Here is a 72,089-nt window from a genome sequence, read left to right as displayed (position 1 = left end):
TTTATCTGGGCTGTTCTGAAGCATCTTTTACTCGATTACATGTCCTTCAAAATATAGCTACTAGATTGCTTTATCAAGCACATTATGCTGACAGCAGTACCCCACTTTTAATCAAACTTCATTGACTTCCGATTCATGCTCAAAAGTAAACAAGGGTGCTAGAGGCTATTAGCGCCATACTAGCACGTGCATTTACCAGCGCAGAAAGATCAGAGGGGTCTAGCGCAGCAAACAATGAGCACGCCAGGCAGCGCAGATAACATGCAAATGTAGTCAAGCTCATTTAAATGAGGTCATTTTGTATTCCTCCCCAATGATCAAAAAAGAGCACCTGAAACAAAGGTGCCTTATCACTGTAAAAAATAACACCAGGTCTGAGCAGTTCTTAGGTTGTTGGGAGAGAGGATTTACCATGAATCTCATGCTTCTCTCATGATTTTTTTCTCAAAGTCTACCAGTTTTGATTGCTTTTAGAAGCAGAAGGAAGCCCGTGCAAGCCCTTGAGCACTGATTGTGAGAAACAGCAGACCCAAATGTGAAGAACACATTGGCATTCTTGTCCTGCATCTAAATTTAAAGAGGACATGCTTTAAAAAAACAAAAAAAAACAAAGCACATATTGGTGTCTGTTACTTGCATCTAATTAAATACATCCAGAAAACAATTAAAATACTTATATTTAGGCTGCAGAAAATAGATGCCAATGTGTGCTTCATGTCCAGGTTTCACCAGGTGCATGCGCACAAGAGCTGAGCTTAACGCTGAACTCTTCTGTGCATGTGCCAAGAACAATCTTCCCTCCAAACTCCCTAATGCTCAAAGCTATGAGCGTGCCTATATTTGCATCTCATTAGCTTTTAGCATTAGGATGTTGTTCTTCTGTGCTGTTCCAGCGCTATTTTTATGGCATTATTCAGAATAGTGCCATCTGCCCCTGAGAGCATTACGAGGAAAAATTACTTTAGCTTTCAGTTTCCTTCTGTTAAAAAAAGTCAGAATCACCAGATTTCACACTGCTTTTTTTCCATACCAAGCAGCTAAGCTCTGGAACTCTCTACTGTTTAATATTAGACTTGAACCTTCCTATCTTAGATTTAGGAAAGTGTTAAAAACCTTCTTATTTAAGCAATGACTGTTATAATGTTTTGGGGCTTAATCAAATGCAATCATATGTTAAATCTTGTGATGAGTATTGTATGAAATTTCCTTGTGGAATCTGCTCTAAACAAGTTGGTAATATGCAGAATATAAGTATCCATATTGTATTATATCAAAATCACTGCTATATGTAACAAAAGTGAGCCAAGTATAGGGCAATCAAACCATTGTGACATCACTGATGAGGCTGCTCTTAGGCATTGGTGGAATAAGGCATTATGACATCACAATATCAGCTCTGGTTACTAGAGACTGAAACTCTTCACACTAAGGAAAGAAGCTATCAATGTGGGCTACCGTTAAGACACATTATTTTACTACTATCTCATGCTGCTTTAGCACAGGTCCCATTTTATGCTATGAGATGTGGAGGGCAGGGGCGTAGCTACGGGTGGGCCTGGGTGGGCCCAGGCCCACCCATTCTCGGCTCAGGCCCGCCCATTTGGATGTCCTTCTCCAATCGGAGGCGGAGGGCTGTACAGGGGTGTGGCCGGCGTGGCTTACATGCTCTACCGCCTCAGCCTGCACCTGCTCTTCGTGCCCCGCCGCTCTCGCGCTACCTGCGTGCCGCCTCCTGGAAGCCCGCTGCGGGCGGCCGACGTCGATCCCAAGACCCGCGCCGCCTTCCTGCTGGGCGGGGCTGGCATGTACGTGGTGGCGGCGCTGGTGCACACGGCGCTGGAGCAACCCGAGGCGGCCGAGCAGGCCCTGGAGCGCTTCCAGCAGCTGGGCCCCGTCTGCACGCCCTCCTCAGATTTCCTCCGCGGCTCCGACGAGCTCTTCGTGGGCCTTAGTCTGTGCGCCGCTCTAGAACTGAAGCAGAGGCTAGGACAGGAGGTAAGTCGGTGTGGAAGCCTCAAGGTGGGCCATCTATGGTAACCAAGAAGTAGCTGTGGAATGAACTATTGACCCTTACATCATCTGATGTATGGGATCCTGTTGACACTGATTCCTGAAGGTTTTTTTTCCCTTGGGTTTCACTCACCTGAGGAGGGGGGTTGGTATGGGAGGGGGAGGTGTATGTGTGCTTGGTTTTTTGGGGCTACAAATAGGGGCAAAATTGGATGGCAGGAGGCCTAGATCTGAACTTTATCTCAGATAAGAATCAACTGAGGAGTTGAGTTTTGAGTTTATTTTTTATGTCACTCTGTACCAGGGGCGTAGCTACGGGTGGGCAGCCTAGCGTACCACGTTGCGGGCAGCCGGGCATCCGCTCAGGTCTCCCAGGGCAAGCTCTGAAGTTCCGAACATCAGCCCACTGGCGCCTACCTTCAGGAATGCACTGCAGGGCTGCGCAGGCAGCGCGTCATAGTGTTTCCCATGATTCCATCCATCCTACGCGGCGGTAGCAGCGCTAATGACTGGACATGCGCACGTGCATGCACGCAGGTGCGAGGCGAACCTCAGCCTGGCCCTGCCTGGACGTGGGAATTGGTTTGGGAACTGGAAGTTCGAGACAGATGAGAGATCATTCCAATCCAGAGTCAAGTTTCAGCACTCAGCAGTGTCTCCATAACTTTACTGCCAAGGTAAGCAGCAGCTGCCTGCTGCCAGCAGCCCAGCCCAGCAGCTGCCAGCAGGTAATAAAATTGTAAATGCTTTTTTTTTTTCATCATAATCATCATGTAATTTTTTTTTTTTTATTAAGGCTAGCTCAAGAATTAGGTGTCTGCTTTGGTTGAATCGTAGCTGCCATCTTCTGAGTATGTTTGTCTCTAGTTACTCTAGGTTGATAAGATGGCCGTTGACAACCTATTTTAGAATTATAAGATGTTCTGGGATTCATGTAATTCTTGTGTTGTTGAAAACAGGGCTTTGAAGAAAAATACAAAAGCTTTTTATAATTAGATTTTTGTAGTTGTGGGCTCAGTGGTTGTATATTTCATATAATGTTTTTTTTTGGCTGGGGATGATCTCTGTAGTTGCCAGGTTAAAATAAAAAAAAAAGTTTTATGTTTAATGTAGGTGGGTTTTTGGATGGGGGTGGGCTCTGAAGTGCCCAGGCCATTAAAAAAACAAAAGGTTTTATATTTAGTGCTTCAGGGTGGGGGAGGGGGAAGATTGGGAACAGGGGAGATGCCAGACTATGGGGGTAGGACAGGGCTGAAGCTAGGCTATAGGGAGGGGTGGGGGGTAGGGTAGGGCTGATACATAGCTATTGGATGGATGATAGGGAAGGGCTGATGGGCTACGGGGATTGATGGGGGTGGGTAGGGAAAGGAAGGGCTGATGCTGGGCTACGGGGATGGAGGGGGGGTAGGAAAGGGAAATAAAGGTCTGATACTGGGCTGCAGGGATGATTGGAAGAGGAAAAGGACTTCAAAGGTATTTACCCATGTTCTTTTTAATACAGTTTAATCAGTCATTTACATTTGTTATAAACTAAACTTTGAAGGATATATGCCATTTCTGTAATTATATTGCAGGATCCTGACATATGTGTTGAAATGTTTGCCATTTTAGTAGACTTAAGTCTTGTCAAATTTAAGATATGGGATAACGTAACTCTATTTAAAAATATCAGTTTTTCCATTAAGTATGTGTATGGTTTATGCTGATGCAGGGCAGCTATTGGGCAGACTAATTAGAAATCCATCATCCAGTGCAATCTAAGGCATTATTTTGTAGTATTCCAAGAAACACTACTCATACCTGTATACATAGTGCCCACCCATATTACCTCTGGGCCCACCCAAAATGTCAGGTCTGGCTACGCCACTGGTGGAGCGGCATTTTCGATATGATGTCTAAATCCGACGTTGGATGTTTTGCTCAAAATGGCCAGAATCTGAATAGCAAATATAGCCATTTTCAAAACAGCAAAGCATCTATCTTTTTTTTTTTTTTTTTTTAATGGTCACTTGCTAGATGTTTTTGTGCTCTGTGCATTTATCTTTTTGGTCCATTTTTGAAAAAAAAAAAAAAAAACATCCAAGTGAAAAACACACAAAATTAAACCATTGGGATATAGAAGAAGCCAGCATTCTTAGTAGACTGGCAACACAGACATCCCATCAGAGCAATGGGGCACCCTAGGGGGCACTGCAGTGGACTTTACCTAAAAGCTACCAGGTACACATCTCACCTTTGCTCCCTTATATTGTATAGTGAGCCCTCCAAAACCCACCAAAAAACTACTGTACCCAACCAACTACACACCACTACAATAGCCCTTATGGCTGCAGATGTCACCTAAACGTGGGTACAATAGGTGTTTGGTGGGTTTTGGAGAACTCACACTTTCCATTACAAGTGTGACAGAGTGGATTATGGGTCTGAGTCCCCTTCTCTATAGTGCAGTGCACCGACTACTAGGCTACTCCAGGGACCTGCTTGCTGCTCTAATAGGACTGGCTATAACATCTGAGGCTGTCATAGAGGCTGGTATGTTCTGTTTCCTTTACGTCTGTGAGGGGGGAAGGGGTCCCTTATTCCTCCAGTTGTCATCTGGTCATTTAGGGCACTTTTTGTGGCTTGGTCATTGTTAAAACAGGTTTAGCTCAAAACGTCTTAGTTTTAGTCCTGGATGTTTTCCTTTTTTATTCCATTATGGCTGAAAAACATCTAGGCCTTAGGAATGTCCAAATCCCACCCTTAACACACCCCTGGCACGCCACCTTGAGATTTGGATACACTGCAAACTGCATAGAAAAACGTATGGAAATGGATTTTGAAAATACTGATTTGGACGTTTTAGTGAGAAAAACATCCAAATGCTGCTTTATGCCACTTTTTAGATATTTTTCTCTCTCAGAATGAACCCCTTAGTTACTAATAATTGGGGCAGGGCTTAATTTGTGCCAGAACAGGGTTAAATACCATTCTGGCACTTCTAGCAGCTCCTGCAGTGACATCATTACCACCACCCTCCCTGTATTCTCCCCACCAGCTGACTTTCCCATAATACAACTTCTCTCTTTTTCCCTTCCCCAGCCATCAATCTGGCATCTCTCCTGACCTCTAACCCCCCCCCCCCCCCAAGAATATACACCTTTTAAATGCTGTTTTTCCTTGTAAAGGCTGCTGGCAGTTAGCAGTGATACATAAGCGTTGCTCACGCGTTCCCCACAGCCTTCACTCTGACACAACTTCCTGTTCCTGCATAGGCAACAAATGTCACAGGTGAAGCTGTAGAGAAGGTGCAAACAGCGCATATGTATTGCTGATTGCTGCAAGTGTATTGCTACAAGGAAAAACAACACTTAAAAAGGTATAGGGGGGGGGGGGGGGATATCACCAGCTGGATAAGGGACAGCATGTAGAAATGCTGGACCTTGGGGGGTGAGTTTGAGGCATGCTGGACCATTAGGGGATGCAGAGAGAATGAAACAATCCAGACCATTGAGGGGGGAGGAGAAATGCTGAACCATTGGAGGAGAGAGGAAAAGGAGACATGCTGGACTGGAGTGGTTGGGAGAAAAGGAGACTTGCTGGACTAGAGGGGTGGGGATAAAAGAAGACATGCTGGACCATTGAGAGGGGGGATAGGAGGAGGCATGCTGGACCACTGGGGTGAGTTAGGGTGGGTTGGAAGAAAAAGGAGATATGCTGGACCACTGGGAGGGGTATGGAGAAGGAGACATGCTGGACCATTGGGTGGAAGGAGACATGCTGGGCCATTGGAGTGGGGTGGGGAGAAGAGAAGACATGCTGGATTATGGGGGACTGTGGAGTGAGACATGCTAGACCATTGGGAGGTGTGAGGAGGGAAGAAGACATGCAGGACCCATGGAGGGAAGGAGATATCCTGGGCCATTGGGGATGTGGAGAGGAAACATGCTGGATCATTGGGAGACAGAAAGAAGGAGACATACTGGACCATTGGGAGGGGTGGGGAGAGAAGATATCCTGGACCATAAGGGGGTGGGGCGGGAAAGGAGACATCCTGGACCATTGGGGTGGAGAGGGGAAGGAGACATCCTAGGCCATTGGGGGGGATGGGGAGGGAAAAAAGACATCCTGGACCATTGTGGGATGGGAAGGGAGACTGCTGGACCATAGGGAGGGGGAGAGAAAAGGAAATGCTAGACCACTGGAGGGGGTTGGAGAAGGAGACATGCTGGATAGTAGGATAGGGAGGATAAGGGAAACACGAGACACAGAGAGGGAAGAGACAGTGGGATTCTGGATGTGAAGTGGGGAAGAGTGGGGAGGGGAGATGCTGACTATGTGGGGAGGAGAAGAAAGGGATAGAGAAGGTGATGCTGACTTGGAAGGAAGGAGAAGAAAGGGAGAGGGAGAGATGCTGATTGGGAAGAAAGGAGAAGAAAGAGATAGAAAGGGGGTACTGACTGGGAAGGAAACAGAGAAAGGGATAGAGAGTGTTTTAATTGCCCCTCTCTACTATAATTATACAAGAGGATGCTGACTGGGAAGGAAAGAGAGAAAGGAATAGAGGGGATGCTGACTGGGAGGGAAGGAAAAGAAAAGGAGAGGGTGGGGATGCTGACTATGGCAGAAGGAGAGAGAGAGTGAGGGAAAAGCTGCATTGTAGGTGGGAAGGCAAAGAGATAGGCTAGGCTACAAATGGGGGGAAGAGAGGGAAGATATTGGGCTATAAATATGGAGGGTTGGAAAGAAGGAGATGCTGGGTTGTAGAGAGGAGAGAGAGGAGATGCTGAGCTACAAAGTGGAGGGAGAGGAGATGCTAAATATGATGGAGCCATGTGGGAGAAGCCATGGATGTCAAGGAAATGAGTAAGAGGAGGATGGTGAGTGCAGAAGGCAAAAATGTAATGGACAGTGGGCAACAGAAGGAGTAAGAGAAGAAATGGGAGAGCTAAGGACTGAGAGAAGATGGAAAGTTGATAGGTAGGTGAAAAATAAAAAGAAGGAGTGGAGAACTGGGGAGTGAGAGAGAGAGAGAGAGCAAAATTTGAGAAGACAGAAAAGAAAGGGAGGAAAGAGCTAAAAAGGAAAGATCAATATGTCAGAGACAGATGTGAGGGAACAGAAGACAAGAGGAGCATGGAGGGAGGACAAATGGACAACAGCCACTGGAAAGTGTTAGCAGAAGAGAGGAAAGCAGAAGAGAAAAACTCACTGGCATCAATATGATTGGAAAAAAATAAAATGCCCAGAGTGCATAGGTAAAAAAAAAAAAAGGTTTTATTCTGAATTTATGAACTGCAATATGTTAGTTTTCAGAAACATATTGTGTTCAAGTACAAGAGGAAATAAATGTTTTATTTTCTCCCCATGTTGTGGTAAACCAGTTAAACTGTTTTTATATTTTATTCTAATTTGTGATCTGTATTCCAAAATGATTAGGGGTGTCAGACACAATACAAATAACCCCTCCCAGGCCACAGTGAAGGCACTTGCTCAGCTGGCTCCTGTGTGGCTGTTTTGCCTGTGACCAAGGTGCAATATTCTGTATGCATGAACCTTGTATCGAAATCTATAGCAGTCTCACTCATTCTGCTTTACCAGCAGTAGGTATATTGGTATTATTTGTAGTGCTGCTTATTCTTAGGTAAGGTTCTTGCTGTTTGAATTATAGGAATTAGTGCTACTGTTGTGTGTCAGGTTTGCTAAATATATGTTGAGCTGGAATTTTTTTCAGATTTTGTATTTCACAGTGTGCCTGGTAGTGGAGAGATTTATGTTGCTCTTACTCAGATGACACGAGCATCAGAATATTTTTTGTATGGTGACTTCCAAGGAGAAATGTCCTACCTGTTTTCAATCAACTCACATGAACTGCTATACTGTGTCAGGCCAAAGGTCCTTGAAACATTGAAGTTATGTTTACAGTATAAAAATATTTCTTATTGTTTTCATTTTTCATGTATGTTATCATTATCATTAAATCAGTTAATCATAAAACACACAATTTTTGCCCTGGATTATGCACAGTGGTGTGCTGGAAAATTTTTAACAGACTCTCTCTCCGGGCATAGCCAGCTGTACAATTTGGGGGGGGGGGGGGCTGAGGTGGATTGGGGGGGGGGGGCAACACATTCCTCACTTCCCCTCCCCCCCCATGTGAGCATGCTAGGCATACCTTTGCTAGCAGGGATGCCGACTATCTTTCTCTTTTCATCTAGGCACAGAAAAAAAAAAAGATTTTAAATGCTCCCAGGTTTAAACCTAATTCATGTTTAATGTGGGATAATATAAATGTTATAAATAGCTTAAAATAAGTAAATAAATAGAAACTCTTGATGTTGATCACTTGATTCTCATAACACGATGCCTGTTTAAGTGGCCCTTTACCAAGAGAAAAAAAATCTGTACATGAATGGAACATGTGCTAGAGTGTCCCTATAACCAGCCCCTCCTCCAAATGACGCACTAATTACGATTTATAACAAATTACTACTCTACCTATGAAAAGTTATTCCACTATTATACTTCCTCTGTGTACATCTGTATGCTGCACAAGCTGGCATGTTTGAACATATAAGTGAGATTAAATAAAAATGCTACCAACATTAAAGAATGACAACATGGAAGCAGCAGCTCAAAGGACTGCTTGCTTTGTTTTCAATGTACAGGGATGACGGCTGGGCAGGGTAGGGGAAAGAGACAAACCTCTGTGGAATGAACTTACTTGACTTCATGCGCCTCCTGTTCTCAATCTAACCTTGAGCTGCAGTCCTGCACCCGCTGCTGCTGGCTTCCTTACTGCAGCGACCTGAACGGAACCACGAGATGCGATCATCTTGCTGGTGGCGGGCAAAACAAAAAATAGCATGAAACCGTGCACGGGGCCACAGCCCTGCGCGCGCCACTACTGGCTTCTTTCCTCCTCCCTCAGGCTGTAACTTCCTGTTTTGGAGAGGGAGGTTGAAGGGAGAGGAAGGAGAAAGGGAGCCGGCAGGGGCACACGCAGGGCTATGGCCCCACACATGGTTTTATCAGCTGTTTTTTTGTTTTGCCACTGCAGAGAGGGGAAGAACAACTAAGTGAGATGTCCGAGCCACAGGCAGCTGGAGCTGATGCTGCCAGAGAAGCCGATATTCAAAGCAACTTAAGTAGGTAGGAGAGGTTCCTGCACGCTTAAATCACTTGTCGCTGCCTATCCCACAATATTCAGCTCCAAAGCTGTCCTACCTTTGGGCAGCCTAGCTATGTAGGTCCTGGCACTGAATATTGGGCCGGGACCTGAATAACTTTTTTTGTTTGTTTCTGCTTTTGTTTTGTAAAAAAAAAAAAAAAGCTCTCAAGACCCCTCCCACCCCCTGACAATAGCCCTCTTTCCTTCCCCCTCCTCCACCCGGTGCAAAAAAACCTCCACCCCCCTGCTGCCTAGGTAGGCCCTCTCCCCAGGCCTACCTATAGCCCTGGGGGTCCATAGTGGTCGTTGGTTGACAGGAGTGCAGGCCCTTGGCTCCTGCCCCTTGCGGCCACTGAAAGAAGATGGCTTCCATGACGTCTCGTGGTACTGTGTAGTACCTCAGTACTATGTAGTACAGTGAGCTGCTGTGAGAGGTCACGGCAGCCATTTCTGTCAGCAGCTGGCAGGGGTGAGGGGCCTGTGCTTCTGCCCCCAACGACCACCACAGAGCACCAGAGCTATAGGTAGACCTGGGGTAGGGCCTATCTGAACAGCTGGGGGGCAGGCGGGGGCCCTCCTTGGGGGGTTTCTTGCCATGGGATTGAGAAGGAGGGACAAATGTTATGCAAGTCCCGGCCCGATTATTCAGCCTGCCCGCAAAGTTCCCTCTAAGCAGAGTGCATGAGCGATTACTCATACATTTTAGGAGCATCACTCATAGATTTTATATGGTTGCTCACAAAAATGTTTTTTTTGTGCTATATACAGAAATGCATTGCTAATACTGGCACACAAAAATTGTTGGTTTTTAAAACTTGTTACTCACACGAAAAAAACACACACCAGACCACTCCTTAGAGGTACATTGTCTGCCTGCCTGCCTGCCTGCCCCAAATTATCCCTTGATATTCTGTGCCAGTGCCCAGACATGGCCTGGCACTGAATATCAGGGGATAATTTAGCCGGCAACAATCAGTGTTTAACAAAACACGGACCACCGCCACTGAATTTCAAGGGGAAAAAGTTGTATAATACTGTGCACTATTCCTCCATTCCCACCCAGCTACTCCTTTATGCCACCAGGCTGCCAACAATTTCTGGGGAGAACACTATGGTATCAAATGAGTAAATGTTGAGAACAACATTGAGTAGTCCAAGATTTTGTTCATAATGTTGCATCCTGTGTGTGTGTGTGTGTGTGTGGGAAGTTTACTTCCGGTCCTGGCCCCGCCCCCAGTTCTACTTCCTGTCTACAAATTAAGCTCTGAACTACTACTACTACTACTACTAGGGTTAATAATAGAATAACCCATTTTAACAGTAGCCCATGTTGATAACTTCCCCCTACAGTTGATAACTTCCCCCTACAGTAACTAATAACTGGGGTTATCAGTAAAGTAATACATGATAATGATAGCTCATGTTGATAACATTTCCCCTAAGATGTGTTATTTTACCACTAACTCATGCTATTTTAGTGCAGATCCCATTTTATGCAGTGATACATTTTACTAATAACTGGGGTTAACAATAAAATAACCCACCTTAGCTGTAGCTTCCATTGATAACTTCCCCCTCCCCTTTGCCTGCTTTGCTGCCGCTCAATATTGAGCCTTGAGAGTCTGCATCACCTGTACAGAGCACTTATGGGATTTAACTCATCCCATGGCTTCCACTGTTATAATGTAACTGCAAGACATTGCCCCATTCCATCTAATTCTTGAATAAATAACAAATGCTTAGAATTCACATCTGCAACTATAAGAAATACACCAGCAGTGAGAAAATGAAACCCAGAAGCCTTGGTCTCAAAGAAGGGGTGGCTGAACAAGAGATGTTGATAAATGGGTAATAAATCCCTGTACCAGAGGAATAGGAAGGGGGAAGGGGCAAATAGTGAGTTGTGTAGAGACTTCACGGTAATCCCAAGGTAGAGAAATGTGTTAAGGCAGTGGACAGAGACAGGCAGATGCTAAGGTGCAAAGAAATATAGAATATACCAGCAGATAAAGACCAAGAGGTCTATCCACTACAAGCAAAAGAGCATAAGAGTAGCCATACTGGGTCATACCAATGGTCCATCTAGCCCAGAATCCTGTTTCCAAGTCTCCAAGCCAGGTCACAACTACCTGGCAGAAACCCAAATCATGGCAACATTCCATGTACAAATCCCAGGGCAGGCAGTTGCTTCCCCATTTCTGTCTCAATAGCAGACTATGGACTTTTCCTCCAGGAACTTGTCCAAACCTTTTTTAAACCCAGATACGCTAACCCTGTTACCACATTCTCTGGCAAAGAGTTCAAGAAATTAACTATTTGTTGAGTGAAAAAATATTTCCTCCTATTTGTTTTAAAAGTATTTCCATGTAACTTCCTTGAGTGTCCCTTAGTCTTTGTACTTTTGGAACGAGTAAAAAATTGATTTACTTCTACTTTTTCTATGCCACTCAGGATTTTGTAGACCTCAATCATATATCCCTCAACCGTCTCTTTTCAAAGCTGTAGCCCTAATCTCTTTAGCCTTTCCTCATACGAGAGGAGCTCCATCCCCTTTATCATTTTGGTTGCTCTTCTTTGAACCTTTTCTAATTCTGCTATATCTTTTTTGAGATAAAGCGACCAGAACTGGATGCAATACTCAAGTGTAGTCACACCACGGAGCAATACAAAAGCATTATAGTAATTTCAGTCTTATTCACCATCCCGTTCCTAATAATTCATAGCATCCTGCTTGCTTTTTTGGCCACTGCCACACACTGAGCAGAAGATTTCTGTGTATTATCTACAATGACACCTAGATCTTTTTCTTGAGTGCTGACAGCCAAGGGGTCCACCTTATCAAATTATACATTCAAAGTGTGATACCTAGCATGTCAAATAAGCAAGAAATCATACCACATACTTTAAAATATAATATAAGTACATAAGTAATGCCACACTGGGAAAAGACCAAGGGTCCATCGAGCCCAGCATCCTGTCCACGACAGCAGCCAATCCAGGCTAAGGGCACCTGGTGAGCTTCCCAAACGTACAAACAATCTATACATGTTATTCCTGGAATTGTGGATTTTTCCCAAGTCCATTTAGTAGTGGTTTATGGACTTGTTCTTTAGGAAACCGTCTAACCCCTTTTTAAACTCTGCTAAGCTAACCGCCTTCACCACGTTCTTGGGCAACGAATTCCAGAGTTTAATTATGCGTTGGGTGAAGAAAACGTTTCTCCAATTTCTTTTAAATTTACTACACTGTAGTTTCATCACATGCCCCCTAGTCCTAGTATTTTTGGAAAGCGTGAACAGACGCTTCACATCCACCTGTTCTACTCCACTCATTATTTTATATACCTCTATCATGTCTCCCCTCAGCTGTCTCTTCTCCAAGCTGAAAAGCCCTAGCCTCCTTAGTCTTTCTTCATAGGGAAGTCATCCCATCCCCTTTATCATTTTAGTCGCCCTTCGCTGCACCTTTTCCAATTCTATTTGTTGAATTTGTACCCCACATTACTATATCTTTCTTGAGATGCGGCGACCAGAATTGAACACAATACTCAAGGTGCGGTTGCACCATGGAGTGATACAACGGCATTATAACATCCTCACACCTGTTTTCCATACCTTTCCTAATAATACCCAACATTCTATTCGCTTTCCTAGGCAGCACACTGAGCAGAAGGTTTCAGTGTATTATCAACGATGACACCCAGATCCCTTTCTTGGTCCGTAACTCCTAACTTGGAACCTTGCATGACGTAGCTATAAATCGGGTTCTTTTTTCCCACATGCATCACCTTGCACTTGTTCACATTAAACGTCATCTGCCATTTAGCCGCCCAGTCTCCCAGTCTCGTAAGGTCCTTCTGTAATTTTTCACAATCCTGTCGCAAGTTAACGACTTTGAATAACTTTGTGTCATCAGCAAATTTAATTACCTCGCTAGTTACTCCCATCTCTAAATCATTTATAAATATATTAAAAAGCAGCAGTCCTAGCACAGATCCCTGAGGAACCCCACTAACTACCCTTCTCCATTGTGAATACTGCCCATTTAACCCCACTCTCTGTTTCCTATCCTTCAACCAGTTTTTAATCCACAATAGGACATTTCCTCCTATCCCATGACCCTCCAATTTCCTCTGTAGCCTTTCATGAGATACCTTGTCAAACGCCTTTTGAAAATCCAGATACACGATATCAACCGGCTCCCCTTTGTCCACATGTTTGTTTACTCCTTCAAAGAATTGAAGTAAATTGGTCAGGCAAGATTTCCCACACAAAAGCCGTGCTGACTTGGTCTCAGTAATCCATGTCCTTGGATGTGCTCTGTAATTTTGTTTTTGATAATAGCCTCTACCATTTTCCCCGGCACCGACGTCAGACTCACCAGTCTATAATTTCCCGGATCTCCCTTGGAACCTTTTAAAAAAATCGGCGTTACATTGGCCACCCTCCAATCTTCCATTACCACGCTCGATTTTAAGGATAAATTGCATATCACTAACAGTAGCTCCGCAAGCTCATTTTTCAGTTCTCTCAGTACTCTAGGATGAATACCATCCGGTCCAGGAGATTTACTACTCTTCAGTTTGCTGAACTGCCCCATTACATCCTCCAGGTTGTCCACTTGAAATACCATTTCCGACCCCGGTATCCCACACAAATCTTCCTCGGTGAAGACCGAAGCAAAGAATTCATTCAATCTCTTCACTACGTCTTTATCTTCTTTGATCACCCCTTTTACCCCTCGGTCATCCACCGGCCCAACCAATTCTTTTGCTGGCTTCCTGCTTTTAATATATGAAAAAAATTTTGCTATGTTTTTTTGCATCTAATGCCATCTTTTTTTCATAATCCCTCTTTGCCTTCTTTATCTGCGCCTTGCATTTGCTTTGACACTCCTTATGCTGCTTCTTGTTATTTTCAGATGGTTCCTTCTTCCATTTTCTGAAGGCCTTTCTTTTAGCCCTAATAGCTTCCTTCACCTCACTTTTCAACCACGCCGGCTGTCTTTTGGACTTCCGTCTTTCTTTTCTAATTCGTGGAATATGTTTGGCCTGGGCCTCCAGGATAGTATTTTTGAACAGCGTCCATGCCTGTTGTACACTTTTTACCCTCTCAGTTGCCACCCTAAGTTTTTTTTTTAACCATTCTTCTCATCTTATCATTGTCTCCTTTTTTAAAGTTAAACGCTAACGTATTTGACTTCCTGTGTATAGTTACTGCAAGGTTGATATCAAAACTGATCATATTATGATCACTGTTATCAAGCGGCCCCTAACGTCTCTCACCAGATTATGCGCTCCATTAAGGACCAGGTCTAGAATTTTTCCTTCTCTTGTCGGCTCCTGCACCAGCTGCTCCATAAAGCTGTCCTTGATTTCATCAAGGAACTGTACCTCTCTAGCGTGTCCCGATGTTACATTTACCCAGTCTATATTTGGATAATTGAAGTCACCCATTATTATCACATTGCCCATTTAGTTTGCATCTCTGATTTCTTTTATCATTTCTGAATCTACCTGCTCATCCTGGCGAGGCGGACAGTAGTACACTCCTATCACCGTCCTTTTCCCTTTTATACATGGAATTTCAACCCACAATGATTCAAAGGTGTGATTTGTGTCCTGCTGAATTTGTAATCTATCTGAGTCAAGGCTCTCATTAATATACAATGCTACCCCTCCATCAGTCCGGTCCACCCTATCACTACGATATACTTTGTACCCTGGTATGACAGTGCCCCACTGGTTATTCTCCTTCCACCAGGTCTCAGTAATGCCTATTATATCCAATTTTTCATTTAGTACAATATATTCCAACTCTCTCATCTTATTTCTTAGACTCCTAGCATTTGCATATAGACATTTCAGAGTATGCTTGTTGTTCCTATTTGCTTGATGCTTAGTATTTGACGCTAATGATTTGCCATCTTTTGTCTGATCTTTGGTTGTATTTAAGGGCACCTGGCCTACCACGGTCTGTTGTGCAACCTCACTATCCAGAAACCTTATCTTCCCTGTTTGTGAGGTATCCTTGCAAGATACCTTATCCCGAACCATGTGCTTTTGAGCGACTGTCGGCCTTCCCCCCATTTCTAGTTTAAAAGCTGCTCTATCTCCTTTTTAAATGCTGATGCCAGCAGCCTGGTCCCACCCTGGTTAAGGAGGAGCTCATCCTTTCGGAATAGGCTCCCCCTCCCCCAGAATGTTGCCCAGTTCCTAACAAATCTAAAACCCTCCTCCCTGCACCATCGTCTCATCCATGCATTGAGACTCCGGAGCTCTGCCTGTCTCTTTGGCCCTGCGCGTGGAACAGGTAGCATTTCAGAAAATGCTACCCTAGAGGATCTGGATTTGAGCTTTCTACTTAAGAGCCTAAATTTGGCTTCCAGAACCTCTCTCCCACATTTTCCTATGTCATTGGTACCTACATGTACTAAGACAGCTGGCTCCTCCCCAGCACTATCTAAAATCCTATCTAGGTGATGCGTGAGGTCCGCCACCTTCGCACCATGCAGGCAAGTCACCAGGCAATCTTCACGTCCACCAGCCACCCAGCTATCTATATGCCTAATGATCGAATCATCAACTACAACGGCTGTCCTAATCTTTCCCTCCCGGGCAGTACTTGGAGCCATATCCTCGGTGCGAGAGGATAGTACATCCCTGGTGGGCAGGTCCTGGCTACAGGAGTACTTCCTACTTCACCAGGGTGATGCTCTCCTTCTAGGAGACCTCCCTCCTCCAAGGTAGCACAAGGGCTACGAGACTGGAGGTGGGACTTCTCTACAACATCCCTGTAGGTCTCCTCTGTGTACCTCTCTGTCTCCCTCAGCTCCACCAAGTCTGCTACTTTAGCATCAAGAGAACGGACACGTTCTCTAAGAGCTAGGAGCTCTTTGCATCGGGCACACACATATGACATCTCACCAACTGGGAGATAATCATACATGCGACACTCAACGCAAAAGACTGGATAGCACTCCTCTCGCTGCTGGACTGCTGACTCCATCTTAGTGTTTTTGAGTTTTTCAGTAATTTAAAACTTGCTACAGTATTAAGGATATTAGCCTAATATAAAAGTGTCTTTTAGTTTATATAGTATATTGTATGATTTATTTAGTGTTTCCTTCTTAGATGGTAATGAAATGTATTTAAAACTCTGTAAGAGCACTCCTTGCTTGTTACCCTAATTACAATAACTTACCATAATTAAAGAGTTGTCCTAGGGGTGCGAAGACTAAACTAGATCTTGCAGTGCTTGTTAGATTCTATCTGTTAATGCTGTGGTACAAAGCTTTTAAAACTAAGTGGAAGAGACTATGGCGATTAGTTGTTAAAATTTGCTTTTTATATTTTTATTTTGCCTAACACTAACCTACAGTTCCTCCTTTAAACCCCAATCTTTAAGTTCCCAAAGCAAAGTAGCGTTCACTTACCAGAGAAATGTCCTCTTCTCTCAGAACTTCTTAGAAGGAAAGTTCAGTGGGACCTTTCCCTCTTTATATAGTTTTGAATCTAAGGGGCCTCTTTTAAACAGGCTCTTTGAAGCTGACTCAGCAACCTATGCAAGTATTCTACTTCCCAACACCTTAGTTAACACTTAATTGAGGTCGCTGGATAAGCTACCTCTCCAGCAGTCAAGGAACAGAAAATAACTGCCTTTTAGAACAACTGACAATTGACACTTAATTGAGGTCGCTGGATGAGCTACCTCTCCAGCAGCCAAGGAACAGAAAATAACTGCCTTTTAGAGAACTCTTATGTTCTCTTATGTAAATGCTCATGACTAGATGATAGCCAGAACATGTGTAAGTTTTAAATACTATAATTTATATGCATAGTTGTGTGTCCCACCCATGCACATGCCTACTGGGAAAGTACATGCCATCAAAACATGGTGCATTCTTTTCTGCTAGTTGGTATTCTATATAAGGTGATTTATGTGCATTCCTGCCAGCTAATACTAACTGGTTCCTATGTATCAGCATCTCTGCCTTTGACACAGTTCCTCATAGAGAGGCTTGTGAACAATTTGAACAGGCTAAAGTTAGGAGCCAAAGAGGTGAACTGGATTAGAAACTGGTTGACTAAAGATGCCTGAAGGTGGTAGTGAATAGAATTCACTTGGAGGAAAGAAAGGCAAGTAACGTAGTGTCCCAAGGATCAGTATTGGGGCCAATTCTACTCAACATATTTGTGAGTGACATTGCCAAAGGGTTAGAAGGGAAAATTTGCCTTTTTGTGGATGACACTAAGATTTGCAATAGAGTGAACACCCCAGAGGGAGTGGACAACATGAGAAGTAATGTAAAAAGAAGTATGATCTAATGTTTGGCAGTTAAAATCTAATGCAAAGAAGTGTAGAGTGATGCACATGGGATGCAGAAACCCAAGAGTTGTATTTGATTGGGGGTGAGAGGCTGATAAGCACAGATCCAGAGAGGGACCTTGGGATGAAAGTGTTGGAAGATCTTAAGGCAGCAAAACAATGTGAAAAGGCAGTGGCTGTAGCCAGAAGGATGCTAGGCTATATAGAAAGAGGCGCATCCAATAGAAAAAAGGAAGTGTTAATGCCTTTGTACAAGTCATTGGTGAGGCCCCATTTGGAGTACTGTGTTGTTTTGGAGGCCGTATCTCACATAGGACATCAAAAGACTTGAGGCAGTTCAGAGGAAGGTGACAAAAATGATATGGAACTTGTGTCAAAAGACATATAAGAAAAGACTTGAAGAACTCAATATGTATACCCTAGAGGAAAGTAAGGATATAATACAGATAATTAAACTATCCTTTTTCAGAAATGGGGAAGTGGTAGAACGGTCATGAGTTGAGGATGCAGAGTGGGAAGCAGGAGCAATTTCATGAAATACTTTTTCACAGAAAGGGTGGTGGATGCCTGGAATGCCTTCCTGTGGGAGGATGTGAAGACAAAAACAGAATTAAAGAATTCATGGGATAAACACAAAGGAACATTACATAGAAAAAGGATGGAATCCAATTAAAGCAGATATTCCCAAACCTGGTCCTGGAGGCACCCTAGCCACCCAGGTTTTCAAGATGTCCACAATGAATATTCATGAGAAATATCTGCATGCACTGCCTCCACTGCATATGAATCTCTCATGAATATGTGAACATCCTTAAAACCTGATTGGCTGGGGTGCCTCCAGGACCAGATTTGGGAACCACTGAATTAATGCAAAACTTAAATGACCTCATAATTGAAGTGAGCTTTGATGGCAGCTTTATAGGTTGGGAAGTAAGACCAAGGTCAGGCAAACTTCTAATGTCTGGGTCCTATAAATGGCAAACACAGATCAAGATCAAGACTGGAGTGGGCTTTGACTGCAACTCCAGTAGTAGGACTGGTGCTGGGCAGACTTCTATGGTCTGTGCCCCAAAACTGGCAGGGAGAGACAGAGAATAATGATACCAGTGTTTAATAATGAAGAAGTAGAACTTGTGCAGAGTGCCAGATTCCTCTGGCAACCTTGTGGGCAGACTAGGTGGACCATGAGGGTGTTAACATTTACTATGTTACTATGAATTGGGAAATTGGAAACTCTGCAAACAATGAATATGGAAACACTTTTCTCTGACTGTACAGGAGGACCACAGCTAAGGCCAGCCCTGTGACCCATAAAGATCAATGTACAGTTCCTACTTCAATTCCTGGGTTACATATCATAGGCTGGGTCAAACCAAACATCTATCATGTCCAGAGGCCAGTGTTGTTTTTCTAGCAAACAAGGTGCAGGTACTTAAATGCTAGGCCACCCTTCAGGAGTGGGGTAATCACTGAGGGACCCACCCCATAATAGCCAGGCCACCTGCAACCAGTCATAGAATCTATGACAAGACAGAATTGTTGTGTAGGGCCTGAGCTCTTTCATTAAAACTTGGGTTCCATGGGTCAATTTTAGCAGACAATGGAAAAGGTGCTGGTACTCAGTACCCCCAAGTACCCCCTCAAAAAAGCCCTGCCAGAGGCAATCCCAAAGAATAGATCTATTTCCAGGGATCTACTTGCCTAATAATTGTCTGTGGACTTCTCCTCTGGGAATCGTCCAAAGCCCTTTTCAAATGAAGCTATGTTAGATGTCTTGACCAGATCCTCTGACAACAAATTCCATTGGGTGAAAAGAATATGTTTTGTGATGTGTTTGAAATCAGCTACCTTTTAGTTCCGTAGAGTGTGGCTTGGGCTGTCCAGGGCTGGGGAAGTGTTGTGAACCACTGGTTGGCTGTGGTCATTCTGTGCAAGTGATATCTAGATGGCTGGAGTCAAGACTCGTGGCTGCATGATTCCAAAAGGAATCAGGCCCATAAGGTGCAGTGAACCAACTGAGCATGTAAGGAGAAAGGAAGGGGAATATGATGTAGTGAAAAAAGTATTCAGCTAGTAGGAATGCTGCGTTGTGCAGTGCAGTAATGGCAAGATAGAAAAGCAGGATAGCTACAAAATAATCCTCGTGTTAGGGTGAGGGAATTGAAAGTGAGATTAACAGAGAACTGAATGGTCCAGTGCAATAAAAGCGGGCGGGAGGTGAAGTTCTGGACTGGATCATCCAGTAGTTTACCGGTTTTATTACTTTGGTAACACGTGCAGTTAATTGAATCCTGAATCCTATCGCGAAGCATGCAGGGACTTGGCCTGGATGGGAAAATTGCTCAGTACGTGATGGAGCCCCCAGACTTGTGGGCAGCACGAGGATCATCCATTCACTAGGAGCTTCCCATTACATTTTCGGAAGAGAAGACAAAGGCTTTCGTTCGAATCAGGGTTAATATTTCTGTATAATATTTTTAAACGCGTATTCTGCCGTTTCAGTAGCACCTGCCAGTGGTGGGCATCTCAGGAAAAACAAGTCTCAACTTTGCACGAGGGGAGGGGGGCACCAGTCCAAAGACTTCCTGAGGAGCTGTGGAATAACAGATTAGGCAGGAATAACCGCAAAGTATTATTGAGAAGGATGCAATTATGGTCGATGTTTCTTTTCCATTGCAAAGAGCCCAGAGTTCGGGGGATTTTTTTTATTCAAATGCAGTTCGGATCATTGGGTTATCAAAACTCCTTGGTCCAGAGCAGCAGCCCGCAAGTTGCAAGGGGCAGCACAATAGTAATACCTAAGGGTTTCCAGGACCCAGTAAGTCCAGAAACGAAGCCACGCCCAGAGGCTATATAGGCAGAATCCTGCAGAGGAAAAGTGTCAGCGGCTCGAGAAACAGAAGTGATCTTACTGGGCATGAGAGGCGAAAGACAGCAGGCAAAGAGGCAGCTCAGTGTGTAGTGTGCAGCAGCGGGCTGTCTTTCCGTCTTATGCAGCGGCGGAAGGGACCCTCTCCAGACCCAGCTCCATGAGGAGCCCTCTGCTTCTTACTTGCAGCCAGCGATCGCAGCCTGCCCCGATCGACAGGCGCAGCCTTCCGGGCCGGTTCGGCTTGGTAATGACCGAGGACGAGGAGATGGACAGTGAGAGCGACGCCTCGGAGCGTTCCCCTGGGCCGGGGCTGCTGGTCCGTCAGCGGCAGGCGGCCAACGCCCGGGAGCGGGACCGGACCCAGAGCGTGAACACCGCCTTCACGGCACTGCGGACTCTTATCCCCACCGAGCCAGAGGACCGCAAGCTGTCCAAGATCGAGACCCTGCGCTTGGCCGCCAGCTACATCGCGCATCTGGGCAACGTGTTGCTGCTGGGCGAAGAGGGCGAGGAGGGGCAGCCATGTGCCAGCCCTGGGGGGCAGCGGCCTCGAACCATCTGCACCTTTTGCCTGAGCAACCAAAGGAAGGGGGTAAGTGAGCGCCCTGGGCGGCAATTGGGGACAAGGGGACGTGCCCTTCCTTCCTTGGGGCAGAGGAGCTAACCAAAGGAACAAGTCAATAGGGCAATTGCCCAAGCTGACCTGAGTCTAGATCGTACAGTCCTGGGGTAGAAAGAGGAGTAAGGAATAACTTGCCCAGTTCTTCTGGTGCAGCCTGGTGACAAATGCAAGTGTCTGTGCCAGCCCAGAGCAGCAAGCGTGGAAAAGGGGCGGTGAGTGAAGGGAAAGCGGTTTATGGCCCAGAATAAGTACATCTGCTGTCCCTGGACATAAGGTGTAGGATAATTAAGTGTCCGTGCCACCTCAAAGCAGTGAGTATGAAGGGTGGAGGGGAAGAATCAGAAAATACGAGTCTGTGCTGGGGAGTGGAGGAGTGGCCTAGTGGTTAGAGTGGTGGACTTTGGTCCTGGGGAACTGGGTTCAATTCCCACTGCAGGCATAGGCAGCTCCTTGCGACTCTGGGCAAGTCACTTAACCCTCCATTGCCCCAGGTACAAATAAGTACCTAAGCTGCATTGAGCCCATGAGTGGGAAAGCGCGGGGTACAAATAAAAAAAAAAATGGCTGTTGTATTGGCACAGGATAGCAAGTAGAAGTAAGGAGGTAAGCTACAAATGAGAGTAAAGGTGTTAGTTTCTGTGCCATCCCAGGATAGCAAAAGTGAGAGAATATGTTGAGTGTGCCATCCTAGGGCCATAGGTGCCAACATTTCAAAATGATTGTCCTGCTTATAATCGAACGAGAAAAACGCCCAAGTTCCGACCTAAATCGGGAGATGGACGTTTATCTCACAAAAACGAATAACGCAGTATAATCGAAAGCCGAACTTGGACGTTTTCAACTGCACTCCATCGCGGAAACGTACAAAGATGACGGGGGCGTGTCGGAGGCGTGGTGAAGGCGGGACTGGGGCATGGTTATCACCCGAACAGAGATGGGCGCCTTTCGCCGATAATGGAAAAAAAGTATGCGTTTGTAGCTAGAATTTAGGACACTTTTCCTGAACCCTGTTTTTTCACGAATAAGGCCCCCAAAAGTGCCCTAAATGACCAGATTACCCCCAGAGGGAATCGGGGATGACCTCCCCTGACTCCCCCAGTGGTCACTAACCCCCTCCCACCACAAAAAAATGATGTTTCACAACTTTTTATTTCAGCCTCAAATGTCATACCCACCTCCCTGGCAGCAGTATGCAGGTCCCTGGAGCAGTTGTTAGGGGGTGCAGTGGACTTCAAGCAGGTGGATCCAGGCCCATCCCCCCCTACCTGTTACAATTGTGCTGCTTAATGCTTAGTCATCCACCCCCCCCAAACCCACTGTACCCACATGTAGGTGCCCCCCTTCACCCCTTAGGGCTATAGTAATGGTGTAGACTTGTGGGTAGTGGGTTTTGAGGGGGATTTGGGGGGCTCAACACACAAGGGAAGGGTGCTATGCACCTGGGAGCTCTTTTACCTTTTTTTTTTTTTTTTGTAAAAGTACATAAGTACATAAGTAAGTACATAAGTAATGCCATACTGGGAAAAGACCAAGGGTCCATCGAGCCCAGCATCCTGTCCACGACAGCGGCCAATCCAGGCCAAGGGCACCTGGCAAGCTTCCCAAACGTACAAACATTCTATACATGTTATTCCTGGAATTTTGGATTTTTCCGTTTAGTAGCGGTTTATGGACTTGTCCTTTAGGAATCTGTCCAACCCCTTTTTAAACTCTGCTAAGCTAACCGCCTTCACCACTTTCTCCGGCAACGAATTCCAGAGTTTAATTACACGTTGGGTGAAGAAAAATTTTCTCCGATTTGTTTTAAATTTACTACACTGTAGTTTCATCGCATGCCCCCTAGTCCTAGTATTTTTGGAAAGCGTGAACAGACGCTTCACATCCACCTGTTCCACTCCACTCATTACTTTATATACCTCTATCATGTCTCCCCTCAGCCGTCTCTTCTCCAAGCTGTATAGCCCTAGCCTCCTTAGTCTTTCTTCATAGGGAAGTCGTCCCATCCCCGCTATCATTTTAGTCGCCCTTTGCTGCACCTTTTCCAGTTCTACTATATCTTTCTTGAGATGCGGCGACCAGAATTGAACACAATACTCAAGGTGCGGTCGCACCATGGAGCGATACAACGGCATTATAACATCCTCACACCTGTTTTCCATACCTTTCCTAATAATACCCAACATTCTATTCGCTTTCCTAGCCGCAGCAGCACACTGAGCAGAAGGTTTCAGTGTGTTATCGACGACGACACCCAGATCCCTTTCTTGGTCCGTAACTCCTAACGTGGAACCTTGCATGACGTAGCTATAATTCGGGTTCTTTTTTCCCACATGCATCACGTTGCACTTGCTCACATTAAACATCATCTGCCATTTAGCTGCCCAGTCTCCCAGTCTCGTAAGGTCCTCTTGTAATTTTTCACAATCCTGTCGCGATTTAACGACTTTGAATAACTTTGTGTCATCAGCAAATTTAATTACCTCGCTAGTTACTCCCATCTCTAAATCATTTATAAATATATTAAAAAGCAGCGGTCCTAGCACGGACCCCTGAGGAACCCCACTAACTACCCTTCTCCATTGTGAATACTGCCCATTTAACCCCACTCTCTGTTTCCTATCCTTCAACCAGTTTTTAATCCACAATAGGACATTTCCTCCTATCCCATGACCCTCCAATTTCCTCTGTAGCCTTTCATGAGGTACCTTGTCAAACGCCTTTTGAAAATCCAGATACACAATATCAACCGACTCCCCTTTGTCCACATGTTTGTTCACTCCTTCAAAGAATTGAAGTAAATTGGTCAGGCAAGATTTCCCCACACAAAAGCCATGCTGACTTGGTCTCAGTAATCCATGACCTCGGATGTGCTCTGTAATTTTGTTTTTAATAATAGCCTCTACCATTTTCCCCGGCACCGACGTCAGACTCACCGGTCTATAATTTCCCGGATCTCCCCTGGAGCCTTTTTTAAAAATGGATGTTACATTGGCCACCTTCCAATCTTCCGGTACCACGCTCGATTTTAAGGATAAGTTGCACATCACTAGCAGTAGCTCCGCAAGCTCGTTTTTCAGTTCTATCAGTACTCTAGGATGAATACCATCCGGTCCAGGAGATTTGCTACTCTACAGTTTGCCGAACTGCCCCATTACGTCCTCCAGGTTTACCGTGAAGTCAGTAAGTTTCTCCGACTCGTCCGCTTGAAATACCATTTCCGACACCGGTATCCCACCCAAATCTTCCTCGGTGAAGACCGAAGCAAAGAATTCATTCAGTCTCTCCGCTACGTCTTTGTCTTCCTTGATCGCCCCTTTTACCCCTCGGTCATCCTGCGACCCAACCGATTCTTTTGCCGGCTTCCCTAGGGTGCCCGGTTGGTGTCCTGGCATGTGAGGGGGACCAGTGCACTACGAATCCTGGCCCCTCCCACGAAGAAATGCCTTGGATTTATTCGTTTTTGAGCTGGGCGCTTTCATTTTCCATTATCGCTGAAAAACAAAAACGCCCAGCTCACAAATTGTCGAATAAAATATGGACGTCTATTTTTTTCGAAAATACGGTTCAGTCCGTCCCTTCACGGACCCGTTCTCGGAGATAAACGCCCATGGAGATAGACGTTTTCGTTCGATTATGCCCCTCCACGGGTTCTGAATGCAATACAAATTACCCATTCTTGGAGGTAATGAACGAGCTGCTCAATATTGGTGTGCTTAGCACCTATTCGCACCCACGGAGCCGGTTCCTATGCCAAGGGCAACAAGCAGGGTTAAGAATATAACTAGTCCAAAGGTCCATTAAGTCCAGCATCCTGTTTCTAAAAGTGGCCTATCCAGATCACAAATAACCTGGTAGGGGTAAGTGTCTGCCATCCCGGAAATATGCACTGATGTATGTGCATGCAATCTGAATGCGGATACCCATTTGTCAACAGTACAGCACACCTCTCTTGGTTCTTGAAAAATAAAAGATGAATAGCATGAAAGCCTCATGAATGTTGCTGCAGAAGAAGAAGCTAACCTTATACTCCTCCCCCGACCGTGCATTAAAGCCCTTGCCTTCTGTGTACTTCTCTGCATCTGCACAGGATAAGATTTAAATATGCTATGCACTAATGTTCCAAAGGCATTGTGCACAGTTAGCTCAAGCTCAAACCTTTTTTCTACATAAGGCATACAAAACTATGCACCAAAGCCAATTTATTTACCGCACTGGCTTAGTGTTAACGAGAAGCTAGCAAAACCCCAGGGCCTGATGGGTTACATCCTAAGAGCATGTAGTGTGTCATATAGGATAAATGCTGATGACTTTCTCATTCTTCCTGATACACAGTATCCTCTCATTTCTATTCACCAGTAGTTTTGTCTTGCATTGGAGGATTATCTCTTGGCTTTAAAGTGATACTTAAGAATGAGACTATGAGAGTAGCTATAGCTGATGTCTCTTGATGTGTCATTGAACTTGGGTGAGGTTAGTATTCCTATTCACACTAACATGCAATATTTGAGTGCAAATCTGATTGTGAACTTTCTCTGTGAAGCCTCAAAAGTGTTGTGAAATCCATTTTCCAGGTTGCAACCTTCTCTGTCCTCATCTGATTTTTCTTTAGAACTTAATTTTTTCCAGTGATTGATCACTGTAAAGTTGTTTGTCTTGAGCTACCTATGTCATCAGTTAAGTACTTCAGAGGATCAAAACAAAACTGCATTGTTTATGTCTGGTACTGCAAGATTTGGTCATATTGCTCTAGTTAATGTGCCAGTTGCCATTCATTAAATTCAAGCGGCATATTGTTATTTATAAGGCAGTAAAAGGTGTAGGTCTAGAGGATCTCAGGACTGTTTTGCATTTGTATTTACCAAGGCAGAATTTGCATTCTTTTTCTCAAGGTTTACCTTCCTTCAAGTAGATTTGTAAGTTGGTGTATGCTTTCCACTACCACTCATGCATTGTGGAACTTCTTGCCAGTCAATCTGAAGCTGAAATTAGTATCTTCAGTTCTGAAGTAATTTGAAAACATTTCTATTTTCACAATGGGCAATGATTTAATTTTTGCTTTGTTTCTGCTGCTCATCTGTGTGTGCAGTAGGGTCTTGATGTTTAATTTCTAATATTTTATTGTAACCTGCTCAGAGGTTTACAGTGGGCAGGATAGAAAACTTTTAAAGTACTTTTAAAAATTCTCTGTTACACATGTTCAAGTCTTCACTGAAGTCAAGAATGGTTTAAAGGATTAGTGATAGGCAAATGTGGTCTGTCTTCACATGAAGGGACGTAGGGATGAAGTAGTGCCAGTTTCCATGCCAGTTTGACATCTAAGCACTTTGCGCTTTGTTGTATGGCTACTGTTATTTTTTAAAAATATGTTTTTATTAAATATACAACACTCCAAAGGATACAACCACACCAACTAGGTCAATATGCAGTACCAGACATCAACCATACAGTTTTGATTAGATCCTCTGAAGTATTTTAACTGATGATATAGGCAGCTCATATAATAATCAATCACTGGAAAAATTAAATCCTGGAGCACTGGCATCTTTCTGTGTTCACAGAAGAAAAGAAAGTTTGCATGCTTAGTTTATACAAGTCTTAAAAATCTGAAGCTGTGGGTTGTCTTTATCTATTTTCATGTAATAGATCTCATGTGAGAAGTGTGAGGAGGTTATTGCTAGATTTTCCTTCTTTGAAGAATATTAATTATAAAACTGATGACATAGGCAGTTCAAGACAAATAGCTTTACAGTAATCAATCACTGGAAAAATTAAGTCCTGAAGTCCTTCTGTGTTCACGAAAGAAAATCCACAATTGGCTGGCAAAGATAAATATGAGAATGCAGTGGATATAGCACCATTCATGGAAGAAAGTGTTTATGAACAACTTGAAAATCTAAAGGTGGACAAAGCCATGGGATCGGACAGAATCCATCCCAGGATATTGTGGGAGCTCAGAGAGGTTCTGGTGGGCCCTCCTAAAGATTTGTTTAATAAATCCTTGGAAACTGGAGAGGTTCTGTGAGATTGGAGAACAGCAGATGTGGTCCCTCTTTACAAAAGCGGTGACAGAGAAGAAGCTAGAAACTACAGGCCAGTAACCTCACTTCGGTTATTGGAAAAGTAATGGAAGCCATGCTGAAGGAAAGGATAGTGAATTTCCTGGAATCCAATAGGTTACAAGATCCGAGACAACATGGTTTTACCAAAGGTAAATTGTGCCAAATGAATCTGAATTCTTTGACTGGGTGACCAGAGAATTGGATCGAGGATGTAATCTACTTAGATTTCAGCAAAGCCTTTGACACGGTTCCTCATAGGAGGCTCTTGAATAAACATGATAGGCTGAAATTAGGAACAAAGTAGTGAACTGGATGAGGAACTGGTTGACAGACGCCAGAGGGTGGTAGTTAGTGGAATTCACTTGGAGGAAGGAAAGGTGAGTAGTGCAGTGCCTCAAGGATCAGTGCTGGGGCCAATTCTGTTTAATATATTTGTGAGCGACATTGCCAAAAGGTTAAAAGGTAAGGTTTGCCTTTTTGCAGATGATACCAAGATTTGTAACAGAGTGGATACCCCAGAGGGAGTGGAAAACATGAAAAGGGATCTGCAGAAGTTAGAATAATGGTCTAATGTTTGGCAATTAAAATTCAATGTAAAGAAGTGCAGAGTGGATTCACTTAGGGAGTAGAAATCCAAGGGAGCCATATGTGTTAGTTGGTGAGAGGCTGATATGCACAGACAGGGAGAGGGACCTTGGGGTGATAGTATCTGAGGATATGAAGCAGGGGCGTAGCCATACCTGAGATTTTAGGAGGCCCAGTGTTAACATGGGGAGGTACTAGGCATATGGGTGTGAGTAGTGCTTGGTATACTCCTAAATAGTATCTTAGAGTGCCCTTGTTCTGCCCCCCCCCCCTGCAGCCTTACACTAGTTTATAGTGTAGCCCTAAAATGTGTTTCATGCCTTTAATGTTATTCTCACATCTAAGGATTTGTATTGCTGCAGTCACTCCTTGCAAAGATATATGAGCAATGCATTGTGTGTAATGTAGTCTCACATGTATTGCACCACCCCTGCTCTTGTATAAAGTTAGTGGCCTATTCTGCAAAGGTCTCCTTCCTTTCTCCACCACACTTGGTTCCTTTGTTTACCTACAATCATTTCTACTATCTTTGTCCTGCTGAGTCAGCTAGGGTATGACCTGTTTCTCCAGTCGAGCACTACCCTCTGTGACCACTTCTGCTACCTGATCTCAGGCTGTGTCCTTATTGGTCCTTCTCTCTCCCCTGGGTGTGTGTGTGCGTGCCAGTGGCATAGCAAGGGCGGGGCGGTCCGCCCCGGGTGCACGCTGCTGGAGGGTGCAGAGAGCAGCCGCACGCCTGTCGGCTTTGCTGGTTCCCTGCTCCCTCTGCCCCGGAACAGGTTACTTCCTGTTCCGGGGCAGAGGGAGCAGGGAGCTAGTGGAGCTGACAGGCGCGCGGCAGTCAAGAATGCACCCGGGGGGAGGGGGGTTGTGCCGGGGAGGGGGGTGTCATTGCGCCGGGGGGGGGGGGGGGTGTTGTGCTGCACCCTGGGGGGATGGACACTGCTGCACCCAGGGGGGGGGAGTGCGCAGCAGCGATCCGCCTCGGGTGGCAGCCGACCTAGGATTGCCACTGGTGCGTGCTCTTCTCAAATCCCGGAGTTCCTGACAGTGTTCCTTCCACCCCCTTCTCCTTATGAAGGAGCAGACAAATAAAGGATTGTCTGCCAAATTACTTTGTGAAGTAACACTAAATCCTTCAAAGAAGCTTCTCAGAGCCTATGTAACAAGCTTAACAGCATCAATTCTTAACACAAAAATATCGGTAACTGTAGTTTTAAAAGGCAGGCCGACAGGTGGCAGAGGGTGGTGGTAAATGGAATCCGCTTGGAGGAAAGAAAGGTGAGCAGTGGAGTTCCTCAGGGGTCGTGCTGGGGCTATTCTGTTTAATATATTTGTGATATTGCTGAAGGGTTGGAAGGAAAGGTGTGCCTTTTTGCAGATGACACGAAAATAGCCAATAGAGTGGATATGCTGGAGGGAGTAGAAACGATGAGAAGGGATCTCTGAACCTTAGAAGAATGGTCGAGAGTCTGGCAGTTAAAATTTAATCACTTCAACAACTCAGGGGAAAGTGTATTATCAGAGTACAAACTCTACAATAGTACATTCACATATAGTACTCCCAGTTTTAAGTAATATACTTTATTTTAATTGTTACAAATATGAGCACACAAATTTCTTGAAAACTATAACAGTTTCTGCGGAACTCTCTTCTCTCCACCAAGCGTACACATTCACTCAGCACACTCACACATAATCAAATCGAAATGATTATCATACAGGACTCGTGATCGTCTTTATACACAAAATGCCATTAAGTATTGTCTGTTGGCTCACACAGTTGGTGATAGTATTTTCAGTGTCCCATGTCCACTATTCAGAGTGTATCAATCAGCTTTTGTCAAGTTTTGACTTGCAATCAAAAATTTGCAAACAAAGTTTGTGAGTCCTGTCAGAAATTATATAGCTGCTTACTTACGAGGAAGCACCGCACGGCGAAGAGAAGGCTACCGGAGAAGCCACACAAATCAGCTCTACGTCTTGATTTTAGAACATCCAGGCCCTCGATGCGAGACCGCATTTCGTAATTCCCTTCTTCAGGAGGAACCATGTATCACAGTCTACAATTAATACATAAATCACATGCAAACCTAAGCATATTATACTATGTAACACCTAACTTGTATATACTTTTAACATCCACTGAATAAATTATTGGCTGCTTACCGTTGAGACTGCTATCCAGGACTGGTATACGGAGCGCCGCTCCCGTGCGTAATACCGGAACCTTATTAGACAGGATTTAAATAGCTCAATAGGCCCCACCCCTTAAGGAGCTAGCGTGACATCATAGACATTCTACTTCAAGGTTAAGGCCCATAGGGGCCACCATATTTCTCTCAAAGATATAGCACTGTTCTATAGCAAATAATTGAACACTTACATCTCCTCCCCTCATGGGAGGAGCTACTTGTACCAACACCACACATTTTAAGTCTTCTATACAGTGGCGTAGCCAAGGGTGGGCCCAGGCCCACCCACTTTAGGCTCAGGCCCACCCAGCAGCAGAATACCTATGATGCGGCTGGCAGGGATTCCCAAGCCCCACCAGCTGAAAACTCCCAACAACTGTCCCTCCTGCATACCTTGTAAATAGCAGATCTTTGCCTGTGCAAGCAGCGACTAATACACATTACTTGCACCAGCCCCACAGCCTTCCCTTTGACCTATTCCCACCTATGCAGAAACAGGAAGCTGCGTCAGTGGGAAGGCTGTGAGGCCAACATGAGCAGTGTGTGTTAGTTGCTGCTTGCTGCTGGTGAAAATCTGCTATTTAAAAGGTATGTGGGAGAGGGGGGATGTTTGAGAGACCATATGGCATGCAGGTGAGAAGAGAGACAAAATCACCTGTGGGATGGGGCGGGGTTCTTCTGCCCACCCATCTTGGGCCCAGGCCCACCCAAAATTGGGTGTCTGGCTATGCCCCTGCTTCTATAGCATGTCTCTGGCTGACTCAATGAGTGACCAGCGGTGCTTCTTTTTTTTTAATTCTCAAGTTACTAATGTGTTCAGCTAGCCTATTTTTGAGTTTTCTTTTGGTGTGCCCAATGTAATAGAGCGAACATGGGCACAAAATGCAATAAACCACTCTCTCACTATTGCAGGTTGTATTGGCCTGCAAGTAAAACCGCTTGCTAGATCCCGGAATGTCATTTTGTCGCAACTGCATGCTTGCAATAGATACAGCTCTCACAGGGGGAGTGCTGGCCATCCAACCTGTCAAAAGTAGATCTCTTTAATAACTCACCCACATTTGCCTTCCTGCGGTACGCAACCTTCGGGTGCTCATTGAGTACTGGATGCACTGAGAGCACATGCCAATATTTATGTACAACTTGTCCTATTTTGGGACCGTAGTGGGAGAACGGGAGCACACATGCCAAAGATCTGACCATAGACTTTTGTTTGGGAGAAAATAACCAAGGTCTGTAAGCATATTGGGCTCTTTTGTATGCCTACCTAAGGACTCTTATTGGATATCCACATTGTCTAAACCATTCCATCATTGGGCTTGTGTCTTAAATTCACTGAGAGACAAACACAGCCGTCGCAACCTCAAGAACTGACTGACAGGAACACCCCTTCTCAATGCTTCATGATGATAACGACTATAATGTAACAGGGTGTTCCTGTCGGTGGGCTTTCTAAAGATCGTAGTTAAAAATTTGCTGTGCTCAGTCTTAATGATTTTTATATCCAAAAATTCAATCTCATTTTTTGCAATACGAGAAGTGAACCTGACATGAGGATCAGCAGCATTAAGGGTATCTATGAAGGCTAATAGTTCGTTTTCTGGTCCCTGCCAAAACATTATAACATCATCATTGCCCATTGTGAAAATAGAAATGTTTTCAAATTACTTCAGAACTGAAGATACTAATTCCAGCTTCAGATTGACTGGCAAGAAGTTCCACAATGCATGAGTGGTAGTGGAAAGCATACACCAACTTACAAATCTACTTGAAGGAAGGTAAACCTTGAGAAAAAGAATGCAAATTCTGCCTTGGTAAATACAAATGCAAAACAGTCCTGAGATCCTCTAGACCTACACCTTTTACTGCCTTATAAATAACAATATGCCACTTGAATTTAATGAATGGCAACTGGCACATTAACTAGAGCAATATGACCAAATCTTGCAGTACCAGACATAAACAATGCAGTTTTGTTTTGATCCTCTGAAGTACTTAACTGATGACATAGGTAGCTCAAGACAAACAACTTTACAGTGATCAATCACTGGAAAAATTAAGTTCTAAAGAAAAATCAGATGAGGACAGAGAAGGTTGCAACCTGGAAAATGGATTTCACAACACTTTTGAGGCTTCACAGAGAAAGTTCACAATCAGATTTGCACTCAAATATTGCATGTTAGTGTGAATAGGAATACTAACCTCACCCAAGTTCAATGACACATCAAGAGACATCAGCTATAGCTACTCTCATAGTCTCATTCTTAAGTATCACTTTAAAGCCAAGAGATAATCCTCCAATGCAAGACAAAACTACTGGTGAATAGAAATGAGAGGATACTGTATATCAGGAAGAATGAGAAAGTCATCAGCATTTATCCTATATGACACACTACATGCTCTTAGGATGTAACCCATCAGGCCCTGGGGTTTTGCTAGCTTCTCGTTAACACTAAGCCAGTGCAGTAAATAAATTGGCTTTGGTGCATATTTTTGTATGCCTTATGTAGAAAAAAGGTTTGAGCTTGAGCTAACTGTGCACAATGCCTTTGGAACATTAGTGCATAGCATATTTAAATCTTATCCTGTGCAGATGCAGAGAAGTACACAGAAGGCAAGGGCTTTAATGCAAGGTCGGGGGAGGAGTAAAAGGTTAGCTTCTTCTTCTGCAGCTCTGAGAAAGGCAAGGACAAATCAAACTCGGGTATACATATAAAGTATCACATACCATGTAAATGAGTTTATCTTGTTGGGCAGACTGGATGGACCACACAGGTCTTTATCTGCCATCATTTACTCATTTACTATGTTACTTACAAAGTTCCATAGGAGCCTATGGAACTTTGTAAGTCTAAGTGCTTTGCAAATGAACACCGTGGAGGGCCATAATCGAACGGGGCCGTCCATCTCTAAGGGCGGCCCCGTCAAGCGGCGTACCCGACTGTATTATCGAAACAAGATGGCCGGCCGTCTTTCGTTTCGATAATACGGTCGGGGCCGGCCAAATCTCTTAGAAATCGCCAGCGTTAGAGATGGCCGCCATTGGTTTTCGTCGATAATGGAAACTAATGGTGGCCATCTCAAACCCGGCCAAATCCAAGGCATTTGGTCGTGGGAGGAGCCAGCATTTGTAGTGCACTGGTCCCCCTCACATGCCAGGACACCAACCGAGCACCCTAGGGGGCACTGCAGTGGACTGCACAAAATGATCCCAGGTACATAGCTCCCTTGCCTTGTGTGCTGAGCCCCCCAAATCTCCCCTAAAACCCACTACCCACAACTGTACACCACTACCATAGCCCTTAGGGATGAAGGGGGGCACCTATATGTGGGTACAGTGGGTTGTGGGGGGGGGAGGTTGGAGGGCTCCCATTTACTACCACAAGTGTAACAGGTAGGGGGGGGGGGCTCGGTCCGCCTGCCTGAAGTGCACTGCACCCACTAAAACTGATCCAGGGACCTACATACTGCTGTCATGGAGCTGGGTATGACATTTGAAGCTGGCATAGAGGCTGGCAAAAAAATGTTTTTTTATATATTTTTTTTGGGTGGGAGGGGATTGGTGACCACTGGGGGAGTAAGGGGAGGTCATCACCCATTCCCTCCGGTGGTCATCTGGTCAGTTGGGGCACCTTTTTAAAGCTTGGTCGTGAACAAAAAGGGACCAAGTAAATTCGGTCAAATGCTCATCAGGGCCGGCTTTCTTTTTTCCATTATTGGCCGAAGCCGGCCATCTCTTAACCACGCCCCCGTCCCGCCTTGGCTACCCTGCCGACACCCCCCCTTGAACTTTGGCCAGCCCTGCGACGGAAAGCAGTTGAAGCCGGCCAAAATCGGCTTTTGATTATACCGATTTGGCCGGCTTTAGGAGAAGGCCAGCCATCTCCCGATTTGTGTTGGAACATGGCCAGCCTTCTCGTTCGAAAATAAGCAGGATAGTAACCTATGGAACTTTAAGTGCTTATTTAAGTACTTTGAAAATGAGCCTCAGTGTCTCCAGCCAATTTATTAGTGGAACATAACCATAGAAGCATGATATGGTTGCATTTTCAATATGGTAATACTAGAGCCTAGCTAAGGAACAGGTTATTTTGAGTTAGTCTTCACTGGACCAAACTTGCTTTCCTTGTGCCATCACCATCTAGCTGGATAGGCAGTGTCTTAAAAGGAGGAGGATAAAGGAGTTTTTAAAAATATATGTATATATATTTATATCCCACATTATTCCAAGCAAACTCAGGTTCAATATGACTTACATTTGAAAATACAGCAAGACAGAATAATAGAATTCTGTTATATCATGGGAGAAATAGATGGGTATACAGTGGTGGAAATAAGTATTTGATCCCTTGCTGATTTTGTAAGTTTGCCCACTGACAAAGACATGAGCAGCCCATAATTGAAGGGTAGGTTATTGGTAACAGTGAGAGATAGCACATCACAAATTAAATCCGGAAAATCACATTGTGGAAAGTATATGAATTTATTTGCATTCTGCAGAGGGAAATAAGTATTTGATCCCCCACCAACCAGTAAGAGATCTGGCCCCTACAGACCAGGTAGATGCTCCAAATCAACTCGTTACCTGCATGACAGACAGCTGTCGGCAATGGTCACCTGTATGAAAGACACCTGTCCACAGACTCAGTGAATCAGTCAGACTCTAACCTCTACAAAATGGCCAAGAGCAAGGAGCTGTCTAAGGATGTCAGGGACAAGATCATACACCTGCACAAGGCTGGAATGGGCTACAAAACCATCAGTAAGACGCTGGGCGAGAAGGAGACAACTGTTGGTGCCATAGTAAGAAAATGGAAGAAGTACAAAATGACTGTCAATCGACAAAGATCTGGGGCTCCACGCAAAATCTCACCTCGTGGGGTATCCTTGATCATGAGGAAGGTTAGAAATCAGCCTACAACTACAAGGGGGGAACTTGTCAATGATCTCAAGGCAGCTGGGACCACTGTCACCACGAAAACCATTGGTAACACATTACGACATAACGGATTGCAATCCTGCAGTGCCCGCAAGGTCCCCCTGCTCCGGAAGGCACATGTGACGGCCCGTCTGAAGTTTGCCAGTGAACACCTGGATGATGCCGAGAGTGATTGGGAGAAGGTGCTGTGGTCAGATGAGACAAAAATTGAGCTCTTTGGCATGAACTCAACTCGCCGTGTTTGGAGGAAGAGAAATGCTGCCTATGACCCAAAGAACACCGTCCCCACTGTCAAGCATGGAGGTGGAAATGTTATGATTTGGGGGTGTTTCTCTGCTAAGGGCACAGGACTACTTCACCGCATCAATGGGAGAATGGATGGGGCCATGTACCGTACAATTCTGAGTGACAACCTCCTTCCCTCCGCCAGGGCCTTAAAAATGGGTCGTGGCTGGGTCTTCCAGCACGACAATGACCCAAAACATACAGCCAAGGCAACAAAGGAGTGGCTCAGGAAGAAGCACATTAGGGTCATGGAGTGGCCTAGCCAGTCACCAGACCTTAATCCCATTGAAAACTTATGGAGGGAGCTGAAGCTGCGAGTTGCCAAGCGACAGCCCAGAACTCTTAATGATTTAGAGATGATCTGCAAAGAGGAGTGGACCAAAATTCCTCCTGACATGTGTGCAAACCTCATCATCAACTACAGAAGACGTCTGACCGCTGTGCTTGCCAACAAGGGTTTTGCCACCAAGTATTAGGTCTTGTTTGCCAGAGGGATTAAATACTTATTTCCCTCTGCAGAATGCAAATAAATTCATATACTTTCCACAATGTGATTTTCCGGATTTAATTTGTGATGTGCTATCTCTCACTGTTACCAATAACCTACCCTTCAATTATGGGCTGCTCATGTCTTTGTCAGTGGGCAAACTTACAAAATCAGCAAGGGATCAAATACTTATTTCCACCACTGTACATGCTAATCTCAGCTTTGTTAAATGTTTCAGACATATCCATCTGGGCATTTAAATCTGTCCTTTAATGATGTTGCATGTTCAGAAATCATAGCCATATATATAGACATGCACACACCACCAGAACAGGCACCCATACACACATTGCAAAAGTAACAACAACTTCTACAGAGTACATCCAAAACTTAAATTTTAATTTCTCATTTCCATCTTCCAAAATTCTAGACAGCAGATGTACAGATCAGTAGGACCCAAACAGTCCAAAACAAGTAAAGTGTCACGTCTGTGGCCGTGACCACCCTCAGCCTTACCTTGTTTCTGGGGGTCAGCCTCTGTGTTAGTTTTGTCTCTGGCTCTGTGTGCTGATTACCTCACTAGACCTCACCTGTGTGGGCTATGCCTCTCTGGGGAGCCAGCATCTAAGATGGCTGCCACCTACGCTGTGCCAGCTTCCAAGATGGCTCCTGCTTGTCTTTCCTGTGTGTTCACTTCCTATGTGTTCCCAGCCTTCCCTTGTTGTGAGTTTGTTTCCTGCTCCTGTCCTGCGCAGGTGACATCATCAGGGAGGGCCTTCATAAGGAAGTGCTGTGCTAGCATTCAGGACCTTTGCATGGTGTTATGCCTTTAGGCCAGGTCAGGTTAGTTAGTGTTCTGCTGCACTACTGCTTAGCCTTTCTCTGGGTTCTGGCCCAGTTTCTCTTTGTGTCTGTTAGTCCTTCTGGGTGGGCTCTGCCCTTCTGTTTGTGTCTGTGGACTGCTAGTCCTTCCGTGGGGGGACTCTGCCCTGCTACTCTGTGTCTGTGGACTGCTAGTCCTTCCTTGGGGGGCTCTGCCCTGCTACTCTGTGTCTGTGGACTGCTTGTCCTTCTTCTCCCTTGCTCTGTGTTGGCGTCTGAAGCCTTCAGCCACTCTCCCTCGGTTTGTAGTGGGAGTCTGTAGCTTCAGCCTGACTCTGCTTGTTCCTGGGGAATTCTATCATCTGCTGCCTGCCTCTGACTATTGCCTGAACACCGATATTCTCTGCTTGCTGCCTGCCTCTGACCATTGCCTGAACCCCAATACTCTCTGCTTGCTGCCTGCCTCTGACTATTGCGTGAACCCCGATACTCTCTGCTTGCTGCCTGTCTCTGACTATTGCCTGAACCCTGATATACTCTTCTGCCTGCTGCCAGCCCTAAGACTCCGTTTGTTCCTGGTTCTCCTTCTGTTTGCCTGTCTAGTTTGACTCCTGCTTGTTCCTGACTTTCCTCGCTTGCTGCCAGCCCTGTCTTCTGCCGGTTCTCGTCGAACCCTGCTTCTGCCTAGCTAGGGCGTTTACCCTGAGGGGTTATCCTGAACCCTGCCTCTGCCTAGCTAGGGCATTTACTCTGAGGGTATATCCTGATCCCTGCTTGTATATCCTGAGGGTATATCCTGAACCCTGCCTCTGCCTAGCTAGGGCGTTTTCCCTGAGGGTATATCCTGAACCCTGCTTGTATATCCTGAGTGTATATCCTGAACCCTGCTTGTATATCCTGAGGGTACATCCTGATTCCTGTCTCTGTCTAGCTAGTGGGTTTAAACTGTGAGTATTCCCTGAACCCCATTCTGCCTAGCTTGCTGTGTGCCCTAGTCCTTGCTCCTGTTACACTTTTGTTCGTCTTGTCTCCCTAGTCTGTCTGGTGTTCCCTGCTAGGGGCAGCGCAGCAGCTTTCAGTCTGAGTCAGGTAGTTAGTCTAGCTTCCTCGTGTTCCCTGACCCAGGGTGGGTTCTCTGGAGCTCCAGTACCGGCCTCATACTGCAAGTCCTGCCGGCCCCCCACATGCTGGAGGTCAACTCCAGGGGAACGGGGGCAAAGTGCAGGTGAAGCTGTTCCTGTTCTGCCGGTTCCAGTTGCCTGCCTCAGTCCCGACTCCAGTCCAGAGGTCCAGCCCTGTCCTTTCTTGTATCCAGTTCCAGGGTGGTCTTGCCTGCCGCTCCTCGGCAGTGGTCCAAGGGCTCATGTATTCCGGTTCTGCCTCGAGGACCTGACAGAATGCAAAGGCCATCGAGAACCCGACATAAAGTCAGAAACAACACAGTTTATACCTAATTGTTCAACCACCCTTAGGATTATTAATTATTTTATATGTAAACTGGTAGGTAGGGTCATTCAGCAGTAAGCTGTTTGCATTTTGACCTTTTATGTAATGAACATTTATAATCCACCAACTCTCAGTGGGGAACAGAAACACACATCATACGTAATACAGCACACTGTACATGCAGATTCTGGAAGGGTAGTGGAGACAGACGTGACTTGGAATGGTACAAAAGACTTTGCTGTTCCAACATCAGAGGAGGATTGGCCACTGTTGGAAACGGGATACTGGGCTTGATGGACCTTCAGTCTGTCCCAGTATGGCAACACTTATTTTCTTATGAGGAGGGTTGGACCACTGCAAAGAAGGTGCTAGGAAGCGGGAAGATGGCAGATTGGCAGGCAGGTTATTTTTTGTATATTCATTTCTATTTGCTATACCACATATCAAAGTGATTTACAATCAAAAATATTTGTAGAAAAAAAACTCCATTGAGAGGAAGGAAAAGACACCCCCCCCCCTATTTTTAAGCCGCACCAGCAACTGCCTCGCAGCAATGCCAACACAGTCCATTCAAAGTGAATGGGCTGTGTTGGCATTAGCACATGGCAGCCGCTAGTGCGCAGCTTAGTAAACAGGGGAAAGACAGTTCAACAACAGTGTGCTGGTTTATTGTACCTTTGGGGTATCAGGCTATGAGTTAATTTTCATTAAGCCACTCAGTGGCAGCAGAGATGGTTATGAGAAATATATATTTTAATGTTTTCACCACAAAATACAAAAAGGGCAAAACAATACAATATAATGCTAAATAAGCCAACTGCAAAATGTATCACAAATTCTGTAACGAGACTCCCCTCCCTCTCGACCAACCAAACCCTTCCCACCCCCTACTCCCCCATCCAAAACTCCCCAACCACCCGTCCTAACAGACAACAACAGTAACATCCATGTCCTATCCCATGCTCAGAAAGCCAAGGTGTTCAAAAAGGCTGAACGAACCCTGGGAGTTAAAGTATGAAGATATGGTGTCCAAAGCTTGACAAAACATTTCTTTGCCCTGGTACTTCAGTCCTCCACTGAGAGGTGCTCCTTGGTCAGGAGTTCATGGATTTGATTTTTCCATTGAGTCAACGTGGTGGTGGTGGGGGGGGGGGGGCACGAATCTTTTATCCATTGTAATAAAGTTTAGTGTTTTGCTACTAAGGCAGCTTTTTACAAAAACAAACCAACTTTTCTCACACCCTCCACAATGCCAGTAATGTCATCTAAAAGACACATCTGAGGGTTGGCCTGCCAGTGTTGATGATATAGACCACCCAGATAGGCCCAGACTTTATTCTGAAACATACAGATGGATGGGGAGTCCCAAATACAATGACCATACGAGGCATCCGGCTGTCCACATTTGTTGCAGGCCCCAATTGTTGGCAAGCCCATCTTCGCTCGAGAAGGGTGAACATACATGCAAAGCAAAATTTTGTAATGAAGCTCCTGTAGCTAAATACTGGGCCTTCTTTGATACTTTGGAGTAAGTAGTATACTCCTCAAAGTCACTGACCTACCAAGTAACAATACGATGAATGGCTGTAGCTCCTAAAGGTTTTTTGTTTTTCAATTTATTTACAACTTCCAAGAATTAACTTGTTACAGAAAATAAGGAGTATAACACTTCACTTTGACAAATCCTTCCTTATAAAGGAGAGAAGAAAAAAAGGAAAAGACAACATATATATTTATAATCCTATTTAGTCCACAAACATTAGGAGAGAGCAAGCACTATACTAATAGGGAAAAAAAGGTAGAATCTTAAACACCATTGGTAGCATGTAGGAGAGTCACAGGAGTTATCTTAACTGATCATGGTGTAGATGTCATTATCACTTCTGAATTTGGGGGAAGTGTTGTTACTTTTTTGGATTCTAAGAAAGAACTAATGCATCGGATCAAAAAACAAACAAACCATATTTCATTGATTGCAGCTTCACCACACATTTACATGGAAAGTTAAGCCAAAACAGTCCACCTAACTGTACAACCAATGGACATAATATAAGAAAATGTTTTCGCCTCTTTTGGGTCATTTTAGAGACATCAGGAAATATTCTGATTTTATAACCCAAAAGGGTCTCCTCTCTATGTCGAAAGAATTGTTTAAGTATCCAGTCCCTATCTGGTTGCAATACAAAAGTCACAATAAGGGTTGCTAAGTTTATTCCAGCTTTGTCGTCTTCAAGTATTTGTGTTAAATTTAAAGTCTCAAAAACAGCTTCAGTTCCACTTTTTAATCAGTTAATTCCTTTTTATAAGGCTGTAGGTAATAAATCTTTGCAATTGGAGGATATGCTTGTTCTGGTATTCCTAGTATTTCCAACATATATATATATATATATATATATTTTTTTTTTTTTTAAAGTTATTATAGGTGCTACAGACACCTGTCTGGGAAAATTTACTAATCTTAAAGACTAGGCAAGGCTAAACTAGGTAGGACAGAAGTAACAAGGTACAATAGACAAGACAAGGACCGGATCCAGATGAGGCAAGGCAAAGGGGCTAGAACTGGAACCCAGACAGAACAAATAAAGACTCAGAACTAGATTAAAACTGGGACTGGGGCCCAGGTAATACAAGGCAAGACAGGAACTAGATTAAAGCTGGGTCCAGAAAATCAAGACAAGGGCAAGGCAAGGACTGGATCAGGACAGGACTGGACTGGATGAGACGAGACAAGGCTAGGCACAACTGGACAAAGCAGACAGAAGCTGGATGCAGATGTGGCAAGGCAAAAGGGCTAGAACTGAAACCAGACAGGAACACAGCAAGACAAAGGAACTGGGCTAGAACGAGGTTTAGACAAGATAGACAAGGCTAGGCAGGGCTAGAACTGGATCCAGACATGAGAAAGAGCAAAACAAGACTAGGCACAAGACACAGCAGACAAAGCAGGGCAGGAGCTAAGCAACAGGTGCAAACAGAAGCAAGACTATAGACAAGGCAGGAGCAGGACTTAGCTTGGCAGGAACAGGAACATGGAATGTAGCATTGCCTTTAGTAGAAAGCAGGAACAGGGTTTCACTGTAACATAAACAGAGCTTGACAATAGCAGAAACAGGAGCAGAGTTTGACTGTAGCGAAAACCATAAGAACATAAAAGTAGCCATACTGGGTCAGGCCAATGGTCCATCTAGTCCAGTATCCTGTTTTCCAAATAGTGGCCAAGCCAGGTGTTAGGTTGATTGTGAGCCCTTGGGCCTAGGACAGACCTAGGCCGAGATCTAGGGCAGACTGAGCTCGCGCTATACAGTAACAACGGGCCACGAAGCCCAGCACACTCAGGGAGACCAGCGAACACCGCCAGAAAGGGACATAGACCACTCATACGGGCCCCAAGGCAGAACTGGAACCCAAATACACGCAAGGGAAGGGAAAAGAACAGAGAGAAGTCCCGGAAGGGGCTGGCACACAGGCCGCACACACAGCACCACACACTGAGGCCAACGAAAGGTCACCAGCCCAAAAACACAGATACAGCAGGTAAAGGGTTAAAGCATACTACAGAGAGAGTCTGCTTCTGGGTACACAGGTCAGATGAGGAGCAGTTCTCACAAGAACCAAGCAACAGATACAGCAGGTAAAGGGTTAAAGTAGACTACAGAGAAAGACTGCTTCTAGGTATACAGGTCAGACAAGGAGCAGTGCTCGCAAAAACCAAGCAACAGATACAGCAGGTGAATGATTAAAGGGAAATCCAAAGAAAGGAAGTAAGCTCTTACCACGGGCTCAGTCAGCACACACAGCAGGGAAGGGAAAGGCAAGGCACACAGTGAAGTTGAACACAGCTGCACAGCAGTTAAATAATCAGAGAAGAAGCTGGTTTATATAGACACAGAACAAACAGATGGGGAATGAAGGCAGCCAAACAACAGAGAATACACCTTTTGCTACACGCACAGAGTAAACGGAAACCAGATAAGTTCACAGCTGAAGGAGATAATGCTAGAGCATCCTATGCAGGCAGAGCTATGTTTAAATAGGGTCTGGCATCTGACATCAGCTGAGTCAGATGTCAGCCCAATCCTGACATGGCCAATCAGGAGTGAGACCCAGTCACTCCCCTACCTGTCCCAGTAGGATCATAAAACCAGGTCACAAATACCTGGCAGAAACTCAAATTGTGGCAACACTCCATACTACAAATCCTAGGGCAAGCAGTTGCTTCCCATGTCTGTCTCAATAGCAGACTATGGACTTGTCCTCCAGGAATTTGTCCAAACCTTTTTTAAACCCAGATATGCTAACCACTGTTACCACATCCTTCTTCAAAGAGTTCCAGAGCTTAACTATTTGTTGAGTGAAAAAATATTTCCTCCTATTTGTTTTAAAAGTATTTCCATGTAACTTCCTCAAGTTTCCCCTAGTCTTTGTACTTTTGGAACAAGTAAAAAATCAACTCAGGATTTTGTAGACCTCAATCATATCTCCCCTCATCTGTCTCTCTTTTTTTCCAAGCTGAAGAGCCCTAACCTCTTTAGCCTTTCCTTATACAAGAGGAGTTCCATCCCCTTTATCATTTTTGTCACTCTTCTTTGAATCTTTTCTAATTCCACTATATCTCTTTTGAGATATGGCGACCAAAGCTGAACACAATACTCAAGGTGCGGACGCACCATGGAGCGATATAAAGGCATTATAGTATTTTCCATCCTATTCATCATCCCTTTCCTAATAATTGCTAGCATCCTGTTTGCTTTTTTGTCCACCGCCACACACTGAGCAGAAGATTTCGACGTATTACCTACAACGACACCCAGATCTTTTTCTTGAGTGCTGACCCCCAAAGTGGACCCCAGCATCAGGTAACTTTGGTTCAGATTATTCTTTCCAATGTGCATCACCTTGCATTTGTCCACATTAAATTTCATCTGCCATTTGGATGCCCAGTCTTCCAATTTTCTAAGGTCTTCCTGCAATATTTCACAATCTGCACGTGTTTTGAATAGTTTTGTATCATCTGCAAATTTGATCATCTCACTCGTCATTCTGATTTCCATATCATCCTGTATAATAAAACGCACCTCCAACATTCTGAAGCTGACTGCATGGCTGAGGCATTCCTGCTCTCTGTATCCATCTCCTGAATTGACATCACGTACTTCAGGGTTCGACACAAGCAGAAGTGACCAACCACACGAGGTTTCTCGGCTTCAGAATGTTGGAGGTGCATTCCATTAAATAGGATTGGTCAGTTCCTTGAAGCACAGCCAGAGCTCAGCGTCCTGCACAGTAACGCTCAGACACCGTAGTAGTAGTAGACACCAGAGAGGGGGGGGGGGCCTGACACCACAGAGGGGGGAGGTATCTCTGTCACACACACACTCTCTCTTTCTCTCACAGTCAATGTCTTTCTCTCACACACAGTCTCTCACACACTCTATGTCTCACACTGTATCACATTCACTCTATGTGTCACGAACAGTCACGCACACACTCTCTTGGTCTCATACACTCAGTCTCACAGAGAGTCTGTGTCTCACACACACTCTCTCGCACACACTGTATCTGTGTGAAACACTCTCTCTCACACTGTGTCTCATATACGCACTTGCACACACTCGCTCATTCTCACACACACACTCTCTCTCTCACAGACACACTCGCACCCAGAATCACTCTCTCTCTCACACACACACACTCGCACATTCACTCTCTCTCTCTCACACAGTCACTCTCACATACACTCTCTCAAACATACACACTCCAAGGAAAACCTTGCTAGCGCCCGTTTCATTTGTGTCAGAGACGGGCCTTTTTTACTAGTTTATAAATATGTTAAATAGCACCGGTCCTAGTTCAGATCACTGCAGATCTCCACCCTATTAAGAGAAATTACTATTTAACCCTACCTTTTGTTTTCTAAGCACCGAGCAGAGCCTGCATGCTTTTTACCACTGCTGCTGCCCTAACCCTGATGAGGTAAGATAGATGACTTTTAAAATTCGGAGGGAGGGGGCCTGGAACTCGGAGGGAGGGAGGGGGGACCCTGGAACTCGGAGGGAGGGGGGAGGGAAAGGAGAGAGAGAGGGGAAGGAGGGAGGGACTGGAACTGGGAGGGAGGGGGGCCTGGAACTCGGAGGGAGGTGGAGGGGGGATGAGGGGACGGGAGGGGGGGGGGGACCGGGGAGGGGGTCAAGGAGGGAGGGGGGAATGCACCACCTGTAAAAAAAAAAAATCAGCACCTCCAATCATTTTGAAAAGTTGGCTTCTATGGTTTGGGTGATCCAGAATGCAGTTCTTTAAATTCTTGCAGATCTATCATTGATACAAATAAATGGAAAAGAATTCTGCAGAAGGCAGAACAGAAGGGAATTTTCACTAGATATACAGATTAATAAGGCAGGAACTTGTAAGGGCGAGCAATCATCTAAATTAGAGGAGGAGCAGGGTGGGGAAAACTTCAGGATCAGATCCAATTAAAGAAAATTACATTTTTAAATTAAAGCAAATCCCTCTAAGCACAGCCCCTGGCTTCCTGCAGCCCAGTTGCTATAGAATCTTAAAAATTATTTGACATAATTTCATACATTTGCATATAAGTAGCACAACCTAGCACATATATCAAGGTTTTGTGGCAATTGTCTGGCATAATGTCATAAATTTGCATATATTAGTATATTAATTTATGTATTGCTTCTTTTATTTAATAAAAGGTATGCCCCATTATTTTATTTGGCCCTTTTCTGTTCAGGTAGTGGGTGGAATAAGATTACTGAGGAGAGAGGAGGGGGACAGAGAACGGGGAAAGGATTAGGAATTTGGGAAATAAGGAGATGGGGGAATCTTAGAGGAAGGGTGCATCTCATAAAAGAGAAATTGGAAATAGAGGCCTTCCTAATGTGTCAACTGGTACACTGAATCAATGTAGGGTTCTTCATACCACAGAGAGGGATTATATACATCTTGAGGGTGCATTCCACTCAATCCCATATTGACTATTTGTGCATTACTAATGCAGAGATAGGCTCGTATGCAGTTTCAGATCACGTGCTTGATTGGATGAAATGACAGGATCAACAGATTGGAACTGATGGATATTTATGGAGTTTTCTGCTGGCGCTTTATAAAGATCTCAAATTTAGGGAATGTCTACTTGGATACTGATAGATTTATCAAATCTAACCAGGTCTATTTAAATAACCCCCCCCCCCCCCCCCCCCCCCCCCATTATATATTGGGAGACAGTGAAAGCTGTACTTCAGGGTGAGACAATCAGCTACTGTAGTTCTGCGAAGAAAGCCAAAGACAGGGAGCTCCAACTGGAAAGACAATTGACAATCTTACGTTGGCATTAAGGGATATCTCACAGTCATACTGATAAAAAACAATTTTTGGAAACACAAACTGTGGAAATACCCAGTGTACCTGAATGTAACGCACCTTGAGCTACTACTGAAAAAGGTGTGAGCAAAATCCAAATAAATCAAATAAACTGCTCTCAACGCACTGATACACCAAGGAACAGCTAAATCTCAGGCTTTTTATAGATTTCAGCTTTACAGGCATGGGAACAAAGGGGTTGGCTCCTTGCTTGGCTAGTATCTACTAAAACAGGCCTGAAAAAGATTTTAACCTTATAAGCTCCAGATGGAATGACAGTCAATACCGATGAGGAAATTTGTAATATTTTTCAGAACTATTATGCTCGACTGTATGCCCCTCCGATCGATGAAGGGTTGCCGGGCCTAGATTTTCCCCATATTATTATATCTGAGAATAGCACCTTGTTAGATTCTCCCATCACACCAGAAGAAGTAGAATAGTCTGTTCGGCAGAGTCCTAACAAAAGCGCTGGAACCAGTTTTTGTGCTGAATTCTATAAGCTACTGGTTGAAGATGTGTTTAGTACTTTAGCTACTGTGTTCAATGCAATAGTGGACAGCAAATCATTGCCCAATCATATTAACTTAGTGCAAATTATAGTTCGTCTGAAACTGGGCAAAGATTCCAGGCTTCTAGAATTTTACCGCATAATATCCCTTTTGAACTGTGAGGTTAAGCTAATGGCGAAGGTCATGGCTAATTGATTGGCATAAGTGCTGCCTTTGGTGATTCATGACTCGCAAGTAGGTTTTGTTAAAGATAGAACAATCTTTAAAAATCTGAGGAAGATTCTTACCTCCCTAGAATTTGGAGAACGTACGGGTAAATCCTCTATACTAATCAGGTTTGATGTGGAAAAAGCGTTCAATAGGGGATATTGGAACTTTTTATATGCTACCTTACGCAAGTATGGTATGGTTGGTTGTTTCTTATCCATGATTAAAGTGCTCTGTACTCTGCCACAAGCTAGTATAATGGTCAATGGTCTTCGCTCAACTTGTATTCCCATCTGCAGGGGGATGTAGCAGGGATGCTCTTTGTCACCTTTATTATTCATCCCACTTTGGACCCCTTGATCAGGGGTTCATTGTTGATTTAATCTTGATTGATGAAGAATGTGACTGCTGGACAGAGTGGATGGACCATTCAGGTCTTTATCTGCTGGCTGTCACTTACTATGTTACTATGAGATTCATGCTAATCCAGAAATAGAGGGTTTCGGCATTTCAAAGTAGCAGCCTTTGCAGATGACATCTTAGTACATCTTACCAACCCCAAACAGGGTAACACAATAGGGCCTTTTTGGCTTGGAAAATAGGGGGAATACCATGCTGGAACATATTATCACGTCTGATGGGTTATTAATCACTTTTCAAAATCTGCAACTCTGTATTAGCATTGGGGAAATAGATTTGCCTGTTAATTACGACATTATTTGGGTTCCTTGGATTGGAATCTCCTTGCTCTTCACATTAGAGACAATTTAAGTGCCTTTTTAAATTATATCTTGAGCGGGAAGATTTCTATTTCAGGGCTTCACAAAGCACTATATAAACTGTGATGTTAAGGACATGGAGGAAGTTAATCAGAGATGGGATGGTCAGGGCTTGTGTGACTGGGTGATGCTTAATAATATTAAAGGTATTCTAGGGCTCACCTCTAATTAAGATCTTAGGAAATGTTATTTTTGTACATTTCACAGAGCATACTTCAGTCAAACTCAATTTATAATCTGGTAGAATACAATCCCTTCTGTGTGGTAAATGTTTGGGCTCAGACAATGCACTTTTTCATTCTTTTTAGTCATGTCCAAGATTTGACACTTTTGGAACTCCATAGTTCACTATTTCTGTGCCATCACAGGCAGTGCTATTCTTTTTTTTTTTTTTTTAACAAACCTTTATTGATATAACCAATTCCAAACTTACACAAATTAAGACACAAACACAGAGTTCCTTCAGTGCATCTAGCTAATAAAAACACATCCTAACTATCCTTGCAGATTCCCCCAGTCCCCCTACCCCACCCCTAATAACAGCCGCCTCGCCATATCAATTAGAACCCATGGTCCTGAGAAAGTCCCACGATTCTTTCCAACTTGTGTAGCAAGTGCAACACCTGTCAAAAGAGTGCACCATAAAGCAGCAAATTGCCATAAGGGGATACATATCGTACTAATAGTCCAGTTTACGTACCACCCGAGATAGGCAAGGAACTTGTTATACTTTCCAGGTAGTGGTAGTCGCCACCCTGGCCGTCATCAGTCAAAGTCTCAGTAGCAAGTTCACACTTTTTGACAAACGTGGCAACGGCACACTCAACAGAACAAGTTCCATGCTGGGCTCCAAGTCCTCCTGCAAAATCCGGGAGAACACATGCTGCCAAAATGGTTGGAACAGAGGACTTCCCCACCACATGTGACCATAGGTCTCCTGTTGCCCACACAGCACATATCTGATTGGCAAAACCCCATTTTGGCCATCCTAACCGGGGTATAGTACCACCGCAACAGGACCTTATACCCATTCTTCACTATAACAGTAGACAGTCCCAATTTAGCTGTCTGCAAGCATATAGACTCCCACCCCAAACCCCTTGCCTAGATCAATCTCCCAATTATCTATATACTTATGAAGAAAGGGCCCTCTATGGTTCAGTCAGAGATATATCTGGGAAATGGCCCCCTTTTGCACCACAGGTCTTAGAAGTCCCTCAAGCACTCCCTTACCCTTAGGCGGGGAGAGTCTGATAGGCACGGACGGGGAGAGGGATCTTGGGGTGATAGTATCTGAGGACCTGAAGGCGACGAAACAGTGCGACAAGGCGGTGGCCGTAGCTAGAAGATTGCTAGGCTGTATAGAGAGAGGAGTGACCAGCAGAAGAAAGGAGGTTTTAATGCCCCTGTATAGGACGTTGGTGAGGCCCCACCTGGAGTATTGTGTTCAGTTTTGGAGGCCGTATCTTGCGAAGGATGTTAAAAAAATGGAAGCGGTGCAAAGAAAAGCTACGAGGATGGTATGGGATTTACGTTCCAAGACGTATGAAGAGAGGCTTGCTGACCTGAACATGTACACCCTGGAGGAAAGGAGGAACAGGGGTGATATGATACAGACATTCAAATATTTGAAAGGTATTAATCCGCAAACGAATCTTTTCCGGAGATGGGAAGGCGGTAGAACGAGAGGACATGAAATGAGATTGAAGGGGGACAGACTCAGGAAAGATGTCAGGAAGTATTTTTTCACGGAGAGGGTGGTGGACGCTTTGAATGCCCTCCCGCGGGAGGTGGTGGAGATGAAAACGGTAACGGAGTTCAAACATGCATGGGATATGCATAGAGGAATCCTGTGCAGAAGGAATGGATCCTCAGAAGCTTAGCTGAAATTGGGTGGCGGAGCAGTTGGGGGGAAGAGGGGGTGGTGGTTGGGAAGCAAGGATAGGGGAGGGCAGACTTATACGGTCTGTACCAGAGCCGGTGATGGGAGGCGGGACTGGTGGTTGGGAGGCGGGAAATACGGCTGGGCAGACTTATATGGTCTGTGCCCTGAAAAGGACAGGTACAAATTCAATTCAAGGTAAGGTATACACATATGAGTTTGTCTTGGGCAGACTGGATGGACCATGCAGGTCTTTTTCTGCCGTCATCTACTATGTTACTATGTTACCCTGCCTCAAATCTGCCAAGATCCAGGGACCGGAAAGATAATACTCACCTGCAAATAGGAAAACACATCCCTTGGCAAAAGCCTGTATCTCTGTTGTAGCTCTCCAAATGTCCTCACTTTACCAGTAACCGAGTCGAAGAACTGGCTCATACCCACAACCCTGCTTCTCCCATCAGCGAAATAGAGCTTGCCCTCTCTCCAGAGTGAACTCTACATTATACCTCAGTGGTGTGTACCAGGAATAATGTGTACCCTCCAACAATCCCCCCTGAACCGCCCACCAAATCTTTAGCGCTAACATTCAGTATGGTCCCCCCTTTCCCTCACCAGTTCAATCACCCTGTGGTAACCAGGGGAGATGTATCAAAGGGACATCATCCTCCCCCCTCCTGCTCCAGCTCTACCCATTGCTTGACCTTCTGTGCTTGCCACCTACAAACATTGAGCATCACCAAGCTCCCATCTTTTTTCCACAACCAGAGTATATGCCGGGCCACCCTAGTACGCCAACCCGCCCATATAAATAATTGAAAAAGATACTGAATGTGGTCCAGTTCCCTACATGGGATCAAAACCGGTAGCGTTGCGAACAAATATAACAGTTGAGGTAAAATCATCTTCAACACTTCAATATGACTCAACCAGAATACCATGAATTTGGCCCAGTTATTTAGATCCTGCACTATCTGTCTAAGCATGGGCTTATAGTTCAGATCATACAATCGAGACCCTTCCTGATCCAAATAGATACCCATCAAAAAGGAAACTGTAACTGCAGCACTATCTCCTGGATGGGGGAGATGTTAACATTGAGCTCCTCCGATTTCCCCATATTAACCCTAAAACCTGAGACTGCCCCATAAGCCTCCACCTCCACCAGTACTCCATGCAGGGAATACTCAGGGTTCATCAGCGTTAAAAGAACATTGTCCACAAAAATATTGATTTTGTGCTGTTTCCCATTCACCTGAACACCAGAAATAGAATTGTTGGACCTAATCCTGGCCGCTAAGAGCTCGATAACCAGAGCAAAAAGAAACTGCGAAAGTGTGTGTGTGGGGGGGGGGGGGGGGGGGCATCCTTGACGGGTGCCACAACTAAGCACAAATGTCTTGGACTATCCCCCTTAATCTTTACACAAGATAAGAGATTAGTATAAACCATTCGGATCCAACCCAAAAACCTGGAATCCATCCTCAGAACCCCCAAGACTTGAAACAAAAAGGTCAAAGAGACCCGGTCAGAGGCCTTCTCTTCATCCAGTGAAAGTAGAAGCATTGTCTGGTTTGTGTGTCTAGCTTTATCCATCACATTGAGAACTCTGTGAATAGTATAGCCCGTCTGCCTCCCACTCACAAATCCCGCCTAATCCGGATGGATAAGCTCCGGCACCCAACAAGACAGCTGATCAGCCAAAACCCAAGTTGAGATCTTTGTGTCTACCCCTAACATGGAGATGGGTCAGTAGGAGCCACACTGTGAGGGGTCCGTACCCTCTTTATGGAGCACTGTGATCCCAGCTTATTCGCATAAAATACGGAAGTTGTGATCCTTCCCCCAGGGAATTAAACGAGCATACCAAGGGCATCCATGAGCAAATGTTGAAACCTCTTATAGCAGGCCACCATGAAGCCATCAAGGTCCGGCTCCTTTCCCAGCTTCATAGATTGAATAATTTTTGGTACTTCCACACCAGTAATCGGGTGCTCCAATAGACCCATTTCCTGCTTTGGCAAATGTTCCAGTCTAAGGTCTGCAAAAAAGGATCCCAGAACAGCTGCAGCCAGCTCGTGCTCTGGTGTGTAGAGATCCCAAAAAAACTCCACAAAAGATGACTGAATAAGTCCATCACACCACAACATCTCCCTCGTTTTGCTCTTAACACTAAGAATGTTATTCCTGGTACGCTTCTGTTTCAAACATTTAAATTCAGAATAGCTCTGATGCACTAATTGCAAGTGATACTTAAAATCCTCCATCTCCCAATCTCGTAAACGCTGTTGAGCCTTCCCCATCTGGTGCAAAGCCAGCCTATCAGAGGGGTGTGCCGGTTCCAGTGCGTCAGAGTGACAAGGCATTGTTGCAGCTCCACCACCTCAGCCAAATACTCCCTTTTCCTCTGAGCAGCCATCACAACCAAGCGATAGTGCATAGTGGCCTTCAATCCCTCCCAAAGAGACTTAGCCAAGACACCTCCCTGATCATTTATAGTCAAATATTTCACCAGCCAGGATTCCACCTGACTTGCTAGGTGAGAATCTTCTAAAAGGCTATCATTGAGCCACCAGTATCGGACACCTCCACCCACACTGGAGTATGGTCCGACCACAATATCTGCTCAGTTCCTGAGCACTTAAAGAATACAAGCCCTTTGTCAAGAAAATATAGTGAATTCTAGAGTAGCTCAGATGCACAGAGGAAAAGAAAGTGTAATCCCTATCCAAGCTATGGGTATCCTGCCACCCATCCACTAAGTCCAGCATGGTCAAAAACCTTTGGAACTTCTTCCTATCCCCCCAGGCATATCCCTCCCCTGCTGCCCCATATTATTTAATTGAGGGATTAATGTCAAATTAAAATCCTCCCCTACTATCAGCTCTTCCTCTTGGTGGCCCAAATTCTCCTACAGACACTGGTCCAGAAACTGCCCCTGCCCCCTACTGGGAATACTCTTCAACACCCGATTTCAGCAAGCCTGTGAAGTAACATTGAGCAATCTATAGCATCAAACGCTGCGGAAATATCAAACTGCAATAAAGCTACCTGACCTCCTCTTCTCAAAATACCCTTTATTTCTGATGTCAGGAAGAGAAGCAAAGTTTCAGCTCTATGTAAAGGACAAATACAGGGTTGTGTAAAATGTAAACAATCATTAGAAAAAATGAATTCAGAGAACTGCTGATCAGTGGCATAGCTATGGGGGGACCACAGGGGCCTGCCCCCCCCCCCAAATTGGCCCTGGGGCCCCTGGTTTGGCTGGCAGGAGTCTCCAACCCCCGCCAGCTGAAGCATTTCTTCAGCGCTGGTCTCTGGCTCTCTGCCGCATTGCCCGCCCTGCTCTTCCCCTCATGTCACATGCAAAGTTTATTAAAACAAGTGTGTACACGACGTGAGGGAAGAGCAGGGCAGGCAGTGCTTCAGCTGGTGGGGGTTGAAGACTCCTGCCAGCTAAGGTATGTGAGATAGTAGCGGTGGGGGGGGGGGGGGGGAGCAGTGGGGATGCGGGCCAAAATGTGCCCCTCCACTTTGGGCTCTGGACTTCCCCTCCCCACATCAAGGTCTGCCTACGCTATTTATGGTATCCCTGCAACCGGTCGATAGTTCTCTACCAAAGATATGTCCAAAATACTGGATTTGGGAATGGGAGTATGAACAGTACCTGAAATGGAATCTGGATAAGTACCATCCTTCAACAATACTCTCATTGACCCTGTTAACCAAATAACTATATTAGAGGGAATTTATTTTAAAAAGAATGAGGTGCAATTATCTAACCTGTAAAATCTTTTAGAAAGGGTATTTAGAAGGTCAGAGACAGTTTTGACAGAAACTAGAGAAAATGAATTCCAGAGTCTATCAGCCAGAATAGCTTCAGGAGCTTTAAAAATTTGCAAGCCAATAGGAAAATATGCATCAGAATTAGTATGAAAATTTCTCTCACTGTGTTTCCCATGCTTCTTTTGGTACTCATTGGTCTTTCATCTGGATTGCTGGCGGCCATACGAAACCAGGCTTCCAGTGGTTGTAGATCTATAATTCCCTTTTTTTCTACATTGGGAGGGGTTTTGACGGTTGGGTCTAGGTGAAGGAGAAAGGTGAGAGATTTATTGTTTAATATGTTTGTACCATATTGATTTGAATATGACCTGTTAAGATTTTTGAACGTCCATAATGTAATATGTACATAAGGAAAGTGGAAGGTGGGGAGGATTTCTATTTATTTGGAAAATAATGAACAGTGTGGTAAATTGTCTTGCTGTTTGTATTTTCATTGGAGAAAGGGGTAGTAGAAGGAAAGGGAAGAGGGATAGTGGGAGGAGAGGAGAAAGAGGGGATCCACTATCAGGGGATGAGATCCAGGATCATAAGAAGAATACTGGTCCTCTCCCTCATGCTCCCCTTTTCTCCTCCCTGCCTCCTGCTTCTCTCTCTCTCTCACTTGGCAACAAGAAGAGGTGGTGTGATCCCAGCTGCTTCCACTCTGAGAGGGTCCTGGGATGAAGAGGAAGGAGGAAATGGGATAACAGGAATACAGTTTAAATAAGATATGAAGACTATCAGTTCAATTTGAAATAATATGTAAAGGAAAATGCAAATGTTATATATAAAATTATTTTTAAATAAAACCCGTAAAAACATGAACTTGTCTTCCCTGTCCTGACACTCCCCCTGCCACCTTCTTGCAGTGAAACATGAGTGTGCTGTGAAACCACTAGTGCAGTTCTGTAGTTTTCAGGCTTTGGAAGCTAGCTGAGTAACTATTTAATTACCTCAGCAAAGTCCTTTGAAAATTGCCCTCACAATGTGTAACATATGGGAGCCATTTTGTGTGCTGACATTCTGACCTGCCAGTGTTTAACAAAATACAAGTATTTTTAAAGGTGTTTGTCACGTAGTTTCGTGCAGGTGATCAGGGCATTGTATCACCTACCTAGAGCACAGGTGATGGTAAATGGAAATATATCGGAGGAGATCCAGATTAGCAGAGGTACTAGACAAGGGTGTCCACTGTCACCTCTACTTTTTGCACTGCAATTAGACCCTTTAATTAGAGACATATATGATTGTGCGGCGATTCCGGGGGTACAACTTAAAAATCAAGAATTTAAGCTTGCCGCGTTCGCGGATGACCTATTGATGGTTATTACGAAACCGAAGGAGACCCTGCACAATATACTAGAGATAATTCAAGAATATGGAGATTACTCTGGCTTTAAATTAAACATAGACAAATCTGAAGCTCTTGAGATAAACTTAGACATTCAGTCTAATTGGCCGGAGGGATTTCCTTTGAAACGAACGAGCAAGTCTTTTACATATCTAGGGATTCAGCTACCGGCTAATTTGAAGGAGCTATATACTTTAAATGTCACAAACTTGCTGGAACAGACAACTCAACAGTTAGATTCATGGGGCACTCTAACATTATCTTTATTGGGGAGGATTAGTCTTATCAAAATGGTGATTTTGCCAAGATGGCTATACACATTACAGGTCCTGCCCATTGTGTTGTTGCAAAAAGATATCAAGCGCTTATATCGATTGATATCCAGATTCTGCTGGGCAAAAAAACGCGCTAAGATGCAGCTGAAATATATATTGGGGGGTTGGAGGCAAGGGGCCCTGGGAATACCTAATATAAAATTTTACAATATGGAATGCCTCCTGCGCCAGACACGAGATTGGCTATTCCAATCCCAGGAACACACACCTCTAGAGATGGAAGAAGCGTTATATAGCCCATATCATGGGATAACATTAGCACATTTACAGAAAAAGGAGATGCCGCATAGACTTAGACATAATGTTCTGATTTTATCATTCAGAGCAGCGTGGAGATTCTTAGGGGAACTATTGGGTGGAGATCCAAGAGTAACTGAGTATCTAAACATCAAGGGAAATCCGTCTTTCGTGCCCGGGATGGAAAATAAAACTTTTGATAGATGGGCACAGGCAGGTGTGACTTGTATAGCAGATGTATTGGGAGAGAGCGGGGACATACTGCCGTTGCCACAACTATTGGCTCAGAGGGAACAGGCCTGGGGTGATGTGTACGCGCATTGTCAACTTAAACATTATGTACAAACATTAGATAAAACAGCATTGCAGTGTAAACTGGGTAACAAAATCAAAAAATTCTTTGATGAGATATCTGAAAATGCCCCATCCATATCCCAGATACATCGGAAGTTGTGGGAGCTGGCTCCGCTGAAGGAGATGACCACGGTTAGACAGAGATGGGAAAAGGATATGAGCTGCAATTTGGAATCTTGGGATATTACTGTGCAGATAAAAGATATACCAAGAACAATTGGGGGTGCAGATTACAGAGAATGCGCGTACAGGATAATTCACAGAGCTTACTTTACCCAAGTACAATTATATAAATCAGGGGGTATTGAGACAGTGCTCTGTTTGAAATGTAATAGATATGACAATACTTTATACCATGCGATGTGGGGATGTGTAGCACTACAGAGATATTGGAGACAAATAGTTACTTACCTGTCTCATGTTTTGGGTAGTAGAATAGACATGAATCCACGACAGTTGATACTAGCTGTGAAAGATGCACCTTTAAGACTCAATGCTGACAAAACATTATTATATCGAAAATTATGTCTGGTAGCAAAAAAATGTATTTTGCAATATTGGACCATAGCCACTTCACCACCTTATTGGCATTGGCGTAACAGGGTGCATCAATTGTTAGTGTGGGAGGCGAAAGAAGTAAAAGGACAATACAAAAGGAAAATACGGTTTCTTAAAATATGGGGTAGTTACCTGGAAAAAATGACACAGAGAGGCCGAAGTTTGGTCATTAACACTTTATAAAGGAACCATATATCACTATAATATTGGGATGTATCAATATGAGTTAATCAAGAGGGTTGGGGGCGAGGGGTTAGTAGGGAATAGTGGGAGGAGGGTGTAGGAGAGGGGATTGAGGAGTAGGAGCTCTGTATTAAATTGAAGCGGTAAGCTGAGCACGTTACATTACAGTAGAATAGTAGTTGATTTACAATTGTACACTGGCCAAATCAAAGGCTCTGTTATATCGTTGTAAGGTTATGACTTTATTTAACAAATGTTGAAATATAAAGATGCAAGGAGGGGAGAGGGTTGGGGGGGGGGGGGAAGTGAAATGGGATTCAATGATTGAAGCAGATACATATGTTATTGCAATGCTGATTTAAAAACTGAACTTTGTTGAATGAAGTTTCCAAGTTGCATTGTACTGTGCATTTTGATAATAAAAAAAGTTTAAACATAAAGGTGTTTGTCACTGCTGATGGAGACAATGGCCCCGGCACTGCTGAAAGACAGGATCACAGTCTGGTCATTGCAGAGAGAGATGCAGAGATATTGTCACCATCTCTCCCTAACTAAATCCCTTTCTCTTTCAGAGCACTCGAATGGAGCTCAAGAGTCAGTGTCTGAGGGTACGGGGCCTGCACACATTGCATCTGTCACCAAGATGATCCTATCACCCCCATTGCTAGAGGCTGCCAATCCAGGTCCCAGAGAAGGGTTCTGTCCCATCTGCTGGAGAGATGGGACATAACAGAGTGAGTGGGACATGTATAGTTATCCCTGAGGGACAGAAGCATGGGGGGATGCAAAGTTTTGTAAATATACAGACTGTAAAGAGAATTAAGATTATTGCAGAGTGCTGGTAATTATATTGCATTTATTCTTCAGATTCTGCAGGATGTGAAAATAAAATTATTTTTTGATCAAAATTATATCTTTTCTTTTTTTCCAACCTCAGTAGGTGAAACTGGAATGAAAGGCTGTCTGTGTTATTCCAAGATAGGAAGATTTTGTTGACATTGGTTGAGTAAATTGGCACCATCTGTCACGGAGTTACAACTGAAGGCATCTTTTTTTTTGTTTTATTTATGCATTTATATTCTTTACAAGCATTTACATCTTGAACAAGAAAAACAGAAAAGTATAGTCTAAGAGGAATCAAAATCAAGAATAATAAATTTACATCTTATATTAGACCACTAAATGAGGGGGGAGGAATCCGTTATAAACTCAGGAGATGAGATTTAAAGAAGACATCATTACATTAAAGGCTTAACACGTTCATCCACCTTAATCACATTATCACTCTTCCCTTATCTCAGAACAAATATTTAATATTACATTTACAGGGGTAATTTAAATTAAATGATGCCCCTATAGCAATAGTATCAGTTCTTAACGCTAGGAAAGCTTTCCTTCTCTCCTGGGTTTGCTTGGTCACATCGGGGAAAACCCATATTTTCCCCCCATATAATAATGTTTGTAAATTCTTTAAAGCTAATCTTCTCACAGCCTCTAGATCTTGCTCGAATATAAATGAAACAAGCAAAGTTTGTCTCTCAGTTACTGAAGTTAAAGATGTTTCCAAAATTTCCAAAATGTTCAATTCTCCTTGAACTTGTGGTAGCTTCTGTGAATCTTCCCTGTTTTTCTTATTAGGCAAATAATAGATTTTATTTAAGAGGGGAATAGTTTCTGGGGAAAATTTTAAATTCTCAATCAGGTATCTTTTAAATACCTCCAAAGGAGTATACACAGGCACACGAGGAAAATTCAGTAATGGAAGGTTTAACCTTCGATTATAGTTTTCAAATTGTTCCATTTTGTGATGAAATATAGCATTGTCTTTTATCAACTGTCCAGAAGTTTCTTTCACTTTTTTAACTTCATCTTTTATAGTGTCTATTTTTCCATTAATTTCGGTTTTCATAGTGGCAAATGCTGTGGACAAATTTTCAATAGTATTCACAAGCCTCTCTATTTGATTTTCAGAGGTCATCACGGTCCAATGCAAGTGCTGGAGCGTATCCAAATGGAGTCCAGCATAACCGCCACCGAAATTACCTTTGTTGTTTCAGGCCTTGTCGGAGAAACCAGAGTTCTCCGAGGACAAGCAGGCTGCTTGTTCTCACGACTGGGTTGACATCCACAGCAGCCCCCACCAACCGGAACAAAACTTCGCGGGCGGTCCCGCACGCAGGGCACGCCCACCGCGCATGCGCGGCTGTCTTCCCACCCGTGCGCGACCGTTCCCACTCAGTTTTTTTCGATTCCGCGCTGGAGAGAGACGTGTTATCGTCTCTCTCTCTCTGTCAGCCCCGGAAACCGGAGTTTTTCTCTTTTCGTACGTGTTCGCGCTTCTTTCCTTTCTTCTGTTAAAAAAAAAAGAAGAAGTTTGTCCCCTCGTCGTCTTTAGCCGCGGGGGCGCCTCATTGCGGCCTTGTGGCTGCGCGGTCGTTTTCTTTTTTCAGGTGTGCTTTTCACCGCCACCATCGACGACTGTGACTTCGCCGACGTGATTTTTCCGTCGATGTCCTCGAAGGTCCCGAGCAGATTCAAGAAGTGTGGTCGGTGCGGCCAGCAGATCTCGCAAACCGATACTCACGCTTGGTGCCTCCAGTGCCTTGGGCCGGAGCATAATACCAAGACATGCACCTTGTGTCTCGGCTTGCGGAAGCGGACACAGGTGGCGAGGCAAGTTTTTCGGGACTGTCTTTTTGGAATTTGCGCCGGCCCCTCAACGTCGACGGCATCGGTGTCGACGGCCGGATCTTCGGTACCGGTACCGATGTCGACGAAATCGGCACCGACGATGGCACCGACCCCAGGAGTACAGGTACTGTTGGCCCGCCGGCCTATCGGCAACGGCGGGGCTGAGCGGCCACGCGGGCAATCGGCCCCAGTCATTCCCTCTACCCAGGGCCATCGGGACCGAACCCTGTCAGATCCGATCCCTCGAGGCCAGGGGGGTTCTACCTCCTCTTCATCTCTGCCGCCGAGCGCCGATGACGGGCACCGAAAGAAAACTAAAAAGCACCGTCATCGGTTGCCCACGGCGCACGGGACTACCAGCTTCGGCGCCTCCAGAGATGATTCGACAACGAGGAAGCGGCAGTTGAAGAGGTGTCGCTGTGTCAGTCCATGGGTGCTTCGGTACCGTCTCCTGGACCCGAGCAGTTTCCGGCACCGGCACCCACACCGGCCCCCCTGCCTTTCCCGACAGCGGGCCTTGACGAGTGGCTCCGAGCCATCCTTCCAGGGATTGTGGAAGGGCTGATGCGCCAGGCTTTGACGGCACAGGGGCGCCGTTGATGGAGGCGCTGGTGTGCTCTAGCCCGATGCCGAGGCCTCCGACACCGACGCTGCTTGCGGCACTGGTGTCGACCACCACGCAGGTGGAATCCCCGTCGACGTCGATGGAGGGAGCTTCATCCCCGCCGGCGCGTGAGTCAACCGCTCGACGCCATCATCGAGGACATGGTTCCTCGCAGTCGAGATGGGCCCGGTTCAGGTCTGAGCTGCAAGAGCTCATGTCCGACACCGAGGAAGAGACCTCGTGGGGGGAGGAGGAGGACCCCAGATATTTCTCCTCAGAGGAGTCTGAGGGCCTTCCCTCCGACCCCACTCCTTCACCGGAGAGGAAGCTCTCGCCCCCTGAGAGCCTCTCCTTTGCCTCCTTCGTCAGGGACATGTCTATTTGCATTCCCTTCCCCGTGATCTCTGTGGATGAGCCGAGGGCTGAGATGCTCGAGGTCCTCGACTATCCATCACCACCTAGAGAGTCTTCCACAGTGCCGTTGCACAATGTCCTCAAAGAGACACTGCTTCGGAACTGGCTGAAGCCCTTATCTAACCCCACCATCCCCAAGAAAGCGGAGTCCCAATACAGGATCCACTCTGACCCAGAGTTGATGCGGCCCCAATTGCCTCATGACTCGGCGGTCGTAGACTCTGCTCTCAAGAGGGCACGGAGTTCGAGGGATACCGCCTCGGCGCCCCCGGGGCGGGAGTCTTGCACTCTGGACTCGTTTGGGAGGATGGCCTACCAATCTTCCATGCTCATGACCCGCATCCAGTCATACCAGCTCTACATGAGCATTCACATGCGGAACAATGTGAAGCAACTGGCGGACCTGGTCGACAAGCTCCCTCCGGAGCAGTCCAGGCCCTTTCAGGAGGTGGTCAGGTAGCTGAAGGCGTGCAGAAAGTTCCTGTCCAGGGGTATCTATGACACCTGTGATGTGGCATCTCGAGCTGCGGCCCAAGGTATAGTGATGCGCAGACTCTCCTGGCTGCGTGCCTCTGACCTGGACAACCACACCCAGCAACGACTGGCGGATGTCCCTTGCCGGGGGGATAACATCTTTAGCGAGAAGGTCGAGCAGTTGGTGGACCAACTACACCAGCGGGAAACCGCTCTCGACAAGCTCTCCCACCGGGTGCCTTCAGCATCCACCTCAGCAGATGGACGTTTTTCCCGGGCCAGGCAGGCAGGCTGCGCCGTACGCCTACAACAAGCATAGGTACATCCAGCCGGCCCGAAGGCCTCCTCAGGCACAGGGACAGTCCTAGCGCGCTTGTTCCCATCAACAGCGTGCACCTAAGCAGCCCCCTGCACCTCCACAGCAAAAGCCGGGGACGGGCTTTTGACTGGATTCATGGGAACATAGCCGCCATCAAAGTGTCCGTACCGGACGACCTGCCGGTCGGGGGGAGGTTGAAAGTTTTTCACCAAAGGTGGCCTCTGATAACCTCCGACCAGTGAGTTCTCCAAATAGTCCGGTGCGGATACACCCTGAATTTGGCCTCCACTCCACCAAATTGCCCACCGGGAGCCCAATCCTTCAGCTCCCATCACAGGCAGGTACTTGCAGAGGAACTCTCCGCCCTTCTCAGCGCCAGTGCAGTCGCGCCCATGCCACCCGGGCAGGAAGGGCAGGGATTCTATTCCAGGTACTTCCTTGTGGAAAAGAAAACGGGGGGATGCGCCCCATCCTAGACCTGAGAGGCCTGAACAAATACCTGGTCAAAGAGAAGTTCAGGATGCTTTCCTTAGGCACCCTTCTACCAATGGTTCAGAAAGACGATTGGCTATGTTCCCTGGATTTAAAGGACGCTTACACTCACATCCCGATACTGCCAGCTCACAGACAGTATCTCCGATTCCGTCTGGGGACACGGCACTTTCAGTATTGTGTGCTGCCCTTTGGGCTCGCCTCTGCACCACGGGTATTCACGAAGTGTCTCGTGATGGTTGCGGCGTATCTACGCAAGCTGGGAGTGCATGTGTTCCCATATCTCGACGATTGGCTGGTCAAGGGCACCTCAGAGGCAGGAGCTCTTCGGTCCATGCAGTGTACTATCCACCTTCTGGAGCTGCTGGGGTTTGTGATAAATTACCCGAAGTCCCATCTCCAGCCAGTCCAATCTCTGGAATTCATAGGAGCGCTGCTGAATTCTCAGACAGCTCAGGCCTTCCTTCCCGAAGCAAGGGCGCAGAACCTCCTATCCCTTGCCTCTCAGACCAGAGCGTCTCAGCAGGTCACAGCTCGGCAGATGTTGAGACTCCTGGGTCATATGGCCTCCACGGTTCATGTGACTCCCATGGCTCACCTTCACATGAGACCTGCTCAATGGACCCTAGCTTCCCAGTGGTGTCAAGCTACTGGGAATCTAGAGGATGTCATCCGTCTGCCCATCAGTTGCCGCAATTCGCTGCACTGGTGGACCATTCGGACCAATTTGACCCTGGGACATCCATTCCAAATTCCGCAGCCCACGAAAGTGCTGACGACGGATGCATCTCGCCTGGGGTGGGGAGCTCATGTCGATGGACTCCACACCTAGGGTCTGTGGTCCCTCCAGGAACAAGATCTTCAGATCAACCTCCTGGAGCTCCGAGCGGTCTGGAACGCGCTGAAGGCCTTCAGAGATCCTACCAAATCATCCAAATTCGGACAGACAATCAGGTTGCAATGTATTACATCAACAAGCAGGGGGGCACCGGATCTCGCCCCCTGTGTCAGGAAGCCGTCGGGATGTGGCGTTGGGCCTGCCAGTTCGGCATGCTTCTCAAAGCCACATACCTGGCAGGTGTAAACAACAGTCTGGCCGACAGACTGAGCAGAGTCATGCAACCGCACGAGTGGTCGCTCCATTCCAGAGTGGTACGCAAGATCTTCCAAGAGTGGGGCACTCCCTCGGTGGACCTTTTCACCTCTCAGACCAACCACAAGCTGCCTCTGTTCTGTTCCAGACTACAGGCACACGGCAAACTAGCGTCGGATGCCTTTCTCCTCCATTGGGGGACCGGCCTCCTTTATGCTTATCTTCCCATACCTTTGGTGGGGAAGACCTTACTGAAGCTCAAGCAAGACCACGGCACCATGATTCTGATAGCGCCTTTTTGGCCCCGGCAGATCTGGTTCCCTCTACTTCTGGAGTTGTCCTCCGAAGAACCGTGGAGATTGGAGTGTTTTCTGACTCTCATTTCGCAGAACGACGGAGCGCTTCTGCACCCCAACCTTCAGTCTCTGGCTCTCACGGCCTGGATGTTGAGGGCGTAGACTTTGCTTCGTTGGGTCTGTCTGAGGGTGTCTCCCGCGTCTTGCTTGCCTCTAGAAAGGATTCCACTAAAAAGAGTTACTTTTTTAAGTGGAGGAGGTTTGTCGTTTGGTGTGAGAGCAAGGCCCTAGAACCTCGCTCTTGTTCTGCACAGAACCTGCTTGAATACCTTCTGCACTGATCAGAGTCTGGCCTCAAGACCAACTCAGTAAGGAATCACCTTAGTGCGATTAGTGCTTACCATTATCGTGTAGAGGGTAAAGCCATCTCTGGAGAGCCTTTAGTCGTTCGATTCATGAGAGGCTTGCTTTTGTCAAGGCCCCCTGTCAAGCCCCCTGCAGTGTCATGGGATCTCAACGTCGTCCTCACCCAGCTGATGAAACCTCCTTTTGAGCCACTGAATTCCTGCCATCTGAAGTACTTGACCTGGAAGGTCATTTTCTTGGTGGCAGTTACTTCAGCTCGTAGAGTCAGTGAGCTGCAAGCCCTGGTAGCTCATGCTCCTTATACAAAATTTCATCATAACAGAGTAGTACTCCACACTCAACCTAAGTTCCTGCCTAAGGTGGTGTCGGAGTTCCATCTTAACCAGTCAATTGTCTTGCCAACATTCTTTCCCAGACCACATACCCGCCCTGCTGAACGTCAGTTGCACACATTGGCCTGCAAGCGAGCGTTGGCCTTCTATCTGGAGTGGACACAGCCCCACAGACAGTCCGCCCAATTGTTTATTTCTTTCGAGCCCAATAGGAAAGGGGTCGCTGTCGAGAAACGCACCATCTCCAATTGGCTAGCAGATTGCATTTCCTTCACTTACGCCCAGGCTGGGCTGGCTCTCGAGGGTCATGTCACGGCTCATAGTGTTAGAGCCATGGCAGCATCAGTGGCCCACTTTAAGTCAGCCACTATTGAAGAGATTTGCAAGGCTGCGACGTGGTCATCTGTCCACACATTCACATCACATTACTGCCTCCAGCAGGATACCCGACGCAACAGTCGGTTCGGGCAGTCGGTGCTGCAGAATCTGTTTGGGGTTTGAATCCAACTCCACCCTCCAGGACCCGATTTTGTTCTGTTCAGGCTGCACTCTCAGTTAGTTGTTCTTCGTAGGTTAGGTCAATTTCTGTTATGCCCTCGCTGTTGCGAGGTTCAATTGACCTGGGTTCTTGTTTTGAGTGAGCCTGAGAGCTAGGGATACCCCAGTCGTGAGAACAAGCAGCCTGCGTGTCCTCAGAGAAAGCGAATGATACATACCTGTAGCAGGTGTTCTCCGAGGACAGCAGGCTGATTGTTCTCACCTACCCTCCCTCCTCCCCTTTGGAGCTGCATTTTTACTCATTCCTTTGCTTGTCATTCAACTGAGTGGGAACGGTCGCGCACGGGCAGGAAGATGGCCACGCATGCACGGTGGGCGTGCCCTGCGTGCGGGACCGCCCGCGAAGTTTTGTTCCGGTTGGTGGGGGCTGCCGTGGACGTCAACCCAGTCGTGAGAACAATCAGCCTGCTGTCCTCGGAGAACACCTGCTACAGGTATGTATCATTCGCTTTCTCCGAACTTCCGCCAGGTCCTCGAGCACGAGACCCCGATGCTGAGGGCTTCCAGTATCCTCTCCATGGACTGGAGCACTCACTCGTATGTCGGGCCCGGCTGGATGCAGCAGTGGGTTGAGAGTCGGAGGTGAAAATGTTAAGTCCAGTCCCAAAGTCTCGGCTTCTCCTTGAACCGAGACTGTAGTGGGAACCTCTCCAACGTCTGGTAAGGTGGGATATCTCGTCGTGAATCTCTCGATGCTCTGTTGCGTGGGTGATGATGTTCTGGTCGACGGGGTACTGTCACGTCTGTGGCCATGAACACCCTCAGACTTACCTTATTTCTGGGGGTCAGCTTCTAAGCTGGCTTCTGCCTATACTTTCTAGAGTAGTTTTCCTTCTGTGTGCTGGCTGCTTCCAGCACGGCTCTAATTACTCCACTCTACTGCACCTGGGGGTGCTGCCTGAGTTAGCTCTACCTCTGTCTCCAGCCTGGCTCTGTTTGCTCCTCTGTGCTGCACCTAGGTATTCTAAGTCTCTCTATGTTCTGTGTGCGCTCTGCCTGCTCCTTGGTTTGTGCTCCTCTCACCTGCTGGTGGCCAGAGCCAGTGGCTGCCATAGTTTGTCTTACTGTTCCTACCCGTTCCAGGCTTTAGCCCAGTCCGGTCCGGTTCTGCCAGGCTGCCGGACTTGTCTCTCTTGTTTGTGCCTGGACAGCCTCCATGGTTGCTTACTGATGGCTGCAGCTGCTCATCAGGTGTTGAAGGGCTTTATTAATCACATAGAGACTGCAGCCTTTGCCTTTGCATCGTCTAAGGTCCCTGGTATGTTAGAGTGCTCTGTGCATTGCTACCTTGTCCAGTTCAGTGTGAGTTTCTAGCTTGTTACTAGTAGCTTGGGCATAGCTTTTCTTGTTGGCTTGTGTACAGCTTTACTAGTTCTCCTGTGTGTTGTGTTGTGTGAGTTCCTAGCGTGTGACTAGTTAGCTTGGGCATAGCTTTGCTTGTTAGCTTGTGTACAGCTTTACTAGTTCTTCTGTGTTTTGCTTAGTGTGAGTTTCTAGCTTGTGACTAGTTAGCTTGGGCATAGCTTTCTTGTTAGCTTGTATACAGCATTACTAGTTTTCTTGTGTTTAGCTTTCTGGTTTTCCCGTGTGTGTTTTCCTTTGCTTCTGGAGCTTCAGCCCTAGTCCTGTCCGCTGCCGGTACTTCTTGCTACTGGAGCTCCAGCCATAGTCTTGCTACTTGACCTGACCATTGCCTGAATCTGACTACTCTCTGCCTGCTGTCTGACCTGACTACTGCCTGTACCCGGATATTCTCTGCCTGTGGCCAGACCTGACTATTGCCAGAACCCGGACATTCCCTGCCTGTCTGCCTTGCTTTTGCCTAGGTGCCTGGGGGCACTTCTGTATCATGATTCCTGTTGTTCCTGCTTGCTAGTTCCAGTTCCGGTTTTCCTGTAAGTCCTGCCGGCTGCCCGAACCTGAGGGCTCAACCCTCGGGGAACGGTGGCTAAGCGTAGGTGAAGCCTAGGTCCAGTGTGTTCCTGTCCAGTGGGTCCGAGTCCCGTTTGTTCCAGTCCAGTGGGTTCCAGTCCAGTGCGCACCCGTCCGGTGCGTTCCAGTCCTGTGTATTCCAGTGCAGAACTCCAGTCCGGGGTTCCAGCCTTGCCTCGTCTCTGCTTTGAAGGTGACCTTGCCTGCCACTGCCACTCTACGGTAGTGGTCCAAGGGCTCACAAACCCAGTGCTTCCAGGGAAGAAGCCTGACAGGTACCGACCTTCACGGAGCCCTTCCATTTAGTATGAGGCATAGTTATTTTTAAAGAAAGGGGAAAAGTCCACAAACGGCACAGTTAGCATAGAGAGAACACTCACGAGGAGCTTAGCGTGCCGCCATCTTGCTCCGCCTCCCTGTCCACTGAAGGCTTCTTATTCTTAGCCTGGCATGAACAATCACATGTACTGAAGCTACCATATTCCATAATAGCATCAGAATTATTCTTGCTGTTGTGATCTTGACTGATGAGAGATGGTGAACCAACTGTGCAATGGTGTTCACTCTTTGAGTTGTAAGAATAGCCAACATTGTGGTGGTTTAAGAGAGTTTGTATATATTTGAGCTTCTGTGTTGGTTGGGGTATGGATTTCTGGTTATTGATTATGAATCCGAGCTTGTTGAGTAGGGAGGAGTGGAGGAGTGGCCTAGTGGTTAGGGTGGGGGACTTTGGTCTTGGGGAACTGAGGAACTGAGTTCAATTCCCACTTCAGGCACAGGCAGCTCCTTGTGACTCTGGGCAAGTCACTTAACCCTCCATTGCCCCATGTAAGCCGCATTGAGCCTGCCATGAGTGGGAAAGCGCGGGGTACAAATGTAAAACAAAACAAAAACAAAACATAATGTCAAATGTATAGATTTGGTAAGGTCTGCTAGGGAAACAGCAGCTATCAACCAGTCGTCCAGATAAAGGTAAACTTGAATACCTTAACGATAGAGATGAGCCACTGCGGCCGCTACACATTTGATAAATACTTTTAGAGCTGATGTTAGACCAAATGGAAGAACTTTGTACTGATAGTGGTATTTTCCTAAGACAAACCGTAGATAACGTTGGGAAGCTGGATGGATTGGTATGTGAAGATATGAATCTTTGAAGTTGAGAGAAGCAAGCCAGCTGTTTCTTTCCAAAAGTGGTAAAATTGTGTGCCAGGAATTTATCTTGAATGTTTCCTTCTTTTTGTATCTGAGATGTCTAAGATCTAAAATGGACCTCACACTGCCTTTCTTTCTTGGTATGTAGATTAGAAGCCTTCTTGCTGCTGACACTTAGGAACTGGCTCTGTTGCTTGGATGGTAAGCAATTTCTGTACTTCCCGATGCAACTGTAGCAGTTGAGATGGGTTCTGCCTGCCACGTGGTAGCTTTTGACATGATGGTTTCTTTAGAAAATGAAGGTACATAAGTACATAAGTAATGCCATACTGGGAAAAGACCAAGGGTCCATCGAGCCCAGCATCCTGTCCACGACAGCGGCTAATCCAGGCCAAGGGCACCTGGCAAGCTTCCCAAACGTACAAACATTCTATACATGTTATTCCTGGAATTTTGGATTTTTCCAAGTCCGTTTAGTAGCGGTTTATGGACTTGTCCTTTAGGAAACCGTCCAACCCCTTTTTAAACTCTGCTAAGCTAACCGCCTTCACCACTTTCTCCGGCAACGAATTCCAGAGTTTAATTACACGTTGGGTGAAGACACATTTTCTCCGATTTGTTTTAAATTTACTACACTGTAGTTTCATCGCATGCCCCCTAGTCCTAGTATTTTTGGAAAGCGTGAACAGAAGCTTCACATCCACCTGTTCCACTCCACTCATTATTTTATATACCTCTATCATGTCTCCCCTCAGCCGTCTCTTCTCCAAGCTGTATAGCCCTAGCCTCCTTAGTCTTTCTTCATAGGGAAGTCGTCCCATCCCCGCTATCATTTTAGTTGCTCTTCGCTGCACCTTTTCCAATTCTACTATATCTTTCTTGAGATGCGGCGACCAGAATTGAACACAATACTCAAGGTGCGGTCGCACCATGGAGCGATACAATGGCATTATAACATCCTCACACCTGTTTTCCATACCTTTCCTAATAATACCCAACATTCTATTCGCTTTCTTAGCCGCAGCAGCACACTGAGCAGAAGGTTTCAGTGTGTTATCGACGACGACACCCAGATCCCTTTCTTGGTCCGTAACTCCTAACGTGGAACCTCGCATGACATAGCTATAATTCGGGTTCTTTTTTCCCACATGCATCACCTTGCACTTGCTCACATTAAACATTGTGAACTTTTCTTGTGATCCATACATCCAACGTTATCCCTATCCAAGCTCAAGCAAAAAACTTCAACCTGCCTCCTACCGGAAGGGTATGTGGAGCTATGTCATCAAAAAGTGGAATTTTTTTTTGCCGATTGGGTCATGGAAGTTTTCTGAGGTCGTTTATCCCCATTCATATTTTTGAGTTTGCTTTTGCTTTGGCTGGTTATTGGAATAGGAAGACTGGAAAAAGTGATTCCCCGAGTATTGTTTTTTGGGTTGGTATTTTTTCTTCGTAGAGAAGAAAGAAGGCTTCTTGTAAAACGATTTGGATTGCTCTATATTTTCCTCTTCCAGCGTATTAAGAATTGTGCATTCATCCTTGATCAGTGATTTCCTGCACTTTGTCACCAAAAAGATTGTCACCGTTATATGGGGCATGTACCACCTTCTCTTGTGCCAATAGCCAGTGCCGCTCCACGAGTGGACGTATCATGAGCATCAGTGGATACACAAATTAAGTTTTTCACACAATCCTCACATTTGTCTACAGTTGGCGACAAGGAAGATTTATTTGTTTGCTGATTGTATAGAATTTATAGCTGATCAGAATTTAGCCAACATTTGGAACAAATATTCTGTGTAGTGGAACATGTGTACCAAAATTCTAGCATTTAGCATGGCGTTCTGATAGTCTCTTTCCCATAGGAATACTTTGATGGGGGGCACTGAGAAAACTCCCTACTGCTTTTATACAATTTACCCAATATTGACTGGGTAAATGTAACATCGGGACACGCTAGGGAGATAAAATTCCTTGATGAAATCAAGGACAGCTTTATGGAGCAGCTGTTACAGGAACCGACGAGAGAAGGAAAAATTCTAGACCTAGTCCTTAGTGGAGCGAATGATCTGGTGCGGTAGGTAATGGTGCTGGGGCCGCTTGATAACAGTGATCATAATATGATCAGATTTGATATTAGCTTTGAAGTATACATAGGAAATCAAATATGTTAGCGTTTAACTTTAAAAAAGGAGACTATGATAAAATGAGAAGAACGGTGAAAAGAAAACTTAGAGGAGCGACTGCGATGGTCAAAAATTTACATCAGGCGTGGATGCTGTTCAAAAACACCATCTTGGAAGCCCAGGCCAAATATATTCCACGTATTAAAAAAGGAGGACAGAAGACCAAACGACTGCTGGCGTGGTTAAATAGTGAGGTGAAGCAAGTTATTAGAGCTAAAAGAAAATCCTTCAGAAAATGGAAGAAGGAACCAACTGAAAATAATAAGAAACGGCATAAGGAATGTCAAGTCAAATGCAAAGCGCTGATAAGGAAAGCTAAGAGGGACTTCGAAAAAAGATTGTGTTGGAGGCAAAAACACATAGTAAAAAATCTTTTAGGTATATTAAAAGCAGGAAGCTGTCAAAAGAATCAGTTGGACCGCTTGATGACCGAGGAGTAAAAAGGGCGATCAGGGAAGACAAAGCCGTAGCGGAGAGATTAAATGAATTCTTTGCTTTGGTCTTCACCGAGAAAGATTTGGGTGGGATACCGGTGCCGGAAATGGTATTCGAAGCTGACGAGTCGGAGAAACTTAATGAATTCTCTGTAAACCTGGAGGATGTAATGGGGCAGTTCTACAAACTGAAGAGTAGCAAATCTCCTGGACCGGATGGTATTCATTCCCAGAGTACTGATAGAACTGAAAAATGAGCTTGCGGAGCTATTGTTAGAAATACGTAATTTATCCTTAAAATCGGGCGTGGTACCGGAAGATTGGAGGGTGGCCAATGTAACGCCGATTTTTTCAAAAGGTTCCAGAGGAGATCCGGGAAATTATAGACCGGTGAGTCTGACGTCGGTGCCGGGCAAAATGGTAGAGACTATTATTAAAAACAAAATTACAGAGCATATTCAAAAGCATGGATTAATGAGACAGTCAACATGGATTTAGTGAAGGGAAATCTTGCCTCACTAATCTACTACATTTCTTTGAAGGGGTGAACAAACATGTGGATAAAGGGGAGCGGGTTGATATTGTGTATCTGGATTTTCAGAAGGCGTTTGATAAAGTACCTCATGAAAGACTCCAGAGGAAATTGGAGAGTCATGGGATAGGAGGTAGTATTCTATTGTGGATTAAAAACTGGTTAAAAGATAGAAAACAGAGAGTAGGGTTAAATGGTCATTATTCTCAATGGAGAAGGGTAGTTAGTGGGGTTCCCCAGGGGTTTGTGCTGGGACCGCTGCTTTTTAACATATTTATAAATGACCTAGAGATGGGAGTAACTAGTGAGGTAATTAAATTTGCTGATGACACAAAGTTATTCAAAATCGTTAAATCGCGGGAGGATTGTGAAAAATTACAAGAGGACCTTACGAGACTGGAAGACTGGGCGTCTAAATGGCAGATGACGTTTAATGTGAGCAAGTGCAAAGTGATGCATGTGGGAAAGAGGAACCCGAATTATAGCTACGTCATGCAAGGTTCCACGTTAGGAGTCACGGACCAAGAAAGGGATCTAGGTGTCGTCGTTGATGATACGTTGAAACCTTCTGCTCAGTGTGCTGCTGCGGCTAGGAAAGCAAATAGAATGTTAGGTGTTATTAGGAAAGGAATGGAAAAGAAAAATGAGGATGTTATAATGCCTTTGTATTGCTCCATGGTGCGACCGCACTTTGAATATTGTGTTCAATTCTGGTCGCCACATCTTAAAAAAGATATAGTGGAGTCATACTATGAGGCGGTGATAGACCATGGTTTCTTTTCCCCGGGGGAGAACGAGGCTTTAATCACCCTCATCCCGAAGCCTGGCAAGCCTCAGGACCAAGTAGAATCTTACAGGCCAATCTCATTGCTCAATGTTGATATTAAGCTTTTAGCAAGAGTATTGGCTGAGAGATTGGCGCAGCATTTGCCGTCCTTAATTGGTGAACACCAAGTGGGGTTTGTCCGAGGGCGCCAGGCGACGGTCAATGTGCGTAAAGTCCTTTTATCCATGGCACACGGTCACAACACTAAGACACAGCTATTATTGTTGAGTTTGGATGCTGAAAAAGCGTTTGATAAAGTTCAGTGGAACTACCTTTTTAAAGTGCTACAATGGGTAGGGCTGGAGGGCTGGTTTATGGAAGCGATTGCGGCCTTGTATGCCAGCCCCTCGGCACGCATAGTGACGAACGGAACTGTATCTGCAACATTCCGGTTGCAGAGAGGGACAAGACAGGGTTGCCCACTCTCCCCGCTGTTGTTTTTGCTGTACCTAGAGCCTTTGCTCTGCACACTTAAGAAAGATCCAGATGTTGCGGGGATCACCATGCCGACACAGGAGGTTAAAGTACTAGCATTTGCGGACGATAGCCTCTTGACTTTGACACGACCTGAGAAATCGGTGCAGCACTTATTGGCGATATTAGATGAATTTAGCTTTCTCACAGGCTTTTCCCTCAACTTTCAAAAATCTGTTGCTCTTCCACTACAAACTGAGATCCGGGCGGGGTTGGGCGGGCCAGTTCCCCTTTCAGTGGGAGCAATCCCAGATTAAGTATTTGGGGGTTTATATCCCCATAAACCTGTCAGAGATATATACACAAAATATTGTACCATTAAAACAGCAGACCACGAAACTTCTGCAGAGATGGCAGGCACTCCCGATTACTATGTTGGGTCGCATAGCTCTTTATAATATGGTTTTGTTTCCTAAATGGACCTATGTGTTGCAGATGCTCCCCCTTTTATTACGACTTAAGGAGGGAAGGTGGCTGCGAAAAAAATGGAATCATTTCATATGGCAGGGGAAGAGGGCCCGCTTACCACTCTCCAAAGTTATGATGCCCCGAGCGAAGTGGGGGCTAGGACTATTGGACCTCAGACTTTTTTCCATGGCTAGCAGTATGAGACATTTATCAGATTGGTTTCGCAATACCCACTACTTTTCTTGCACCACTGCAGAAACCAAGCTTTTGGGGGGAATTCACTTTTCATACTGGCTACATGCGCCCTCAATAGACATGACACAACTGGGGCCACTCAAATGTATATTGGGCCCGCTACGTACTACCTGGAAGCGGCTTGGTCGATTAAAATTGCTGGACTCCTCTGTTTCTGTGCTTTTGCCGCTCCAGGGAAATCTAGCATTCCCGGTGGGGAGTTCATCGCTTAACTTCCGGAGGTGGGCTGTGGCGGGAATCAAATATTTGTTCCATGTGGTTACTGAACAAGGGAATTTGAAACCATTTGAAGTTTTGAAAGAGGAGTATGGGCTGAATGGGAATGACTGGTTTGCATATGTACAGTTGAAACATTATGTAAGTTCATTGCCCTCAGCTTCCCTGACTGCTGACTCTTTGGAAAGACTCAATGAACTATTGGGATTAGACACGCAATTAAGAGTGCCGTTGAGCTATTTCCATTGCCATCTGAGAGAAGCACTTGAGCCTCTGGATCATCGAGTGGTAACCCAGGCTTGGAATAAGGAACTACAGCTGCACCTCCAGCCAGAACATATAGGAGCATGCCTTAAAACGCTGTATACAATCACAGACAATGCGGCCTGGTGGGAATTACAATATAAGTTTTTACTTCGCTTACACATTTCACCTCACAGAGCGTATAGAGCAACGCTCCGGACGTCAGACTCTTGCCCAAAATGCGGAGGGGCCAATGCACATCTGGGACACATGTACTGGAGCTGTCCCAGAGTCAAAATGTTTTGGACTGAATTAAACAGCCATGTGTCTCAGCTCTGGAGCATGACGTGGAAATCTTCTCCAAGGCAGCTGTTTGATTTATTTGGAATACAA

General features: G+C 45.5%; 1 protein-coding gene across 1 annotated transcript; it reads left to right on the top strand.

The window, feature by feature from the left end:
- Positions 1 to 20,384: 20,384 nt before the first annotated feature.
- On the top strand, positions 20,385 to 56,268 carry TCF15 (transcription factor 15). The gene is made up of 2 exons (XM_030212571.1): positions 20,385 to 20,951; positions 55,969 to 56,268. Exons 1-2 carry the CDS (start codon positions 20,517 to 20,519, stop codon positions 56,041 to 56,043), a joined length of 510 nt encoding a protein of 169 aa, XP_030068431.1. The 5' UTR covers positions 20,385 to 20,516; the 3' UTR covers positions 56,044 to 56,268.
- Positions 56,269 to 72,089: the final 15,821 nt, after the last annotated feature.

Source organism: Microcaecilia unicolor, chromosome 8 (genome assembly GCF_901765095.1).
Source record: "Microcaecilia unicolor chromosome 8, aMicUni1.1, whole genome shotgun sequence".
Lineage (NCBI taxonomy): Eukaryota > Metazoa > Chordata > Amphibia > Gymnophiona > Siphonopidae > Microcaecilia > Microcaecilia unicolor.
Note: the sequence above shows the minus strand (reverse complement) of the source record. Positions and strands in the feature narration are given on the sequence as shown.

Excerpts from the sequence above, each read along its gene's own strand:
- TCF15 (XM_030212571.1), top strand. The coding sequence starts at position 20,517 with ATGAGGAGCCCTCTGCTTCTTACTTGCAGCCAGCGATCGCAGCCTGCC. Across the intron at positions 20,952-55,968 it reads TGAGCAACCAAAGGAAGGGG|AGCACTCGAATGGAGCTCAA; the intron begins GTAAGTGAGCGC and ends TTTCTCTTTCAG.